Source organism: Physeter macrocephalus, chromosome 13 (genome assembly GCF_002837175.3).
Source record: "Physeter macrocephalus isolate SW-GA chromosome 13, ASM283717v5, whole genome shotgun sequence".
NCBI classification, from domain to species: Eukaryota; Metazoa; Chordata; class Mammalia; order Artiodactyla; family Physeteridae; genus Physeter; species Physeter macrocephalus.
The window spans coordinates 84,258,746-84,325,943 of NC_041226.1; the positions used below are offsets into that span (position 1 = coordinate 84,258,746).

General features: G+C 66.6%; 1 protein-coding gene across 1 annotated transcript; it reads left to right on the plus strand.

Moving 5' to 3' along the window:
- The first annotated feature begins 28,306 nt into the window (after positions 1-28,306).
- RXRA (retinoid X receptor alpha) lies at positions 28,307-60,437 on the plus strand. The gene is made up of 10 exons (XM_028497403.2): positions 28,307-28,329; positions 29,592-29,857; positions 35,493-35,643; positions 36,091-36,270; positions 46,326-46,495; positions 49,082-49,211; positions 51,079-51,211; positions 52,835-52,926; positions 54,661-54,766; positions 56,404-60,437. Exons 2-10 carry the CDS (start codon positions 29,648-29,650, stop codon positions 56,549-56,551), a joined length of 1,320 nt encoding a protein of 439 aa, XP_028353204.1. The 5' UTR covers positions 28,307-28,329; positions 29,592-29,647; the 3' UTR covers positions 56,552-60,437.
- The last annotated feature ends 6,761 nt before the right edge of the window (positions 60,438-67,198 follow it).

Sequence of the window (67,198 nt, forward strand, 5' to 3'; positions counted from 1 at the left end):
CTCCGTTCCGTGGGCGGTGCACACGCGTGTGTGGGTGTGAGGGACGAGGGCCTCTGGGGTCCTGTCGCCCTGTCCCTGTGAGGTCCCCACGCCCCCAGCCCAACCCAGGGTCTCCTCGCCCCTCGGGTGCTGACCGGGTTTGGGAGTTACGGGCCTGGCTCTGAGGTCCAGCCTGGGGCGGCTGGGACCTTCTTGGCCAAGTGACCTCTGCAAGTCCTTTTCCCTCTCTGGCCAGGTGGGCACCGTCGCACAGCTGCCCTGCCGTCCCCTGCGGCCTTGCGGTTCAGAGGTGGAAAAGGAGGTGCGGGCCGGGGGCGAGGCCCCCTCCTCCCAGCACAAGGCCCATTTAACCTGAGACCTTACACCTCTTGTTTATGCACAGTCACACACGTACACGTGTACGTGCGTAGACACGTGTCTCCGCGTGCGGCGAGCACGGTGTTCAAGGCGCTGCGTCCCACCGTGGATCACACGCTTCTCTTCCCTCTGCGGCTTCCAGACTCTGCTGGGTCTGAAGACCTCGCGGGGTGCTGGGCTGGGGCTCCCGGGCACCTGGGGCGGGGGGTCCTGTTGCCTGACATGCTGGGATGCAGCCAGGTGTGGCCCCTGGTCTCCTGATGTGGGGACAGGGAGGACAACCACCTGTCTGTCCCCATCGGGGGCGTCTCCGGAGGCTTCAGAGGGCATGTGGGGTGACGTCTGTCCACGGTGGGCCCTGGGGGAGCCTGAGCATTGATGACCTCGGGCCTGAGTTTGGACCCCGGCAGGAGACCCCTCTGGCTGGCGGTTCCCCTGCTGGGAGCACCGGGCCCCCCTCCCTCGCGGCCTTGCCCTGCCACTGTGTCCAGACCGGGCGACCCCACCTGGTGCCTCCTGATTACCTTCCTTATTTCTGTGCCGGTTTGCACTCCATCCCCCTGTGGGTTCTCTGCTGCGTGCCCAGGTCTAGAGCAGCACCTGGTGTGGAGAAGACACCCGGTCCCCACCTGATGAAGGGTGTACAGTCATTTGAAATGCTGTGTCTCTCCGGGAGCCGCCGGCCGTGTCGAGCCTGTCGGGATTTCAGAGAGGCCGTGGTGTGGTGGCCCCGTCATCCTTCCCGGTAGCCCCTGAGCTGTCTCTGAGAGCCAGCTGGGCATTGTGCTGGCCACTGGCAGGGGGCACCCCGGTAGGAGTGTTGGGCGCGTGGAGGCCCAGGTGTGGCAAGTCTGCAGGTTGGGAAGGGCTGGCCCCGGCAGGACCTGGTGGGCGGTGTGCTCAGTGGAGCTCTGACCACGGCAGGGCCCCTCGTCCTAAGAGAGGATGCTGCCGAGAGTGGGGGCTGCCGGGCTGGGTGGCTGGGTGAGGGGTGCAGTCACTGTGGGAGGTGGCGGTCACTGCAGCGTCCCCTCCGCCGACTGGTCCTGGATGTCTCCCGGGGGCCGGGGGCCAGGCCGTGTCAGGCCTGACCGGCAGGCGGCTGTGCCGGGAACCTCACCCCCCCGGGCTGAAGATGGGGTGTGGGAGGGCGGCTGGCGCTGGGGGCCCTGGGCCGGCTCCGGGGGTCAGCGGCTGGCGGGACCCTGGGCACGCCCCCTCCCTCCCAGGGACGCGGGGCAGAGGGCGCGCGGAGGGGGATTTACCCCCACGGTTGACCCCGTCCCAACTCAAACTCAGACCCCCACCCCCGACTAAAACCCTCCCCTCCTGCTGGCCCAGCGCGGGCAGCCAGGTGTGGCGCCAGAGCGGGGTCCCCGCTGCCCCCGCTCCTCCAGGTGTGGCCTTGGGTGAGTCCCTCGCCCTGACTGGGCCTCAGTTTCTTTCTGTGGGTGGGGCTCAACGGGACCATTTTTGGGGGAGCAGGGGTGCCCTTGAGTGGCAGCTGCCATCCCAGGCCCCTCTTGTTTTTGCTTAAAATTCAGCCAAAGGATGCAGGCCGCAGGTAGGCCCTGGGCTCGGCTGGACCCGTGTGCTGACCGTGAGGCCTGGGCGGGCCGGGCTGAACCTTCCCTGACTCCGCTGTGCCTCCCGGGGCTGGTGAGGGGTGGCCCCGGGGTGCTCTCTCTTTCTAGAACGTCATCTCCCCGAGCTTGGCCCCTGGTGGGTCCGCTGAGCGCTGGGCCAACTCAGGGCCATGGGAGGCTTGGGGCAGAGCAGGCCTGCAGTGGCCTGTGGTGGCCCGGGGCCGGCCTCTGCACCTTCGAAACGACCCAGCCTGTTTGTGCGCCCCTGAGGACGAGGGCCGCATCTGGGTCGGGCCAGGCAGGCGGACGAGAGGGCCGCGGCCCTCCCCGGGCGCCGCTGTGTGTCGAAACTGGTCGCTGACGCGGCCGTGGTGTTGAAATAAGTGCCTGTGGGTTTCCCAACATCCTGCCAGCTGTCACAGGACCGCGTGTCAGGAGCCTGGGTGCCAGGCCTGGCCGGGGCCTCCCTCTTGGGGTGCCCAGTTCTCCGTTTTCTCCCCGGGGAAACGAGGAGAGACCGTCCCTCCCCTGCCGCCACCTGGGCGGGGCAGAGGTCGTGACATCAGGGCAGGGTGGCATTACCCTGGGCCCACGTAATCCTTGTGACCTGCCCATTTTACGGAAGTCAGGTGGCTTTGGCGTGGAGGGTAGGATTTGAGCCCAGGCCTCGGAGCCTGTGCCGATGCTGCCTCCTGGGCAGGAGGGAGGGGAGGGGCGGAGAGAGGAGGAGGCGGGCCAGGATGTCCCGCTGGCCCGGGGGGGGGGGACACACACCAGCCTGGTGGCAGAGGGCGGTGGCCAAGGGTCCTGGCTCCCGTGCCCTCCGATGGACAGCCCTGGACCGGGGGTGTGGGCCCTTTACTGAATGGCCCACCTTGGGGAGGCAGTGGGAAGTGGGCCTGGGGCTGCCCTGTGCGCGGGCAGCCGGTGACCGTGGAGGCTGCAGATTCATTGATCATCCACTGTGCTCCAGGCCCTCGGCTTCCGGGGCTCGTGGAGCCCTGCCTGTAACCTCCTGGGGTGGGTGTTCTTATGCTCAGTGTTTAGAGAGGAAACCGGGGCTCAGAGAGGCCAAGTGACCTGCTGGGGGCACACAGCAGGGGGCAGGGAACTGGTGTCTAGGCTGCCGGCCAGTGAAGGCCACGCTCTCTAGGATTCTGCTGGGTCAGGTTGGGAGGAGGTGGTGTAATGGAAAAGTCCACCCCCAGTGGCAGGTCCTGGCCCTGCCATTCTGAGCTGTGCAACCTCTCTGATCCCTGAGGGACCTCTGCCAGCTTGGGTGTGGAGCGGCTTGAGGGTTGGAATCTGGCCCTCTGGGCTGAGAGGAGGAGGAGAGGGGCTCAGGACCGTCTTCCCCGCGCGGCGCTCCCGCAGACCCCAGCCAGGTCCCCTGCGGGGTGGGGCCTGGGGTTCTAGGAACCTGTGGCAGGCCTCACCCTGACTGTGGCGTCTGCCCGGCGCCCGTCAGCAGGGGAGGGGCCCTGGAGACTAGCCTCTTATGGATGAGGAAGTGGACGCTCAGAGAGGGTGAGGGGCTGGGCTTGGGCCACACAGTGAGGCAGCCGCTGAGCCAGGGGCCTGTGGACAGAGGGCGTGTCGGGAGACCCATGCGCTGGTAAGGTGGAAGTTTCAGTGGTCTGGTGGGGAGGACCACGCCGGTTCCGGCCAGTGACACTTAGCGCCTTCACTGGGGCTGGGAGTGACAGTAACGGGAAGTGCGGTGACCCCCGAGGTGGCTCTCGGTTACTGAGTACCTGCTGTGTCCCAGGAACTGTGGTTGATGCCTGCCTGCTGTGCACCAGGCACTGTGCTCAGCTTACACCGTTTATGTCCCGAAACAACCCTGTCCGGAGGCTTTATTCGCGCATCTTCCAGATGAGAACATTGGCGCCCAGAGAGGTGACATTGCTTACTGTGGTCCTTGGTCAGGAGGAGGTGGGGCTGGACTTGGCCCCTGGTCTCAGTGCCTCCGGTGCCAGGGGTCCCCTGCGTGAGTCTGCTGCCCTCCCTGGGCCTCTGGCTGGGGTGACTGTCCTCATGATGGCCATGCGTGCAGGTCTGTCCCATCCCCGAGCTGTGCGCGGAGAGCCCAGGGCTTGGTTTGCAGGGCTGTAGGAATCTCCTGTAGGTTATAGCTGGAGGGAGGCAAGTGGAGTCTCCGACAGGAAGGTAGAGTACCCTTCCTTCTGCTGCGTCACTGACTCGCTGGGCCCTTTGGGTTCCTGGAAAAGGCCTCTGGCTCTGGACTGGTTGTCCCTGGCAGGGCCTGGCCTTGACTCTCTGCCTGTCTCCAGCACAGCGGGGGGCAGTGGGGGAGTAGGCGCCCCACTAGGGAGCGCTCCGTGATATGTGAAGGGAGCCGAAGCCGAGGGCGCTGTCCCCTCTCGGAGGACGAGGGCGCTTAGACCCAGCGGGGTTGGGTCAGATGCCTGCGGCCCCCCCTCCCACCCCCCAGCTGTGAGTTGTGCAGCCAGGACTCGAACCCAGATCTTTGGGCTGTGGGATACCTGTGTTCACCGCCTGTGGGGATGGATGAGGACAGGCCAGCCTCGTGGTCACTCGTTCACGTCCACTGCCTCCTGGCCGCTTTCTTCTTATGCGACATCTCTTTGTAGAAGAGGAAATAAAGGCTCAGAGGGGTTGTTCAGCCTGCTTGGGGTTGCACAGCTTGTCAGCACCTTAGGGCCTCTTTGGAACTTGGTGCTTGCTCAGCTGGTTCTTAAGGACTGTGGTGACTCCTGCAGCCTGTATTGGCCCTTACCCGCCTCTCATCCCCAGTCCGTTTGTCCATTTGGTCTTTATTCAGTGCCTGCTGTGTGCCAGGCCCCAGGCCAGGCCCCAGGGATGCCTGGTGAACCAGTTGTGGCTCCCACCCTCCGAGCCCCCAGACCTTGGCAGTCTCAGACTAGTGGGCTGGGGACACCCTGTGGTGTGGTGAGTGCCCTGTTGAGGGTATGTAGTAGAAGACACCCCTACCCTGGCGGGGAGAATCAGGAGGGCTTCCTGGAGGAGGTGTTGTTTAAACGGGATTGGCGTGAGAGCCAAGAGAGGTGTAGTGGGGGTTTCAGGCCCAGGGAACAGCATGTCCAAGCCTAGAGGTGAGAGAGCTGGCGTGTTCCTGGAAATGACTCGGTTCCCAAGCCTGGGGGTGGGGAGTGGGCAGGCTCAGATTGGGGAGGGCCAGGGGTGCCGAGGTCTGGCGAGGAGGAGGGTGGGAGGTGGCTCTCATGGCCTTCGTTGGCCTGGGCGCCCCGGAGACCTTCCTGCTTCCGGAATGACAGTGGCATCTGGGCACTCAGCTGGCCCAGTCCTGGTCTGGGAGATGGGTGAGCTTCTTGGAGGGAGGCTGAGGGGTCTCCTGGTGGGCCTCGGCCCATTCTGGAGCTCTGGGGTTGGGATGCTGAGGCAGGTTGGTCCTAGGCAGCTGGCAGAGGCTTCAGGCGGGCCCTGGCCCAGCGTCAAGCCCAGTTCATCTCAGGGTTAGCCCAGGGACCACTCGGATGGGTTGGCATTAGAGCTGGGGCCCGAGTGATGCCGGTCAGCCGTCCCATCTTATAGCCGAGAGCACAGGTGGGGCGACGAGCAGGTGTGGGGCTGGGCAGGGGACCCCCAGCCCTCCTGGGGCGCCTTCCAGCCCACGTTGGGGGACCTTTGAAGGGCTCTGGGGCGGGTGGGGTTCTGGAGGAAATCGAATCCGTGTTTGGCCTGGAGAGCGCTTTTGGTGGGAGAGTTTGTGCGTGTGGCTGATGGGAGAAATGCTGAGATTCTGTAAAGCGATCTTTACCTCCCCCCGCCGCCCCCCACCAAGAGAGAAAACAAAACTCAAGCACCCTGCGACGCTGTTATCAAAACCAAACAAAGAAAGTCAGAGCCAGCCGTAGAGTCCCACCCACCCAAGGTTAGCTTGCTGGCTGCCTTTTCCCTCCGCGTGTAGACAGATAACGGCCCATCTTGGTGTTTATTATGCTTTAAATAAAAATGGAATAGAGATTTTCAATGTCTGTAAAGCTGAGGTCTCCGGTGGCAAGGCGAGACTCCCCCTTTCTTTTGGGGGAGGAAAAGGAGGCCTTTGGTGGGGGGTTAGGCCCTCCCATGGCCGGTGGAGGAGAGAACCGCTTCTTGGAGGCTCTGGACCCAGCACCCAGGGTCCTGTGCCAGCCACAGCCCCCCAACCCTCGAGCACTGCCGACTCCCGAGGGCATTGCCAGGTGGGGGATGCAGGGGCTTCTGGGCCCCCAGCAGGGCATGTGTGTGTGCCCACGCCTTGACCCGCGTGTGTGCTCACGCCCGTCTGCGCTCCCCGTCTCGGTGGCTCCATCCCCTGTGGGGGGGAGGATCCCCCATTGCCCGCTGTCTGTCCCCCTGCTGGCGCACTCTGCTCGCCTCCCTCAGCCCCGCACCTTGTGCCCAGGCAGCCTTGGACCCCTGTCTTCCCTGCGCTGACCCCGCTCGGTGGCCTTGGGCAGGTAAACTCTGTGTCTCCGAGCTTCACTTCTTCTGCTTCTGTAAAAAGACAGTGATGCTTGTAGAATTTCTGAAAGAGCTGGGTGAGCTACACATTCCGAAGTGCTCAGTGTGGGCTCCCGGGCACTGGGCATTCAGGAAGCGCTGGCAGTGCCCCTGCCTGGCTGGCGTTTAGCAGTGGGCCTTGGGGCACCAGACTGCTTGGGGGAGGGACCCGGCCAGTTTGTTGTTGTTGTTGTTGTTGTTTTTGCGGTTCGCGGGCCTCTCACCGCTGTGGCCTCTCCTGTTGCGGAGCACAGGCTCCGGACGCGTAGGCTCGGCGGCCACGGCTCACGGGCCCAGCCGCTCCGCGGCACGTGGGATCCTCCCGGACCGGGGCGCGAACCCGCGTCCCCTGCATCGGCAGGCGGACCCTCAACCGCTGCGCCACCGGGGAAGCCCCCGGCCAGTTTTGAGCAGCCTCTGGGACCTGGTTGGGGACAGAACCCCAGGCTTGCTGCTTCCCAGCTGTGGGACCAGGGAGCCCCGCCCCTGTTCCCTTGGGCCCCCAGGCAGCGTGGGCGCTCGCAGCTCTCTGCTGGCACTGGTGGTCATCTGCCGGGTTGTCTGTTGATAGGCCAGCCGGCTACCGTCCCGGTGTCACTGTGGGCCGTTCCCCAGCGTGGGGGCCACGGCCTGTCCTGGTGACCCCCTGACCCATGTGAGCAGGTGAGAATGGGGGTAGCCCGGGTCCCCTCCCTCCAGGGCCGTCGGGTTGAGGGTCCCCGCGACGAGCTCCCCCGTGGGGCGGGCCCCGTTTGGAGCCTGCCCTGAGCTCTGGGGTACAGCGTGCTCGCGGTGAAACGCACGCGCCGCCCGCGTTCAGGGGCGCCCAGAGCGAGAGCTGGCCCCCGTCGGCCCTGGCTCACCTCTGTCACTTTGCTCCTCTCAGACTTCACGGGGACGGGCTGTGAGGACCTGCTCTTCACGCAGCCCTGGCCCGGGGCTGCGTCCGTTTCTCTGTTTCATCCCAGGAGGCAGGACTCTGCCTTTGTCAAGCTCACCGTCGAGTTCGCCGCGTGCGCGTGCGCGGCCGGTTCGCTCGTCCCCGTGTGTCGCTGGCCTCTGGCCCGGGCCCGGGGCTGCCACGGCTGGGGGGCGTGTTCGGGGGCAGCGGCGTTCCCAGGGGTGTCTGGGTCGCCCTCCACGCAGGTCGGGTGCTTCACATCCGATTGTTAACCACGCGGAGCCCGACGGCGGGCGAAGGCCCCGGGGGGATGTGCCCTGGGGGGATGTGGGGTGTCGGCCCCCGTCCCCACGCCCCATCGCCAACCTGTGCTGGATGTGGGGGAGTGGGGAGCCCCCTGTCCTCCAGAGATTCATCACGTTCACCCGCGAGTCTGAGTCCTCCCTTTTTCTAGTCCTCTGTGTGCGTGTGTTTTCGTGGGTCACGGACCCCTGCTGCCCAGACCAACCTGTGCCCCGGGAACCCGTCCCGTTCCCTCGGGTGGGGGAGGGGGTGTGGGGGAGGTGGCAGGTGCTGAGAAGGTGCCCGCGTGGCAGGGCCGGCTGGGGGCTGGGCGGGGCCGTGGGCGCCCGGCCACCCTGGGGGTCGAAGGCCACCGTCCTCCCCACACCCTGCCCTCCCAGACGGGGTCTGCTCGGCGGACGGTGGTGCCACGGGTGCCGAGCAGGTTTTACACTGACTGCGTTTGGGGATTAGGAGCAGCTCAGCAGGAAGCTGGCAGCCGCCACGCCTTCTGGGCGAGGCAGGGAGGGGCCGAGGGCGCCGGCTCCAGGAAGAGGCGGGGGAGAGGGGGACCGTGGGTGCCAGGCCACCCCGGCCTGCTTCAGGGGTGCGTTCTGGGACGGGTGTCGTCGTCATGGGGAGAGAGGCGTGCCCTCCATCAGCTGGGGCCACGCCGGGGAGCCAGGCCCCCCCGGGCGTAGCCGAGTGATGGTTGTGTGCAGGTCCCTGGGCTGGGGGGTCCTAGCCCCCGAGCAGTTTCGCTCTTGCCCCCCGAGGGGCCACACACTCCTGTCTCTGGAGGGTGGAGCAGGGAGAAGAGGTGGCCCGTTCCTGGTGGCCTGCAGGGAAACGAGGATGCTTCCCTGGTCCACGTCCCCGTGGAGCTGTCCCCGGGAGGGCAGTGGATGCCCGTCCAGACCGTGGCAGTGCCCGGGGGCAGGTGTGAGGTGTAGCTCTCCCTGTCTCCCCGGCTGGCTGAGACGTGGTTCACCAGCGTCGGTCGAGAGCTCGGACCCCCGCGTGCTGGCCCCGCTCCGCTCCGGAGGGCAGCCTGGAGCCGGGTTTGTGGGGGGTTCCCCGCACACCGAGGGCTCTGGGTCCCAGAGGCGCCGCAGCCTGACCGTGTGTCCATCTGCCCCCAGGATCCCGCGGACGCCCTGCCCGCAGGTGGCCCTCTTGGCCCCGCCCGGCTGCCTCGTGGATCCCCTCGAACCGAGTGCAGGGGGAGAGCCAGGCCGTCCTTGGCTGTGACTTTGTTTTGTTTCCTCGAGTCGGATTGTCCCGCTCCATCCTGTGCCCGGAAGAGAGGCCTGCTCCTGCCTCGGTGGGGCCCCTCGCCCTTCGCCTTCCCTCCGGCGGGGCTGGGCCCTGCTGACGTCCGTCCAGCAGTCAGTCAGCAGACGCAGCCGCTGACGGTCGCTGGCCCGCTGGCACAGCTCCGGGGCTGGATTCCGGCCGCCTCCCACCCCCTGGCCCTCCTGCCCACCCCCTTGCGCAGCAGGAGCGGACTTGTTTGCTGTTCCCTGTCCTACCTGCTTGTCCATGCTGTGCTCTTCCTGGGCCCTTTGCCTTTATTTCCGCTTCGGACCCCGCCACCGTTCACCCTGCCCCCGGGGGTCTGTCCCCACTTCCTGTGGGCTTCCTGCTGCTGAGGGAGCCATGTCCGTGCCTGGGGGCCGAAGGGGGCACAGACTGCCTCAAGGTGGGTGCCCGGCACGGGGGGCTCCTGGGCGCTCCTGGGCCAGGGCCTCCCTTGCTCTCTGGCCACTGCGGCACAACAGGGGAGCCTGAGGGGGGCCCCCGCCCCGGATGGCGGGTGGGCGGTGGCCCTTCTGTGTCGGAGGCCCGCTCCAGCCCTTGCAGCTGCGGTGTGGCCGCCCTCTTAGAGGCGTCTGCCACGCTCCCCTGACGGCTGGCAGGGCCTCAGCCTCCTGGCCGTCACCCCTTCTCGGCCCCTCTGGTTCCCGGGAGGCGACACGACACTCCTGATTGATGACTGAGACCTCGGGCCCGGCCTGGACAGCAGCAGGGCTCTGGCCAAGACCCTCCTTGGGGCGGGCTTCCCTGTGTGGCCCGGCCAGGGCCCGAGACCCAGAGGCCTGTGGCCTGTAGGATGCCAGGGCCCATTGGCCTGCCTGGCCCCTAGGGTGAAGCTCAGCCTCACAGGGGGAGGGCAGAGGTCCGGGCCGGCGTTTGGGGGGGCTCAGCGCCCTCCCTGGTCGGTGGGCACACTGGCCTCAGGGCTGGTGACTCGAGGAGGGTGTGGGCCCCGGCTCCCAGGCCCTTCCCTGCACCGCTCCCCGGGGCCTGTGGGGTCTTTGGGATCGGGCTCCAGCCCTGCAGGGGCTGCAGTTCCTGGGGCACCCGCCTGGGTGTGACCTACCCGGGGCCCTCCTGGGGGCCCCTTCGTGGCCCAGTGCCTGGCCGGCCCCCTCCCCGGTTCCCAGGCCCATCCTGCTGGCCGCCAGCATCAAGTCTGGACAGGTGTGGCTTGTGTGTTCAGGGCGGCCGCCTGTGGAGGGGCCGGAGGTGGCGTGCTGGCCCCGTGAGTCACACGGAGCCTGGGAGCCTGGGCGGTGGGGGCCCGGCTGTGGGCGGGCGTGACAGGGCACGCTGCCGGCCTGGCCCGGGGGACTGGGGGCCGGGGGCTGCCTGCGCCTCCTGGAGGAGCTGGGACGAGGCCCAGATCTGGGGTTGGGGTCTCTGAGACCCAGCCTCCCCTCCCTGGGCTGTGCAGCGGGGGCGCGGGGCTCCTGCCCGCGGCCCAGGTCAGAGCCTCACACGGAGCAGACGCTGCTCAGGTGCCTGCCTTCCAGGTGGGCAGAGAACCTACTGCGGGGAGGGGGGAGGACGGGGAGGTGGGGAGGCAGATGGGCACGGAGTCCAGGCCCCTGGGTCGGGCGGGTCGGTGTCCCTAGATGTCCAGGGGGCAAGCATGGGAGTGGGCTCAGTTTGAAGGGGCAGATGCCGCTGTCCCAGGGCACCTCCAGGCCAGACCCCAGCCTTCCTGTGCCCGGGCCGTCCCGCTCCTGTCTGGCTGGGGATAACGCTGGCCACCGAGGCCCGCTGAACAGCTGCAGACCCCTCCCCCCGGGTCTCGGGGGTTAAAGGCCAGAGTACAGGCCTCTATGGTGCTTCCGGGCCTCCCGTCTTGGGGTTCAGGGGGCTTAGATCTGCAGGGGTTCCAGGGTCGCCAGCAGCCCCACCTCCTCCTGAGGGTCAGCACCCCGCTCTCCCGCTTGTGGCAGAGACAGCAGAGCCCCAGGAGCAGTGGGAGTGTGGAGGCCCTGCTGTGGGGCGTGGCCCCCATCGCGCAGGGCCGTCAGACGGAGCCGAGCCTGAGCCCGGCGGAGCCTCTTGTCGGATCTGTGACCCGGGCACCGTGTGCCATCTGAGCCTCAGCTGCTGCTTCTGCGAAGTGGGAGGGCTCCTGCCCTTGGGGGCCGGTGTGGGCACCGCTGCAGGGAAGGAGCGGCCTGCAGGCTGGGCTGGGGCACTGAGGGCCTGGGGGAGGTGGGGCAGCTGGAGCAGGGCAGAGGTTGCAGGGGCTTTGAAGAGGCAGCATGCCTGGGGGCGGGGCGGGGGTGACCAGCCCGGGCTGGGGGCTGGTGTCCAGGATGACCCAGCCTGTCTGCAGACCTGCCGTCTGGGGCAGTGGGCTCGGACCTGAGCTAGCGTCTACAGGGCTGGGGCTCTGTCCAGACCTTCCTACTCTGTCTAGCAGGTGTGAGGAGGGCTCCCTGGAGGAGGTGTCCCTGACAGGAAGACCCAGAGGGGATGGCCGTGCTGCTCTGAGGGCCAGGGCTGGGGCTGAGAGGGGCTGATGGCCACACCAACTGGAGGCGCCCGGGGACGCTGGGCTGGGCACCGAGACCCTTGTGGGGCAGATTGGCCGTGGTGGCCCCAGGGCCCCTCTGAGAGAGGGGGGTGGGGCTGGCCTCCGTGAGAGCGATCGATAGGGACCCCTGGGTGAATTCAGGGTTTTTCCAAGGTAACGGTCAGCAGCAGGGGTGGGGGCCCTGCTCAGGGCATTGAGGGGGTGGCTTCACGGCGGACTAGCCCCTGACTTCCTGGGCGTCCCTGCAGGCGCCTCCTGGGTGTAGGAAAACAGGAAGAATCAAGTGCTCCTGGTGGGGGGCGGGGGGCTGCAGGTGGAGCCAAAAGCGGTCTTGGTGCGCCCGCCAGGGGGCCCTCGTCGCCCCTGCCCCCAGGCCCGGCTGGCCTCAGCGGTGGCCCTTGGTCTCTGTGCTGCCCCTCCAGCAGCCCCCCGCCCCCCACCCCACCAGGATGTGAGCGAGGGGGAGGGGGCCGCTGGCTGAGCCAGGGGGCAGTGCCAGGGGCTTAACGTAGCCGTGTGGGCTGGTGCCTCCTCACACCCCCGGCCCCTGCCTGCTGTTCTCTTGTGCCGGCCTTGGGGAGGAAGGAAGCTGAGGTTTGGGTGGTGTGCGTGCGTGTTTGTTTTCGCCTGGGCTCCGGGGCTGCTGGCTAGGGCCCGGGCTCCGGCCTCCAGTGCCTTGACTTCGAGGGTGAGGCCTGGGGAAGGCAGGGGGGCCGCAGCGGGGCCGGGGGGTGGCTCTCCTGGGGGCCAGGAGGTAGTCACTGAGGCAGGTCTAGGACGGCTGGAGGGAGAGAGAGGCTGCCCCGGAGCCCGTCTGCCGGGGGAGACCCCTGGGCCAACATCTTGCGTGTTGCCGGACTGGCCAGGAGGCCCAGAAGCGGGGTCCGGACCAGGGCCCCTGTGCTTGGAAGGAACAGTAGGTCTCTGGGATGGAGAGGTGCTGGGGGCGAGGGGAGGGACCTCTCAGGCCACATGCCGACCCCCTTGTTACATCTGGGGGGAAGCTGGGGCTGGGAGAGGGGCAGCCCTGTGGCTCGGGGGCGGGGGGTGTGATCTGTGGTTTCTTTCTACTCTCTGTGGGGTAGACACTCCCTCCGTGGCCAACTTGAAGCCACCGACGCGATGTCTCGCTGAACGCTGATCGGGAAGAGATGTGCGCGTGAGCTGCTTCAGCCCCCGCGGGTCAGCCCCCCGGGGCCCCCCCTCTTCTGTGCACCCAGAGGCGGCGCGTGCTGCTGCTTGGGGTTCTTCCCAGCGCCTAGCACCTTCTGGGTGCTCTCGCTAAACGTCTGAGCGCCTTTGGCTGGGCCTGCCCAGGGCAGGGCCTGGCTGGTGAGCCCCCCGGGGGGCAGGAGGCACCTGGCGGTGCCCAGCGCGGACTGCGGGCCTCGGGGCCCACGTGGATGTGGCTCGCGTATGCACACGGAGGCCGGGGTGGCAGGGGTTGGGGCATCTGAACACCCGGTCCTGCGAGGGGACCCCCGGTCGTCACCACACAGGTGGGTCACGTGCCCAGGTTGCGTCGTCACCCCTGAGGCCAGCCAGCTGGTGGGTCAGGCCCAGTGCCTGGTCAGCTGGACTCTCTCTGAGGGCGCCGAGGCTGGGTCTCCCTGCCAGCAGTGCGCCACGTCGTGGCGGCGCGGGAGGTGTGGCACCGTCCGGGCGTGGGGTGGTGTTGGGGGGGCCTGAGGCTGAGGGGGCGTGGTGGGCTGGGAGCCAGCTGCTGGCCAGGATGTGCCCTGGGCCCAGCAGTGGCGCTGCTGAGGCAGGATTGAGTCTCTGGTGACTCGAGAGGTGGCCCCGCCTGCCACCTGTGGGGCTGAGCACGTTTCCTGCCCTGGTGCGGTAGCGCTCAAGTGATGAGGCTTGTTGGGCTCAAGTGAATTGAGTCAGTGGGGCTAGGGCCCAGAGGACCTCACGGGCACCCCCCCGACGCTGATCTGGGAGCACAGGCCCTCGGCTGCCTGGCCAGGCCCTCAGGCAGCCGAGGAGGAGCTGGGGGTCACGGCAGACCACCAGCCACAGCTGAGTGGGCGTGGCTTGCCTCTGTGACTGGGGCTGGGCTGTGATCCTCGCCGCAGGCCGGCCCTCGCCGTGCCCCCGTCCATCGGGTGAGTTTAGCCAGGTGTGGTCCCGGGCCCTGAGCCAGGCAAGCAGGGAGCCCGGAGCTGTGAAGAGGAGTGAATGAGGAATCCCGGCCACTACGGAGGAGGGCGGCAGCAGCCTCGGGACTGTCTGGCCAGGGTCTTGCTAAAATCAGGCCTCCGCAGAGGCTGCTTGTGTCGTAACCGTGAGCACCACACGTGCACGCGGCGGAAACCTGAGCCAAAGAACGTGGGAAAGGATGTCCCATCTCCCTCCCTGGAGTTGGGAGTCCTGGACCCGCCACTCTACAGCGTGACCCCTGGCGATTTCCCTCTTCATCCTTGGACCCCAAACTTCAGTGGGTTCCAGCGAGTGTGGACCTTTATGGTAAGGGCGGGGTGGGTGGTGGGCAAGGGCGGGGTGGGTGGTGGGCCCCCTGGAGGGGAGGGACCTGCCCGGGTCCCACAGCAAGTTGGGTCTCAGGTGGAGAGCACAGTGCGAGCGGATGGGTGCATGATGGTGGGGTGCGCTGGAGACGCCTGGGGGGCTGGGGAGGGGGGGCTGCTGCTGGGCCGGCAGCCTGGTCAGCGAGGGCGGGAGTCCCTGGCCCTTCTGTAGGAGTCCTGCTGGAGGAGCAAGGCCGCCTGGGCCCCGACCCTGCCCCGCGGCCAGTGCCAGGCCCGGAGTGGGCAGCAGGGTTTCCATGTGCTCCGGTGAGGGCACCGCCTGCCTTCTGTCCAGGGCCGGCCTGGCCTCCAGCTGCCACAGAGCAGGCAGTGTGCGGGCAGCATGTGCGGCTTGGAGCTGCCCGGGCGGCCATGGACCCTGCAGCCTGATGTGTGGACAGTGTTGGTTGGACCTTCGGCCTCCGGGGGCCAGGGACGGAGGACCCCCCACTTGCCTGCCAGAGAACAGCAGGGCTGAAGGCCGTGTGGTACAGCCCCCCGCACCCTCACTTCCACCGCCGGCCCTGGGCTGGGCTGCTGGCTGCTGGGCTACAAAAGGGCAGCCTGATGTGTGGGACAGTGTTGGTTGGACCTTCGGCCCCCGGGGGCCAGGGAGGGAGGACCCCCCACTTGCCTGCCAGAGAACAGCAGGGCTGAAGGCCGTGTGGTACAGCCCCCCGCACCCTCACTTCCACCGCCGGCCCTGGGCTGGGCTGCTGGCTGCTGGGCTACAAAAGGCATTCTGTGCCCCGGGAGAATGACCCCGTTGTGTGGCTGGAGGGTGGCCGGGGGCCACGAAGGCTTCCTTCCTCCCGTACTTCCTGCACACCCGCTCTGAGGCCGAGCCCCCACCCGGGGCTCGTCTAGTCCTGCCCAGGCCCTGCCTCCCGGGCTGGGGGGCTCCCAGCGGCTGTCAAGGCCCTGCTCCACCGCCACCTTGCCCCTGCTCGGCCTGGTGCCCCCCGTCTTGGACTCGGCCTTCGCCGTCGCTCCTCCTGCAGGGCCCTCGCCGCTGGCGCGTCAGGGCACAGGATGCACCTGTCGGAGAGCAGGGGGGAAGGCGCGTGGTGGGGACCTGAGGGTGGGCGGGGGTCTGTGGCCCGCACGAGTGCTGCTTGGGCTTCTTCCAGCCCACCTCCCCACCCCGCCAGGCCCGCACACCTGGGTGAATGAGCGTGCCTGGCTGGCAGCACGTCGGGCAGCCGTCGTGCCCCATCCCCGCGCCTTCACGCCAGCCTGCAGCTGGGGACGTGGGCTCGGCCAGGTCTCCTGACTTGCCCACAGCCAGCCAGCTGGCAGCGGAGGAGTGGATGTGAACTCCGGTCTGGGCCTCGCCCTCCCCCTCTCCTGGGCCCCTGGCTGCGCGGGGGTCCCATGCGCCGCATCATCTGAAGGCTGAGACTGCACTCAGGTGGAGGAAACGAGGCTGGGGTCCCTGTTCTCCCTTAAGAAGCACTTGGCTTCGGCCAGCGGGAGCCGCCTGTGGTCACAGGAGTCTGGGCGAGGGTGGTAGGCCGGGCGGCCCTGGGAAAGGGGAACTCGGCCGTTCCGGCGGGTTCCCAGCTGCCGGGCGGAGACGCTGCCCCCCCCCCGCCTCCACCGGCCTCCTTCCTCGCCGGCTTCTGCTGTTTGCTCGTCCACCGTGCGGCATCGCCGGAGGCCGTGGGAGCCTGGGCCGGCGGGCCGGGGGCTGATGGGGCCGCCCCCGTGGTGGGGCCTCTCGCCCGCCCCGGCCATGAGGCTGCGCCTTCTGGCCTCTCTTTCGGGAGGTGGCCTGGCCTGGCAGGCGGGAGACCTCAGGTGGCTGGCGGGCGAGGGCTGGGCTCGGGGGCGCTGGGGGCGGTATGGCCTGGGAGGTGCCAGTGTCTCGCCTGTGGGGTGTGGTGCTTGTGGTGACCGTGCCGGGGTGGGGGGATGCGGGGGGCAGGTGGGGAGAGCCGGGCCGGTGCCGGGCGTCTCCACGGGGTGTGCCTGTCCGGGGCCAGTCACGGCTGCCCGGCGCATCTGGTTGGTGTGCCGGTTCTTGCCCCGGCCTGAGGCCAGGGCTGCTGGGCTCTGGCCTGCCCTGGGTGTCTGGGCCAATGGGTTTTTGGGTGGGGAAGGGAAAGGGGCTGGCTCTTTTCCTCTCCTTGCCTTGAGGCTCCCTGGAGGGCCTCTTGGGGTCTCGCTCACCCCCTTTTCACATGAGGAAACTGAGGCTGGGGATGGCGGGGACTTGTCTGGTTGGAGGATGCGGTGGACGGGGCGGCGGGCCGGCGCCGGGCGTCTCCACAGAGTGTGCCTGTCCGGGGCCAGTCACGGCTGCCCGGCGCATCTGGTTGGTGTGCCGGTTCTTGCCCCGGCCTGAGGCCAGGGCTGCTGGGCTCTGGCCTGCCCTGGGTGTCTGGGCCAATGGGTTTTTGGGTGGGGAAGGGAAAGGGGCTGGCTCTTTTCCTCTCCTTGCCTTGAGGCTCCCTGGAGGGCCTCTTGGGGTCTCGCTCACCCCCTTTTCACATGAGGAAACTGAGGCTGGGGATGGCGGGGACTTGTCTGGTTGGAGGATGCGGTGGACCTGGCCCATCCTCCTGGGTCTGGTGTGGGAAACGTCCGCTCGGGGAGCCACGGGCACCCTGCCATGAGGCCGCACGGGGCTTGGGCTGCCCGGAGCCGGCCCGGGACGGACAGATGGCCCTGGACCCGGCTCGCCCCTGGGTCTTGGCTCCGGCTCCTGTGGCGAGGGGTTTGTCAGGGAGGAGGCCTGCAGGGAGGCAGGGGGCTGGAATCCCAGCGGGTTCCAGTCTCCCCCATCGTACTGATGGGGGGCCGACACCTGATTCCCCTCCTGGCCCGGCTCACGGGCCACCTCCCTTCGTCTGGTTACAAGGAGCTCCATTTCTTCGTGCCCACCCCGTGCCGGGACTCGTGTGGGTCACTCACTGACCTTGACCGACATCCCTAGGAGGACGTGCTCCTCTGTGCCCAGGTTCTGGGCGAAGCTGAGGCCCAGAGGCGTGAAGTTACTTTCCCAGGGCCACACGGAGGTTCAGGGCAGGGCCTCCAACGAGACCTGGCAGCCGGGCTGGGAGCCGGGACCACCTCGCTCCTCCAGGCGTTTTAAAGGCTTTTTGTGATTTGTGACTGTTCAGCCCCCCACGTCTCGGGAGCCTTGCCTGCACCTCCCTGGAGGGGGCCGTGACCTAGCCTCCCTCACGCCGTGTGGAAGGTGTGGACGCCCGGTGAGGCTGCACTGGGTGGTCTCCGGGAACCACTTGGTGTTGGAGTTGGGACCCAAATCGAGAGAACACTGCAGCCGGGGGCGCTGGGATGTCTTGACTGGGGGGCTGCCTGCCCTACCCTGCCCTTTACAAGCCTCGCCCACGTTCTGCTCGGTCCGGATTTCAGGGACGGGCACTCAGGGTGTGCTTGTGTCCTGGGGCCGGCCCTGGGCGTCTCTGGGCCCGGTGTCCCCCATCCTCCCTGAGTGACTGCGAAGGCTCACTCCAGGTCTGAGGCTCTGAGCCTGAGGTTCCTCACAGGCCCCCTCCTCCTGCAGCAAAGAGCTCTGTGGTGGCACGTGTTTTGGACCGGGGGCTCTGCCTTCCTGTTCTGGAGGCGTCAGTGGGGGTCTGCGTTCACACCCCTCCGGCAGCTCTTCCTCGAGGGCAAGGACTGGGCACCCCCCCCCCACCCCCCACCCACAGGACCCTGGACAGGCCTCTTCAGCTCTTGGTTTTGGTTTCCTTGTCTGTAAACTGAGTACAGGAAAGAGAACTTTCCAGGTCAGTTCGTCTCTTGACGTGACAGAACATTTAAAATCATCTAAAATTACGTTCATACAGAAAACATCCCGGGCTGTTAGGCCAGGCTCTGTGCTCTTAGAGAGAGCGGGGAACGTGTTGACTTTTTTCCAGAGTTCTCAGCCGGAAGCTGCGTATGTGTACGGGGGGCGCATTTTGGTTGTTGCAACCGTGGGAGTATGACGAGGGGGTCATCGTGGGTATTTGGTGGCTGGGCTGGGCGTTCTAAGTGTCCTGCCGGGCACGCTGCCCGTCTCCCTGCAGGGGATTGGGACCGTTATTCTGGCCACACGCAGGAGATGAGAGCAGGGTGTTTTTGGGTTTCTCTGCGTGGAACATGCACCTACCTGGCTGCTGGATAGTTGGTTGATTTTTTTTTTTTTTTTTTTTTTTTTCCCATCGTCTCCCACCTGGCATCTCCTGCTACCACTTTTCGCTCTTTCCGATTCTTCCTTCTCTGGGAAATCATCCAAAGAGGCATGTTAGCGTAGTGGGTAACATTGAGTCAATAGGCTCTGAGCAAGGACGTCTCCTTGAGCCAAACGCATGAAGTGTCTTAGTTTCTGGAGTTGCTGCTTCGAGTGCATTTGGCTTTCTTAGTATCTGGGGTCTTCCTGTGCCTGGATCTGCAGCCCTCCTGGGTCTGGGTAGGCGTGGCTGTGGCACTCAAGGCCTCTGACAGAGTGAGGTGGTACTTTACTGTCCTCTCTCTGACGAGGCAGGCGACGGCTGATCGCTCGCGGGGCCAGGTGCTAAGGGCTCCTCAGATGTCCAGCGGGCTGTATGTTCCCAGGAGGGACTAAGCCCTGCTTCCCAGGCAGCTCTGTGGACTGCGTGCGGGTTTGGGGAATTGGGGTGGGTTTGGAGCTTTGGAAGGCATGGCTCTGGGTCCCCACTCCTCCTTGTCAGGTGCTGAGGGGTATCCGCCCTCCCTCCGGCAGCCATGAGAGCTGGAGGCTGCTGCCTGCCTGGTGTGTCCCTCTAGGCCTTGGTGTTGCCCCATCCCTCCAAGCTGGGCCTCACCGAGCTCCGGCACCCCTGGGCACGGGTCTGGTCACCGGGGCCCCTCAGCATGGCCCTGCCGCCGGGAGCGCGTGTCGGTCACCTGGCTGGTCGCGCGGTGGGCGGCCCCCAGCCCCCATCCTGCGTTCATAACCGCACGTGGTTCATAGTTGCTGGAAGCTGTCGGCAGATATATTCCCAAGGGCAGGAGCCGGCAGCGGAAACGTACTTTCCCCAGATTCCCTCCCCGCATTGACCCTGACCTTGGTCACCCCCGGGGGTCGCTTGTGGTTGTTGGTGAAGCCGAGAGGGCCCGGAGGGGGCACTGAGGTGGCGGTGCAAGGGCAGAGGCCCCGGCCCCAGGTGGCCGGAACAAGGTGGGGGGCGGGCTTTGGAGTTTGGGGGCTGTGATGGGGAGCCATGGAAGGTTCTGCTGGTGACTAAGTGGACAGTGGCCATACTGCCAAGTGACCAGTGCAGGGAACGGCCATGGGAAGGGCACGCTGAGCCAGTGGCTGTGTCCTGGCCACAGCCAGGTCTGAGCTTGGCCACTCGAGGCTCTTGTCTGTACGAAGGGGCTGGTGGGTCACTCCCGGGGGGCGGTGCTGTGCGGATGGAGGTCATGGTCATCCGGGCCCAGGGAGAGACTTTCCAACTGCCAGTCTGTCCATCCCCCTCCTGCCTGGAGGCCCTGTGGGCTGGGTGGCCGGGCTGGGTGCTGCCATGGGTGCTTGCTGAGGCCCCATCTGGGTTCTCAGGGCAGGGGGTCATGGGGCACGGATGCTGCCTGTTGCACGTCCACCCTTGCGTCTGCGGGTTCAGCTGGCTTGTCCCCTCTGCTGCCGCGGCAGCCCCTGAAAAGCGCCTGTTGTGGGTTGAGAAGGTTCTCAGCCTCCTGGCTGCTCCCCCCGCAAGGTGTGTCAGGAATGAGGCCTTAGGTCGGAGATCTGGGGACATGGTTCAGTGCTTTGTGAGGACGGGGGTGGAGGTTCTAGGGCCTCCTGGGCCTCCGTTTCCTGGTGCAGAGTGGAACCCACTCTCCTGTCCCTGCACTTGCTGGGGGCCTGGGGGCGGGGGTGAAGGGTAGACCCTGTCGCACAGCAGGTCCCCAAGGGGTGGCAGAGTCACATCTCAGCTTGGGAGCCAATCCTGCCAGCCCCGTGGGCCCCCACCTGGACCCGCACAGTGGGGACACGGCCCGAGGGGCTTCAGAGGCTGGTCCCCCCGCCCCGCCCCGCCCCTGGAGGCTGCCCTTTGAGGGAGGGGCCTCTCCAGAGCAGGGAAGAGCCGGCGGGTGGGATTGGGGCTGCTGTGCTGGTCTGAGTGGGAGGTGCCCCTGCTGCAGCCGAGGTGGGGAAGCCCCGCTCCAGCAGGCGGATGTCCCGTTCTCAGTCTGTCTCATGGGTGAGGTCCTGTCTGCTGTCAGCAGAGCCCCTGCCGCCTGTGCCTCCGCCCACGATGGTACCAGCCTGGCAACCCGGCTGAGTCAGCGTGGCATGGGTTAGCCTCTGCTCAGGGCAGGACGCTGAGGGGCCGGGCTCTCGGCACGCGGCAGCGGGGGTCTCCGAGAGCCTGTCGTGAGCCGCTCGGGAGCTGGGCTGGCGCTCTGCCCTCCGGGGTCTCCGGCTTGGCCCGGACCCGCCCGTTGCGCGGTCCTGGGCGACCACACGCTGGAGGTGCCAAGCATCCGTGCCCACATCCGAGAAGTGGCGATGCTCGGAGGGCTGTGGGAGGATTGGGGACGCCCCGGGAGAGGCCAGCCCACGCCGGGCCCAGGGGAGGGGGGGCCCTGATCTCTGACCGCTCCACAGTACTGGGACAGGTTGGCCACCTGGCACGGGGCCCCCCGACTCCAGCACAGGTGGCTGGGGTGCCGGCGGACTTGGGCCTGAGTGTCTGCAAACGTTCCCGACGCCGGCAGGGGCTGCGAGAAAGTTAGAGAGAAAAACAGCTGTAGCGGGGGTGGAAAGCACGGGCGTTCCACGACAGAGCCGGGCCGCGGGCCCCTGAGCCAGCCGGAGCGACACGGCTCAAAATGAAACAAGCATCATTCTTTTCCTGTTGAAGAGAAACTGCCTCAGCCAGCCCACGGGCTCGGGGGCCCCCCGGCCACCCAGGCTGCCGTGGAGCAGGCGGGGTTTCATCAGGAATTCCCCCCCGCCCCTCGCCATCTGGGCCAGCGCCCTGGAGGTGCTGCGGACAGTTCAGGGGTGCTGCCTGGACGGGAGGCTGCGGCACCCGGGAGCCCCTGCCTGGCCCCGGAGAGGTGAGCGTGCTCCCGGCTCCCGTGCCCATAGACCCCACGGTGGGCGTGCCGCCGGCACCGGCTCCGGCCTCGGCCTGGAGCTCTGCCGGCCACCCAGGCTGGCTGCGGGGGCTCTGTGTGAGAGTGAAGTGTGTCGGGGGCATCAGGGTGGAGAGCTGGGTCCCGGTCCCCGCCCGCCGGCTCCGGCTCCGGCTTCGGCTTGGGGAGTGCCCCTCCCTCCCCGCGCCCCTTCCTCCTCTGCAGGTGGGACGGAGCCATCCCCGCGTCCCCAGGCCTTTCGGAGCCCCTGTGATCAACGCTGGCTCGGGGCAGCCACGCGGGGGCCGCTCCTTAGACTCTAGCTCTGTGTTCTGGAGGCTCTGATTTCCTTGCGGGGTCAGGGCGGGGGGTGGGGGGGTGTTCCCAAGCCACGGGGCCGCCAGCAGGCCTTGGGTCTGGAGATCTCCACTTTGCAGAGGCCACGGCGCTAACGGCATCACGCGCAGGTTCGCTGCAGCTGGCTCCCCAGCTGCCCTGTGGCCCCGTCCCTCTTGTCCCTCCCCGCTTTCTGTGCCTCCCCTGGAGACGCCAGCAGGCCTGGGGGTTCGGCTCCTCCGCAGCCTTTCCCCCGGGCACCCCGCGTTAGGCCGCTGAGCAGGAGCCATGGCCCCGTGGTCCGGCGGTAGATCGGGGTCGTCTGCCTGCCATGCCCAGGGGAGCGGACGGCCCCGCGGGGGTGCAGGCTGGCCTGCCGAGGGCCTCCGGCCACGCGGTTGGAAACCAGCTCTGGGGACTCTCTCTCTGTCCCTTGGCATCTTTCTGGGCGGGTGGCCCCGCGCTGCCTCCACCCGGCAGCCCTCCTATGGGGGGCTCCTTTCTGGAACCAGCTGGGGGGAGTGTTGCCGGATGGGGCTGAGCCGGGCACTCCTGTCAGCCGTGTTCTCCTGACTCCTTCCTCGGTGCCGGCTGGGCCGGCCTTTCTCGCCTCCGGGACCCTGGGGTGGGCGGGGGGTCCAGTCAGTGAGGCTGGCGAATCCTTTTTGTCCCCCAGCCGTCTCTGGGGTGCGGAGAGTGGGGCAACCTCTCCGTAAAGTCAGATGCCTCGGAGTTCTCCTACAAGGACCGGCCTCATGTCTGGGGGCCCCACGTGGTGGCTCTGTGGCCTGCACCCTGGGGTGGTCACCCTGCTGGATGGATGGAGAAACAGCACCTGAGTGGCAGCCCGGCGCTGGGTTGGGTCTCCGAGTCACATTGGCACAGCTCAGTCATTGCCAGTCCTGGGCCTGAACACCCCCCCCAGCCCCCGACCTTCCCAAGGCCTCTGGGGACAGGACTGCCAGGGACTGGCTCTGCCTGTGGCCACCTGGCTTCTCCTGAAAAACCGGCCCTGCCCCGAGGTCCAGGAGGCCCTACAGTCACAGTCCCGGGGAAGGGGGCGGGGAAGGTGGGGAGTTGACATTTCCGGAGCTAGCCTTCAGGGCATTTGTGTAAGGTGCAGGATGGAGCCAGGAGGGAGGTGTCCCAGCAGCAGGCCGTGGTCCCCGTTACCCTGAAGCCGTGAGCGGCTTCTTCCTGTAGCACCAGGCGCGCGCGGCGTGGCCTGGCGAAGAGAGGCGTGACGCAGCCAGGGAGCCGGGCCAGAGGAGCAGGCCTCCGGAAGAGTCCGGCCCCCACCTCCTGGGGGTCCGGGCCAGGGTGTTCCCTGCACCCCCCAAGCCGCTCTCCCCGAGCGTGTTTCGGTAAGCTGCGGAGAGTTAGGTAGTGGACGCGGCTCTGGGACTCAGATCCCTCCTCTCTACCGTGGCGGTTGGAGCAGTGCCCCCCCCCCCCCAAGGTTAAGCGTGCAGCTCAGCGCCTAGGGTACCGCCACACAGCGCCCCCCTCGGACATCTGTCCAAGTGCCACTGGCCCGGTGTGGCGTGGTAGCGCCCACCGCAGGAACCGGGGGAAGGTGGCGGAGACACGTTGGTTGACTGTCGAGCTGGGCCTGGTGTGAGGGCTGTGGCCGCAGCCCTCTTGGACCGTGAGCTTCTGGAGGGTGGGCACAGCCTCCTGCCAAGACCCTGGCCCTAGCGCCCCAGTGCGTTGGCGCCATTACCCCTCAGCTCTCTCCTGGACCTTTCAGGCCCAGGCACTGGCTGGCTGGTCACAGGGAGCCCCTCCTGGCCCCCCCCTTGCTCCTTGGCCTTGCTCCCCACTTCCCTGACAGCGGCTGGGCCCCAGTCACGGTGCCCCCAGGCTGTACGAGCGTGCTGGGTGAGGGCGGCTGCCGCCGCTGCCCGTTCCTCCTCCCGCCCCTCCCCAGCCCTGGCCGGCTCAGGACGCAGCCATCAGAACCCCGAAACGTTGTCACTTGTGGCAAAAGCCATCCAGTGTCACCATGCGCCTCTTAGGGCTTCAGCCTTTTGTCTGTGCAGGGAGCAGGGCAAGGGGTCCCTCAGGTGGTGATGGTGGTGGTGATGGTGACGGTGGTGGTGGAGCCTCTGACCACCGGGCCTGCAGCCCCCAGTCACTCGGGGCTCCCGAGCGGCCTGGAGGTTGGTGGAGGTGTGGTGACCGTCCCTCGCTCAGCAGGGCCCTGCCTGTTCCTCGGCGTCCACTCTGCCTGCCCCCTCCTCACCCCTTGCCCTCGGGCATCCCCGCCTGTGTCACGGAGGGCTGGGTAGGGCGGTGCCAGGAAGCAGTACTTGGGAGAGGCCGGCTGGTGCTCTCCATGCGGCCTGGGAGCGGGGGTGTGGAGCCCCTGTCGGGTGACCAGTGGGCGTCTGCGAGCAGTGGGGGGCGGGCTCAAGGAGATGCATATCTGCTCGTCTCTCCTCTGGGGTCTGGGCAGGTCTGGGCCACCCTGGGCTCTGGTGTGGAGCTGGGACCTGAGTTCTGGTCCCTGCAGGCCGACGGATTGCTGGGCCTGGGTGCCTTCTGGCCAGTCGGGGGCCTCTCCGTAGGGGCCCCTGAGGCTGCCTGCCTGGTGGGCTCCCTATCCGACCCTGTTCTGAGGCCCCAGGCTCTTGGGGGAGGGCCGGAGGCGGGCGGGAGTTTCTCCTGATCACGCGTAAGGGCTGAGCTGACCTGTGTCCTCCTCAGCGGGGGCTGAGATTTGGGGCTGGGGGCATTCGTTGGGGAAAGGGCAGGGTGACCCCAGAGGAGCTGAAATTTCAGGCCAGGCCACCTGAGCTGTAAACTGACACTGGGCCAGAGGCAGTGAGCTGGCCACGCCCCCTGGGATTGGAGGTGATAGGTCCACCCTCCGCAGGCACACGGCCTGTGCTGGAACCCTACCCTGCGAGGGCTTGTGGGGCCCACTCCTGTGGGTTGTCACAGCAGCCTCTGCTGTCGGCGTACCCATTTTACAGAAGGGGGACCTGAGTGGTGGGCGTTTCCCCACCAGGGCCGGCACACCCGTGGCGGGGGCACGTCCGTCCCCCACCCCCCGCCGCCCCAGTTCCTGAAGGCCCCTCCCCCCGTGGAGCCTGTGGACGCCTCCTGCCCCAGCCCTCCCCTGCACCAACCCCCCCGAGCTTCCCCCAAAGCCCGACGCGCCACCGTCACACCACAGTCCCCGTCACACCACAGTCCCCACCGGGCTGCCACTTCTCCCTGCCCTGGGCGGCAGGGGAAGCAGTCCTTCCGGGAGCTGGGGTCTGGAGGCGGGCATCCCGGGAAGCGCCTGCGGGCCCGCCAGCCCCCCGTGGTGGGGTTTCGGTTCGGGGTGGGGGGCGGATGCTTGTGCACGTTCCCGTCAGGGTCGGGTGCTGGCGCCCTCGGGGCTCCCCTCACCCCTTTGTGCCCCTCTCCCCTCCCGGCCCCCCTCCCACCTCCGTGCTGTCCTGCACGGCCCCCTCTGAAGTCCCCGCGGACTCCAGCCCCACGGGACTCCTCCCCGCGCTCCTTCGGTTGGACTGCCTGTCCCTCCCCTCCCTCCGCTGGGCTTCCCGCTTGGCTGGGCCCTCGACCCCAGTCTGGGGCCCGCCCGGACCCTGCCCGGATCGGCCCTCTAGGTTCAGAAGGGCCGCGGAGGAGCCCTGAGCTCCCCTTTCCGAGAGTCGGGGGTTCCCTGGCTCCCGAAGAGGGGCTGGAGGTCCAGGGGCTCACCCCCGCGCCAGCCGGGCAGCCTCAGTGGGGTTGGTATTTCCTGCCACCTCCCCCGCCTTCCCAGGCTGCCTGGCAGAGACCAGAAAGGAGTTGGTGGGGGTTCCCCGGCTTCCTGCTGGGGGTTCCGGGGCGGAGGGGGGGCAGGAAGGTCCTGGTGGGCATTCTGGAGGGAGCCTGTGCAGTTCAGGACTGTTGGCGGGGGGGGGGGGGGGCGGGGAATGTCCCTTCCCTCTCTCAGAGGGACCTCAGGGCCCACCTGGTTGGCCACTCCTGAGTGGTGGCTGTAGTTTCTGCTTGCATACAGCTACGACGGGGAACTCACTACCTCGAGGAGCAGCCTGTGCCCTTGTCAGTTACCACGAGAACATTCTTTATTTTAACTTTACCAAGTGTCACTTTTCACGCCCATATACTCTGGGGGCCCAGGGCGTTACTGCTCTCCGCCCTGGGCGCTGAGCATTCCAGGGCATTCCATCTCTGCTCCCTGGCTTCCCTATCTGGCCTCCAGGTGTTTGCATTGTAGAGTCAGTTTTATGGCCCGAAACGCTTTTTGTGCCGAGGGAGAGATCTGTCCGTCACCTCTTCCGCGCAAGCCTTCCTGAACTGAATCTGGCAGCTCTTCGAAGTCCCTTTGCCTGTGTTGGGGCTGCCGGCATGTCGCCCTGCCTGGACGGGGGCCTGTCTCTTCTGGAGGTCCCTGGGAGCTCCCGGGCCGTGGCCTCCCTCCCCGGAGTCCTGAGTCTCACGGATTGCTGCCGGTCCCCAGGGCCATGGAGGGTGTAAGCCGTGGGAGGTGCCGGGTTCAGGCCTGGCGAGGCCCGGGTTCTTGAGGGGGCAGAGAGTCGGAAGTTGGGTTTTGCCCCTCCCTCCGAGGCCCCGTGCGCCCCCTTGGGTGGGGAGAGCTGGGTGTCAGCAGCTCCCAGGGTGGGGTCTGGGCCTGAGCCTGGTGTCCTGCAGCCCAGGATCAGATAAGCGTGTGGTGACCGCTGGTGACAAGTCCCCTGCGAGTCCAAAGTATGACTTCAAGAATAGCGCCTTATCACATCTACTGTTTATCAGTGGGTGGGGACAGATAGTGGCCCGGAAAAGGCGGAGCCTGCGTGCACGTGGAGGGCAGGGCGGGGCCCCTCTGCGAGCAGGGGGTGTTTAGGCATTTTTCCCTTTTCCTCCTGACGTTCCTTTCCTGGCCAGACTCCAGAAGACTCCAGAAAATACCCCCTGCCCATTGTCACCCAGGCTCCGGGAAAGTGTCTGCTGTGGATGTTCTGTCAACAGGAAGGGCCCAGACGGGGGGGCCTGGGGGCAGCGGGGGTCGCTGAGGTGGGCCTTGGCCGGGGAGGCCCCTCCCAGGGCCTCAAAGTACCTGGTTTGGAGCAGTTGCTGTCCACGTGACCCTGGGGTGCAGAGCATGGGGGCTGGGCTCAGGAACCAGGCCCCGACCTTTGCATTTGGGAGACGGGCCACACGCAGAGGCTGGAGGCTGGTGTCCCTTCCCCTGGCCTCCCCCTTTTTACCGGAGGCCCCCCCCACCCCCTTGGACCCGGTTCCTCCTGTCTTGCCCAGTTGCCCTCCATCTCATTGTTGCCCTCCTCACGGTTCCCAGACTCGAGGGGCTGCAGAAGCTCTGGGGTGCAGCCTGGTAGCTGTCAGTCTGAGGTGCCACTTCCCTCCCTCCTTCCGGCCAAAGCTTTCTCTTGCCTCTCCCACCCCTTCCTGCCAGGGGGCAGCAAACAAACAAATAAGCAAGCAGCTCAGGCCCCATAGGCCCAGCGTGGACCTGGGGAGCCTCTTCTGCAGCTGTGTGAACGGGAAGCCCGGCTCCCCCCACCCCGCAGGTGTGGCCGGCCCGCAAGCAGAGGCCCCGACAGGCTCTGGGCCCCCTGGCGCTCCTGGCTGCTCTCTGCCCCTGAAGGAGAGCAGCCCCCGAGAAGTCCCCCACCCTGTCCTCTCCAATTCAGAGCCCCCCAGTCCCCCCAAGATTTCCAGGTAGTGGGTGGAGGTGAGGAAGCTGTGAGAATCCCTGAGTGCTATCTCCCTCTTGGCCCCAGACCGCCATCTCGGTCCCAGAGGCTGGGGAGAAAAGTGGGCTGCTCCCCTAGGGTGGCCAGGCCCTCGGGCTTCTGGACGCACTGCTGGGGTTGGAACCCCTGTCCGATCGAGAGCCCCAGAAGTTGCCCCCTGTGCTCTCTGGTGGAGGTGTCTGCAAAACGGCTGTTGTGATGTCCATCTTGCTTTCCTTGCCCTCCCCGCCTGAAGTCGGAGGCGTGCTTCTCGGGACTGAGTAAAGGGGAGGGGCCAGCGCTAGCCTGCATCCTGCAGAGTGGGCTTGGACAGGGACCAGCTGGCTCAGGGTTCCTCATGCAGGGGTGGTCAAGGGCCCGGTGAAACGGGCATTCCTGTTGTCCCAGGGGCCTGGTAGAAAGAACAGTGGCTGCTCGGCCTAGGGGCAGCTGCAGGTTTGGGGGCGTGTGCCTGGGTAACTTTTGCACCTTTCCTGTGCCCGTTTCCTTGTCTGTCACAGGTGGCCGGACAGGGTCGCAAGCGTTCAGCCAGGTCAAGGGTGTGCAGCCAGACCTGGTGGATGCAAGGAGCTTAATGACCAATAGGGCTGGTTTGCAGTACCCATCTCTGCCAGTAGGTGCCGCCATCTGGTTCTGGAATTTTAAGCTCTTATTTTCAAGTTCAGTGAAATGGTTCATTCCTAGTTCTGTGAATGGCGACGGTTTCAGACACATCAGATGAGGCTCTTTTGCTGGTGCAGTGGCAGGCAGGCCCCCACTCCCTGGCTGGGAATTCCAGGCCCCCTTCCCGTGCCCCTCCCGCCTCGGAGGGCGAGCAAGGGAGGAGGTGCCCAGCAGGCTGGGGGCTACAGGATAGAAATGGGTCAGTGCTCCCAGAGAAGGGGTTCGCCAGGGTTGGCAGGGCCTCCCGTGTTCCTGCGGGGACCACCCCACCCCACGGGCTGGCCACCGCCCAGCACCTCCGTGGACAAGTTCACAAGGCCCTGGAGGAAGCGCGGCTCTGGCCGGAGTCGGGTCTACCCGGCCCTGACTGTTGGTAGTGGTGTCCTGCAGCCTGTCCCCGAGACTCAGTTTGCACCGGTGACCAAAGTGGGTGAGAAGACTCGCGGGCGACGCACAAACAAGGCTTCTCCCTGCTCCAAACCTGGCGCTCAGGGAACGCTCGGGGCCCGGCCGCTCCAAGGTTCAGGCAAGCGAAGTCCTCCTGCGGCTATTGGGTGGCGCAAGCAGGGCATGTCCCCCGACCTGGGGCTACGTGGACGGGGGCCGCCCGATCACACCCGTGGCCCCCTCGACTTCTCAGAAGCATGTGTGATCGCTGCAGGCCTGGCGGGAAGGGCCCGAGAGACCGTTTTTGCAGATGGGAAGGCTGAGGCCCACCGAGGGGGCGTGGCTTGCTCAGGACACCCCGCCGGAGGCCGGACTGGACTAGCTGTGGCCGGCAGCTCTGACTCATGCTGCCTTGTTTGGGCCTTTCTGAGTTCCCTGGTGGTCTGCTCAGGCCCCAGGGCAGTGGATTCACCCCCTGAGAGCCTCCTTCCTGGGGAAGCTTCTTGTTGAGCCCTCAGGGTAGGGAGGGGAGGCCCAATTAGTGCCTGGTGGGGCTTTGAAATCCCTGGCATGAAAGGCCGGTGTGTGGGAGGTCCCGGCCTCTCACTGCCGCAGGCTGCCCGGCCCCGTCTGCAGGCTTGGTGCACACCTGGGCCCCCTCCACCAGGCCTGCCTGGAAGCTCCCCTGCCCCAGGCCGCATGCCACCAGGCCTAGGCACACAGGAAGCTGTACTCTTTGGGGCCCCATGAGGTAGAGGGGCCTGGGGGCCTGTTGTCTTGGCCACCGCTGCTGGGGTACCTGAGCAGGCCCAGGCTGTGTGCTGGGCCCGCCCTGCCGTGGGCAGCTGTAAGAACACAGGGCCTCAATTCCCCATCTGTAAAACGGGATAATGGGATCGCCGTGTACCTCCTAACTCCGTGCGTTCATCTCCACCGAGGACATGCGCTGTTTCTGCTACATAGCGCGTGTTCCGAGAACGTCAGCCTTCGTTATTTTTATTATCCCCAGACTTTCCCCTTGACCTCCTGAGTAGGTGGGCGGAGGGGCTGGCAACTCCTGGCCACCAGACATTCCAGGTGGACAGGCCTGGGGTGCTGAGGGTTCCAGGGGCAGCCATCTGGCCTCCCTGCCCAGATAGGCATCTGAGAGCCGCTGTCGTCCTGCTTTTCCTGCATCTGCCTGGGGCCCGGCCTGAACTTTAAAGCTGGGCCAGGTGGGGCTGGTGCCTTGGACGGGAGCTCTGGGCATGCCTGGCCTGGCCTCGTGTTGCTGGGGAGCCTTAGGATTGCAGTGGGGATTCCTTGCCCTTCCACGGCCTGGTGTGGTCGCTGTGGCCTGAGGGGTAGCGCGCCAGTCGGTGTGGATTCCTGACTGGCCTCCTGTGGCTTCTTGTCTTGCAGACTTCTCCACCCAGGTGAACTCCTCTTCCCTCAACTCCCCCACGGGGCGCGGCTCCATGGCCGCCCCCTCGCTGCACCCCTCCCTGGGGCCCGGCATCAGCTCCTCGCTCGGCTCCCCGGGACAGCTGCACTCGCCCATCAGCACCCTGAGCTCCCCCATCAACGGCATGGGCCCGCCCTTCTCGGTCATCAGCTCCCCCATGGGCCCCCACTCCATGTCCGTGCCCACCACACCCACCCTGGGCTTCGGCACCGGCAGCCCCCAGGTAAGTGCGGGGGCGGGGCCTGGACCAGAGGGGCGGGGCCTGGCTTTACCTGCATAGAGTCCTGTGGGCCCTGGGAGGCAGGTGCTGTCACTTCTACCTTTCACCTCTGGAAACAGCGTCCGAGAGGCAGCCTTCGCCTGGGTTTGAGCTCAGGCCTGGCCGACTCCTGTGCCCGTGGCCCTCGGGGGTCAGCAGCCAAGCTTCCTCGCCGGCCCTCTGTCCCAGGGAGGCCCCCTCCAGTGCCGCGGGGACCTGCCGCTGGGACTCGGAGCTCTGTAGGGTGGGGACTCCTAGGTCCTCAGGCTGAAGCCGCCTCCCTGGAGCCCCTTCGGCCCCTGGCCTGCCCTTCTTGTGCCCAGGCCCGGACCCTTCCCCACACGGGGTGTCTCGGTGCTCCCTGCCCGGACCCCCAGGCGCGGGCAGACGCTGCCTCCTCGGGGGGGTGCCAGGCCTGAGTCCCACCGCGGCTTCAGCTCATCTGCCGGGCTTGGTGGTCTCTGTGGTCGTGTTTGCCCAGATGCTGCTCTGAACAGCCTGGCTTTCGGGGTTGGGTCCAGATCAGGAAGCTGCTGGCACCTGGCGGGCCTGACTCAGCCAGTTCTTGCCGTGGGGACCCCCGAGGTCCGGTCCACCCTCCCCTGGGCGCTTCTTGTCTGAATCCCTGCAGAGCCGTCCTGAGTGCCCAGGACCCCTGCTGGGCATCTCCTCTCCTGGCTCTGGTGGTTTCCTGGTGGATTTCTCGCTGGATGCCTGGGAGATCTGCTGAATCCCAGGGGTCCTCCCTATTTCTGGGGCTCAAACTGTCCTTTTGGACGTTGGTGGGGCCCCCTTTGCTCTGAGCGTCGTTCAAGTCTGGGTGCAGCTGTCATCCCCGTAGAGGGAGGCCCCCGTAGAGGAGGGCCCCGTGGGGGAGGCTCTGGGAGCTGTTTCCACGGGGTTGCAGGACAGCGGCCAGAGAGGAGGAGCTCGGGCGCAGGCTCCACGGCCCAGAGCTGCACAGCTAGTTGTGTCAGCGTGTCCCGTGGGCTCCCTGCTGCCCATGGAGCCACGCCGCCTGCAGGACAGCCCTCCCCCACTCCATCGGCTGGGCCTGTCCAGAGCTGGTCTTGGTGGAGCGTCTTGCTGGCTCTTCCAGGGCCACCTCATCAGCCCCTTTGTGCCTGGAGGACGGGTGCAGAGGAGCTCGGGCCTCGGGGGGCCCCTCATGTCACCTGGCCTTCCAGAAGCAGGCAGAAGGCTGGAGGTGTCGGCACGGGGGTCTTGGCCGCCTTCTGGGGCCTGGCCGTGCTCTTGTGAGCGTACGGCCGCCACACCCTGACAGCGCTGCTCGGCGGGCGGGCACACGAGGGCTGGGCCTGCACCCTGTCCCCTGGGAGCCAGGACAGAGGCGGCACCTGCTGGCTCCCGGGGCCCCGCGAGGCTCCTTGCCGGCCCCCGGGCCCGGTGCCTGCCCTGCACGTCCCGCGGGCACGCGTACGGCAGGAGCCCGCGTGTGGAGTCTGGAGCAAGGGCTCTGCGGGGGCAGGGCCCGAGGGCGGCAGTGATGCCCCCCAAACCTTGGGGGAGCCTGGTGCCCCCTGGCACTGGTAGCCTGTCTGCGGGCAGGGGTGGGCGGTGCTGGGGAGTGGTGGTTTGGGGCCACGTCCCTCCTGTTCTCTGTTGTTCTCTGCACACAGCCAGGTTCCTGGCCCACGGTGGGTGCTTGTTGAGCCCAGGTTGCTTGTGAGCGAGGGGCCGCAGGTCCCTTGAGGCTGGTGAGGGGATGAGGGCAGGAGAGGGGCTTAGGAGGGGGTGAGGGTTGGGGAGCAAACCGCGGGTGTCCCAGACGTTCACGGCTGGGCTGCCCTTCTGGTCAGCCGTCCGCCTGTTCCTCCGTAGCTCGATCAGGCCGCGGTTCGTTTAGCCGTGGTCTGAGCTCCGTGCTCGGCCTCTGGCCACCGTTCCCGGGGAGGCCTCAGTCCCCCCGACCCCTGCCTCCACCCCTGCCCCCGTAACTCCTTCCCTGGGCTCTGAGTTCAGCTTCTAGGCTTCAGCAGTTTGTCTTGGAAACTTGGGTTTCCCCTGATTCATGGAAGTGTGGGTGGAGCTCGAGGGGGACATGCCCCCACCCCCTGCCTCAAAACCACAAACGCGAAGTCATAGGGCCGGAACCAGGGAGGCTTTCTGACTTCTGCTGTTGGCAGGGAGGGCCTCCTCCGTGACCCCGCCCTGCAGGGAAATGGAAACGGTGCGGGGGTGGGTCTGGGCAGGGCCAGGCCGGACCTCAGGTACTGTTGCGGAGTAGCCCCGCCTCTCCCCCCTGGTTCGGGGGCTCCCTCAGCCCAGGGCCCAGGGAGCATTCCCCACCACATCCCGGAGCCCGCCCGCAGGGCCTGGCACGTGGGCGCACCTCAGTCTCCTGGCCTCGCCAGCCCGGCGAGCCTCCCTGGAGCAGGACCTGCATGGTCCCTGCCTGTCCTCGCTGTGGGCTGCGCGGCTGGGAGGCCTCTGTGATGGGGCGTCCAGCGGGCCACTGTGCTTCATAGGGTTTGCCACCTGCCAGCGGGGCCAAGGGCCTGCCACCCCGTCCTGACCGTGGGCGGTGGGCCTTACCAGCATGGGCCGGGAAGGAAGGGCACGGTGGGCGTGGAAGAGAGGGGCGGCGAGGGGCGGGGAGGAGACCTGGGGGGCCCTGATGGAGCCGGGCGGTTATTTCAGTAAGTCCTGGAGGCTCCGCGGGAACTGAAATACGTGCCAAGGATGTGAAAGGGGAAACGGGATGGGACCCCCATCCTGGGCGTGCCACGGAGTCTTCGGCTTCCAGAAGGGGCTGTTGGTGCCTCGGGTCTCCTAGGACACGGGACGGAGTGCAGGAGGGGAGCCATCCCCCATAGGTGGGGGGGGGGGCTTTGAGCCCACGGTGGGTGGGTGGGTGTGCGTGCCTGGCAGAGCAAGGCACCCTGCGCTCTGTCCTGGGAGATGGGAACCAGTCCAAGGCCCACCAGCTTGGGGCTAGGGAGGAAGAAGAGCGACCCCTGTCCCCCTCAGCCTTGCCATGGCGGCCGTGCCGGGACCCACCAGTTGAGGCAGAGAAGGGAAGTGGCGGCCCCAGGCCTGGGGTGAGGATGGGGCTACAAGCAGCCTACGTCTTCACACACGTGCGGGGTCTCCTAGGGCTCCCCAGAGCCTCTGGGCTGACTGCTGTGCCCACGGGAAGGAAGCCTGAGCCCGGCAGGGCAGGGATGCTCTCAGCGTGTGGCCTGGGAGCCAGCTTGGCCATGACACTGACCGTGACTGACGGCTCCATCCATCCTGCCTGCAGCTGCTGCCCTGGTGCCGCGGCCTGCCCGTCTCCTTAGGGCAGGCGCCAGTCCCGAGGGCCTGCACGTCGGGGCCTGGGAGAGAGGACAGGTGGCCCCTACCCACCCGGCATGGTTTGGGCAACCACAGAAAGAGGAAACGCCCGAGTTCCTCTCCTCGGTGCCGCCTAGCGGATCCAGAGCCGCGTGGAGTCGCGGCCGGGCTCCCGCGGCCCGAGAGAGGCCTCGCGCCAGCCTCCAGCCTGCGCCCGCTGTTCCCCCGCGCTCAGCGGCCCCTCAAGACCTGCCCCAGGCCCCTGCTGCTGACCCTCCAGTCCCGGCCGCACGGATTTCCTGCCCTTTTCCCAACAGTCCTTTGGTTCTCCCCACCTCCAGACGTCTGCTCCGGGGGTGGGGGTGGGGGGGGGGGCCTCTGCCTGGGACGCCGCCTTCTATTGTCCGCGGCCCAGCTGGCCTAGCCCGAGTGCTAACGCAGAGGCTGCTGCGCCCCAGGCTGGCTTCGTGAGCTCTGCTGTGGGCGCTGCCCGTGAGTCGCTCCCTTATCCTAATGGCAGCCCTGGGACGGAGGCCACTCACGTTTTCTCCAGTTTTTACGCGAGGAGCGTCAGGCCCGGGGCGATTAGATACTTTCCCTAACAGCCACACGGGGAACAGAGGAGGCAGAGTCCCTCAGTAAGCTGCGGCCGTTCCCCCTGCTACCGTGGGCGAGCTCTGCGGGCTGGGCAGGGCGTGTTCCTCGGGGCCTCGGGCGCCTGGCTGGACGCCCAGTGGATGGTCTGGTGGATCGGATCACCGAGCGGCTCTGGGCCGGCCCGTCCCCTGGGGCCCCGGTTGTCCCTTCTGCAGTGTGCAGGGAACCCCTCAGCGCTCGTGGCTCCCAGGGGCCTGAGCTCACGCCTGCTCGGTCACTTAGCACCCGCGGGGCTCTCTGCTGGTCCCCTGACCTCCCTGAGCTGCTGTGTCCGCTCGGGAAGGGGGAGGGCAGCTCTCCCTGCTCACTGGGGGCTTTCCACGTGACAGGTCCCGTGCGCAGCGGCCCCTGGCAAACAGCCGGCGCCCCCGCTTAGTTGAGGCTCATCTGGGAGATGCTCCTGAAGATCAGATCCTGCGGGCGCGGTCGGAGGTGTGGGGTGCGCGTTCTCGGGTGCAGTGGGGTCCTCTGGACGCCCTCCCGCCCCGCCTCCTGCATCTCGACGGCCCCAGGTGGCCGGGGCTGGCCTCCCGGACTCCTGGCAGCCCCCCCGAGTCCCGTGGGGTTAAGTGACCTGAGCAGAAGAATCCAGACCTGTCCAGGGCTGGAAGAATCCCTGCAGGCGCTGGGGCTGGCGTGAAACAGCCTTGGGGATGGTTTGTGCTTTGAGCACCCAGCTCGAGAAAGGGGGATGGGAGTAGGGGGTTGGGGGCCACGGGGAAGGAAGGGAGTGAGGTTCCCTTGTGCAGGAGGGGCCCAGCCTGGGGCTACCAGGGGACAGCGTGGCAGCTGCCGTCCATCCAGAGACATCGTAGGACCCGACTTCCGCCTTTGTCAGGGGTTTGCAGAAGTCGGGGTGCTGGGGGGCCGCCCAGCTGGCGTCCTGGCGCCTGTGGGGACCGGCTGGCACGCAGGATGCGGCGGGAAGCACCTCGGGGCCCCTGGCGCTGATGGGAGAGCTGGGGTGGGCGCAGCGGAACCAAAACTGCTGTGTCACTGCAGCCGCGGCATCTGTTGCCAGGGTGACCGGTGAGTTTCCCACGCTTCTTCCTGGAGCGTGTCAGGATGGCGGGAGGGTTGGAGGGGGGTGTGTGTGTGTGTGTGTGTAAGGGATGCCGTCTCCTCCCTCTCTCCTTGGGTCACACGATCCAGGACCCGTACCCTGCCCGCCGAGGCCGGGGCAGTGTGGCCTGCTGGTGGACCCGGGCTCTCCTCCCTCCTTGCTGGGACCAGGCTTCAGTGCCCATCTGTGGGTTGGGAGTCCCCAGAGCGCCTGCCTCCCCAGAGGGTCCCAGCGCTCTCGCTGTCCTGCCGGGGGAGCGCCCAGGAATGGCAGGCAGTTCTTATTTAGGAGGACGAGGGACAGAGGGTGTGAGCGGGGGCCTCGCGGGTCCTCCTTCGAGCCTGGGGTCCTGCGGGAGGGTCGGGCCCTGAGGGCAGGACGGCTGAGTAAGCGGTGCCAGGCGTCCAGCCGGCGCTCAGCGGGGCTGGGCCCTGCCGCTCCGCCTGCCTTGGGGTGGGCAAGGCCCCTCTCTGAGCCTCAGTTTCTCTGTCTGTAAAGGGGGTGTGTGGCACACCCTTGTGGCCCAGCAGCAGGTGCCTAGCAGCAGCCTGCCAGGGCTGACCCCGGCTCCCCCCCCTTCAGCTCAGCTCGCCCATGAACCCCGTCAGCAGCAGCGAGGACATCAAGCCCCCGCTGGGCCTCAACGGTGTCCTCAAAGTCCCGGCCCACCCCTCAGGGAACATGGCGTCCTTCACCAAGCACATCTGTGCTATCTGCGGGGACCGCTCCTCAGGTAAAAGCTGCCGGGGGCCCCGTGGGACGGCAGGGCCGCCGGCCACCAGGGGGCCGCTCGGAGCTCCGAGCCGCCCACCCGGGACCTTCTAGCGTTTCCACGTCCCGGAGATGGTGAGCGGCAGGGTGGCCTCGAGGCTTCCAGAGACGAGGCAGCTGTGGTGGTGACGCTGGCACGGGGGCAGCAGGGCTGTGCCCCTCTCTGGGCCGCGCCCCGGGTGAAGGGCCCCTCACATCCCGCTCCCGAGCCCGGCAGCCCCGGGGGCAGGACGGCCGACCTCCTCGGGCCTCCAGCTCAGACGTGGAGACGGCGAGGACCCCGGGGTCCAGGGCTTCCGCGGGGCCGGGATGCGGCCCTGCCGCGCTCCCAGGCTGGCTCCCGTACCCCAGCGGGACGAGCACCCCCTGCCAGTTGGCCGCAGGATGCTCACGGCCGCCCCGCCCGCAGGCAAGCACTACGGGGTGTACAGCTGCGAGGGCTGCAAGGGCTTCTTCAAGCGGACGGTGCGCAAGGACCTGACCTACACCTGCCGGGACAACAAGGACTGCCTGATCGACAAGCGGCAGCGGAACCGGTGCCAGTACTGCCGCTACCAGAAGTGCCTGGCCATGGGCATGAAGCGCGAAGGTAGGTGGTGCTGGCCCTCTCCCTTCTCGGAGCACGGGGTGTGGCTCTGGACTTGGCAGTTTCGCGGAGCTCCTTTGCATACCTCTGATGACGGGGTGCTCACTCCCTGCAGAGGCGGCTGCCGCTCTGTGGGCAGCACATCTCCGGGGGCCGTGAGCTCCCTTACCGGCCCTTTCCTGAGTACCTGCTGTGTGCTAGGCTCTGGGATTACGGAAGAGACACTCTCGGTCCTGCCTGCTGGCGGCTCCCAGCCCCGTTGGGGACGGACATTGATCAGAGCCTCTTCAAGGTCATAGCGGGCCCGGCCGAGCGCCCGGGCTCTGGGAGAGGCAGAGGCAGAAGCACGGCGAGAGCCAAGTCTGGGGGTGGGAGATGCGGGCGCTGAATGAACGAGCCCGGGAAAGCGTGCGTGCGGGTCCTGGAGCCTTGTTTCCGCTGCTGGGTAGGGGACGGTTGAGGAGACCCGGGTCGGGGGCGGGCGGGGAACTCTAGAGGCCATCAGGACGTTCCCAAGCCTGCTGGACGCCAGCTTGTCCTGGGCTGTGCTTCCTCCTACAGACCTGGCCGGGGTGCCTTGCGACCCCAGGTCCTCCCAGTAGAGGGACTCTACTGGGAGTAGAGTAGTAGTAGTAGTAGTAGTAGTAGTAGAGTAGTAGTAGCTGCGGGGTCTCTCAGCCTTGGGTTGTGACAACGTTTATTAGGGGCGGGTGGGGGCGTGTAGCACGGAAGGCCGCTCCCCCGAGGTCGCTGAAATTGTCAAGCTGTCCAGCCAGACCTGGGCCCGAGCCCAGGGTGGCTCCTCGTAGACCCTTGCCGTCCGTGGGCCTCGGTTTCCCCAGCGCAGGTTTGGTGGCTCCTGTATGCTGGGTGGCTTCTCTCAGTTTTGGTCTGCGTCCCTGCTTGAGTGTCTCGTGCCTGAGGCCTCGTGGGTTTAGGAGGTGCTGTCTGGGGTCCCTTCTCCGCTGCGGCTGTTCCCATGGTCCACGCGTGGCTTGTGTTTTTCCGTCTCCTTCCCACCGGGTCCTGTCGGGGTCTTGGGCTGGCGTCTCACCACCGAGGACTGTCCTCTCGTGGGGACTGCAGTTTTCATCTCCTTTCGTTTGTTCATCTCTTCAGCCCCACTTGTTCTTGCTGAGAAACCGAAACCTCAGCTGGGCCGTGTGGTCCTGCAGGATTTGCTCCTTGAGGCCGCGAGGCTGCCTGTGCAGTGCAGTGATGTGATGGGGGCTCGGTGGTAGCCGCTGGTGAGGGGCGGGGTGCCTCCCGGGCTTCAGCATGAGCGAGGGGCTGGCCTGAGCTCCGGGCCTTCCTGATCAGGGTACGTGTTCCATAGAGACCTTGGCCCACCTTTCTTTGTGTGGGTGGAGAAGCTGAGGCCCAGAGAGGGTCCAGGGCTTGTCCAAGATCACGTGTCGGGCGGGAACCTGGGCCTCTGGCTTCCAGTGCAGATCTTATTCCTTTAGGCCATCAAGAGGGCAGAGGAAGCATGTGCCTGGCTGGGGGAGGCCTGTGCCCAGCCCCGGTTCCTCTGGCCACCTTTTGTAGTCAGGGTGGACTTCCTGGAGGTGGTGGGTGCAGCGTGGTTCCTGAAGGATGGAAACTTGGGCAGGGGGCAAGCGTGTGGTGGGCAGCAGGTCAGTCTGCGTCCAGATGTGGAGCCTGGCCAGAGGGCCAGGTGCCAGTGTGCTGAGGGCAGGTGGGGCCCTGACATGCAGCTTGCGGCTCAGGGCTCCCTTGTGGGCACCGCAGTATAGAGTGAGATCACTCGCTTGCTGAGCTTGCCACCCCTGGTGCCTGGTACCACGCCGGGCGCTGGGCACACAGCAGCGAGCCATGGGCATCCATCCGTTGAAAGTGACCGTCAGCCAGCCAGGCAGGGCCCCCCAGGTGTGATCAGTGCTGCCTGGGGGGAAGCCCAGGGGACTGTGGGAGGCCAGAGTAGGCCCCTGGCCCAGCCGTGGACATCAGGCAAGGCTTGGGTGGGCAGATGTCCAGCTGACACCAGAAGAGCGGAAGGGTGTTTGACAGACCCCGTGCCCCGCTGGCGGGGTCAGCGCACGCCGAGGCCGAGAAACTCGGTGGATGTGGCGCACTGTGGGGCCCCAGAGAGTGACCGTCCAGGGGTCCCCAGGGCTTTCCCGTAAACGCTGACCCCCTCCTAAGGCCCCCTCAGCCTGTCCACCTGTGAGCCTTGGGCAGACCCCAGCTGCCTGTTCCCCCAAGACCTGGGGGAGGGTGGATGACACCCCTCTCCTGTCCCAGTGGAGCTGCAGGCTCGGGGCTGGGGAGGCACCGGCTCTGACCCCTCCCCTGCGCTCACCGGGGGCTGTTAGGAGCGCCTGCTGCGTGCGGAGCCTCTTTGGGGACCCTGTCCTTGTCGCACACACTCTCAGCCGTGGTGCTGTGACGCTGTCCCCACACCTCCCGGGTAGAGAAACGGGGTGCAGGGGGGAGGGGCGCTCGCGGAGGTCTCAGGGCCACACTGGCGGGGCGGGGCTGCTCCCGTCTGCCTGGGCCGGAGCCGCCCGCGCCGCCCGTCTCTCCGTCTGGTGCATAAATCTGGAGCGCTGGGCGCGATCCCGAGGCCGTGCGGCCCTCCGAGACCAGATTTATGGGCCGTTAGATAAATACCTGATCCCATCAGGACCGCCCCCTCCCCCTTGCCTCCTGCTGGATTTATAAGTCACAAGCAGGCAGTCAAGACCCTCCTACACCGCCCTCTCGTGCTCCCAACACAACCTAAAGCTCTCCTCGCTCAGCGGCCCCTCAGCGGCCCCGTGTGGCCCGCGAGCCCCGGGGCCACGGGAGGAGGCTCTGTCCCGGCCGTGGGTGGCAGCGCGTCGTGCTTCCCGTGCTTCCCGTCGCCTGCGGGGCCCGGCCCGCTGCCTCGCTCTGGTGGCCCTGGCGCAGCCTCGGTGCCGGCCCTGCAGGGGGCTCGGTCCTGAGGCTGCCTCCTTCCTCTCTGCTGTCCTGGGGCGACCCCCGCCAGGAGGGCTCCCTGGCGGTGGCAGGGCTGGTGGCAGCATGAGTTGGGGCAGAGCGGGGCCCAGGGGGACGGGGGCCCGGAGTGCCACCCCAGCCTCGACCGGGAGCACGCAGGATGTGGCTTGTCCGCCCCCAGGGCCGGCCTGAGCCCTCCCAGGTGCCAGCCCCACACGGGCGCCCGTGCCGACCGGCCTCGGTGCCGCACGACCCCTGGGAGAGGCTTGCGATCACAGCCCTGGTACAGGTGGGGCACAGGCTTGGCGCTGGCCCCTGGACCGGCCGACCGCAGGGAGGGCCGACGGGCACCCTGCCCCCCGTGCTGGTAACGAGGGACGCGGCAGGCCCACGGCGTCCCGTGTCGGGCCACGGCAGGGGCGAGCGCACGCACGCAAACCCCGGGGGCTCGCTCCGCAGCATTCCGGGCTTGCTGGGGCCCAGGTGGGAGGTGGCCCGCGGGCCAGCCCTCCCCAGGCTGAGCCCGGGCCTGTCCGCTGGGCGTGCAGCTGCAGGGCTCGGGGCCTACCGGTGCTCCCGTCTGAGGGGGGAGACCTGACAGCAGCAGGCTGGAGGGTCACCCCGCTGCCCCGCCTCTGCTTCCTTCTTCCTCTCTGAGGAAGGCCTCTCCCCATTTCCTTCCTGCGCCCCGTCCCCTGCCTCCGAGGGACTGGGGTGTGGACACGGCAGCGCCTGGCGCGTGTGCGCAGGCGGGCACGGCCCCGCGTGCGGCTGCGGAGGGGCCCCCGCCCGTTCCCGTGCCGTTCCCGTGCCTCCCTGTCCGCGCGGGGCGCGTGGCCTTGCCTCTCCAAGCCTCAGTTGCCTCGCGGTGCATATGGGGGTGCCGGCAGGCTCCCCGAGGGGCCTGCCGGGGGGAACGTGGCGGGTGCCAGCCCCGCCCGTGCCTGGCGGGTGGTGGGGTCAGAGAGTGGGGGCCGCAGCGTGTGTGCACGTGTGTGGACCCGTGTGCGTGCCCGTGCACGTTGCACGTGACCATTCTTGTGTGCAGGGCGCTTGTCCGGGGTTGAGCCCCCTGAGGGAAGGAGGGATGTGTCCTCCGAGCTCGTGGGACATAACTCGCCCTGTGACCTCTGGCGGGGACATGCCCCTCCGGCCTTGAGAAGAGGCAGCCGGGTCAGAGCCCTTGGAGAAGTCCAGCCCTGCCTGCCCCGGGGGCCGTACAGGGGATGGAGGAAGGGCCCAGCCGCTGGCGGTGCCAAAGCAAAGGAGGCGGCAGGCCTGCGGTCCGCTCCCCCCGCCCCGCCCCGCCCAGACACCCCTCCCACCTCGCGGCTTCCTGCCCGGCCCCGGGAGCCGGAGGGCGGCGGTGGGCACTGTGCAGGTCCGGGGGAGGGGGTCCCACCCTGGCTGGCACGCCGAGGCCGAGAAACTCGGTGGATGTGGCGCACTGTGGGGCCCCAGAGAGTGACCGTCCAGGGGTCCCCAGGGCTTTCCCGTAAACGCTGACCCCCTCCTAAGGCCCCCTCAGCCTGTCCACCTGTGAGCCTTGGGCAGACCCCAGCTGCCTGTTCCCCCAAGACCTGGGGGAGGGTGGATGACACCCCTCTCCTGTCCCAGTGGAGCTGCAGGCTCGGGGCTGGGGAGGCACCGGCTCTGACCCCTCCCCTGCGCTCACCGGGGGCTGTTAGGAGCGCCTGCTGCGTGCGGAGCCTCTTTGGGGACCCTGTCCTTGTCGCACACACTCTCAGCCGTGGTGCTGTGACGCTGTCCCCACACCTCCCGGGTAGAGAAACGGGGTGCAGGGGGGAGGGGCGCTCGCGGAGGTCTCAGGGCCACACTGGCGGGGCGGGGCTGCTCCCGTCTGCCTGGGCCGGAGCCGCCCGCGCCGCCCGTCTCTCCGTCTGGTGCATAAATCTGGAGCGCTGGGCGCGATCCCGAGGCCGTGCGGCCCTCCGAGACCAGATTTATGGGCCGTTAGATAAATACCTGATCCCATCAGGACCGCCCCCTCCCCCTTGCCTCCTGCTGGATTTATAAGTCACAAGCAGGCAGTCAAGACCCTCCTACACCGCCCTCTCGTGCTCCCAACACAACCTAAAGCTCTCCTCGCTCAGCGGCCCCTCAGCGGCCCCGTGTGGCCCGCGAGCCCCGGGGCCACGGGAGGAGGCTCTGTCCCGGCCGTGGGTGGCAGCGCGTCGTGCTTCCCGTGCTTCCCGTCGCTTGCGGGGCCCGGCCCGCTGCCTCGCTCTGGTGGCCCTGGCGCAGCCTCGGTGCCGGCCCTGCAGGGGGCTCGGTCCTGAGGCTGCCTCCTTCCTCTCTGCTGTCCTGGGGCGACCCCCGCCAGGAGGGCTCCCTGGCGGTGGCAGGGCTGGTGGCAGCATGAGTTGGGGCAGAGCGGGGCCCAGGGGGACGGGGGCCCGGAGTGCCACCCCAGCCTCGACCGGGAGCACGCAGGATGTGGCTTGTCCGCCCCCAGGGCCGGCCTGAGCCCTCCCAGGTGCCAGCCCCACACGGGCGCCCGTGCCGACCGGCCTCGGTGCCGCACGACCCCTGGGAGAGGCTTGCGATCACAGCCCTGGTACAGGTGGGGCACAGGCTTGGCGCTGGCCCCTGGACCGGCCGACCGCAGGGAGGGCCGACGGGCACCCTGCCCCCCGTGCTGGTAACGAGGGACGCGGCAGGCCCACGGCGTCCCGTGTCGGGCCACGGCAGGGGCGAGCGCACGCACGCAAACCCCGGGGGCTCGCTCCGCAGCATTCCGGGCTTGCTGGGGCCCAGGTGGGAGGTGGCCCGCGGGCCAGCCCTCCCCAGGCTGAGCCCGGGCCTGTCCGCTGGGCGTGCAGCTGCAGGGCTCGGGGCCTACCGGTGCTCCTGTCTGAGGGGGGAGACCTGACAGCAGCAGGCTGGAGGGTCACCCCGCTGCCCCGCCTCTGCTTCCTTCTTCCTCTCTGAGGAAGGCCTCTCCCCGTTTCCTTCCTGCGCCCCGTCCCCTGCCTCCGAGGGACTGGGGTGTGGACACGGCAGCGCCTGGCGCGTGTGCGCAGGCGGGCACGGCCCCGCGTGCGGCTGCGGAGGGGCCCCCGCCCGTTCCCGTGCCGTTCCCGTGCCTCCCTGTCCGCGCGGGGCGCGTGGCCTTGCCTCTCCAAGCCTCAGTTGCCTCGCGGTGCATATGGGGGTGCCGGCAGGCTCCCCGAGGGGCCTGCCGGGGGGAACGTGGCGGGTGCCAGCCCCGCCCGTGCCTGGCGGGTGGTGGGGTCAGAGAGTGGGGGCCGCAGCGTGTGTGCACGTGTGTGGACCCGTGTGCGTGCCCGTGCACGTTGCACGTGACCATTCTTGTGTGCAGGGCGCTTGTCCGGGGTTGAGCCCCCTGAGGGAAGGAGGGATGTGTCCTCCGAGCTCGTGGGACATAACTCGCCCTGTGACCTCTGGCGGGGACATGCCCCTCCGGCCTTGAGAAGAGGCAGCCGGGTCAGAGCCCTTGGAGAAGTCCAGCCCTGCCTGCCCCGGGGGCCGTACAGGGGATGGAGGAAGGGCCCAGCCGCTGGCGGTGCCAAAGCAAAGGAGGCGGCAGGCCTGCGGTCCGCTCCCCCCGCCCCGCCCCGCCCAGACACCCCTCCCACCTCGCGGCTTCCTGCCCGGCCCCGGGAGCCGGAGGGCGGCGGTGGGCACTGTGCAGGTCCGGGGGAGGGGGTCCCACCCTGGCTGTGGGCTGCTGCTCCCTGGACGTCCGGCAGCAGCTGTCTCCTGACGCCGGGGACCCCGCTTATGCTGGGCGTTGAGGGCCCCTCCCAGGCGCGCGCTCGGCTGCTGGGGGAGGGTCGGCCCCGGGGGCTTTCCTGGGGATCCCCGGCGTGGGGGCCCGGCCTCCTCTGCCCTCCCGGCAGCGTCCCCTCCCCGTGCTGGCCCCTCTGCCCGTGGCTCGGGGCTGGGAGGATAACGAGGCCCTGTCTTGGCCGCCGCCTCCCACCCGAGGCTTCCCGGCGCCAGCGGATGTAAGTCAAACACAGCTACGTCTAAGAGGTGGTGGAGCTGGCAGTGCGTGAATCCCCAGCCGCCCGCCACCGCCCCCACCCCCCCGGTGTTTAAATAAAACAAAATATTTGTAACGATGTTGCTCAGAGCGGCCGGCCCTTCTGGCTTCAGTGTTTCACAGAGCGCTGGCTAATTAATTCCGGACGCCCCCACGCAGGAGGCAAGTGCTGAGGGACCCCCACCTGCCACCCTGTCCCGCCTGGAAGGGGAGGAGAGCCCCTCCACTGGGCCGCGTCACGGGGGCCGTGCGCGGGGGCGAAGCCGAGGGCGCCTCCTGTGGATCCAGCCTGGAGGCCGGTGCTGTCCTCGGCACTCTGGCTGGGGAAGCCGGGGCACTGAGAGGCCAGGCGCTCACCCCGGGCCACACAGCAGCTGGGGCAGAGCAGCGTCTGATTCCGGAGCCTGTGGCTTTAAGCCCCCTGTTCTCCTGAGAGCTCAGCCGCACCCCTTTGGTGCTCTGGGCCTGTTTCCCCACCTGCTAAAACGTGCCTCTCAGCTGTGTCCCAGCTCTGAGGATTTAGGGTTCTGTTCAGAGGACAGACCCTGGGGACCCCCACCCTCGGGGTCTCGGGGCCACTGGCCTGCCGGGGTTCATCACGCCAGCATCACTCCGGATGCTGGTGAAGATCAGCCTGTGTGCCGCCCACCGGGTCCACTCTTCTGGTCTGTGACCCTGTCCCCTGTAGCAGACGGTGGCTCGAGGAGGTGCCCTGCTCCAGCCCAGCATCCGCCGTGTCGGAAGAGGCCAGAGCCAGGCCGGCCAGCTTGAGCTCCCCACCCAGCCCCACCGGCTGTCAGACTTTCCAGAAGCACCAGGCTTGCAAACACTCTGACTCGAGGCCTCCCGCCTGGCTCCGGGGCCCAGCTGGTGGATCGGAAGCGTGGTCCAGCCCCCTGTCCGAGTCTCGCCGCACGGATGGAGAGTCTGTCTCTCACTCGAGTCAGCGTTTGCGTCTTGGAGAGCGCAGCGCCTGGCAGGGGCCATCCGTAAATAGCCATTTGTGGATGCGGGAAGGGTGCAGGGCCGGCCCTCAGGGAGCCCCGCGGCCCAGAGAGGGTCTGAACGGTCGTTGGCGGTACCGGCGTGTCGGAGAGGGGTCCACGTGGACTCTTGCAGAGCTGTGGGTGGTGTTCCAGGAATCGCATGGGCCCGGGGGACCCCCAGGGAGCAGCAGAGCAGAGGGGAGCCCTCACACCTCCAGGCTTGGAGGACGGAGCGGGGTGGGCCGGCAGAGCCTCTAGAGCTGTGGCCTGAGGAGGAAGTGGCCGCTGAGAACCGTGGCCAGGCAGGGCGGGCACCGGAGCCACGGACCCCCCTCCTCCCTCCTTCTGGCGCCCTGCATCTGCAAGACCCACCCGAGGCCAAGGGTGAGAGGGCCCGGGGTGAGGCAGCCCCGAGCTCGGGCCCCGGAGCTGGGCAGGGCAGGCGGGTCTGGAGGTACGCGGGGGGCAGTCCCGTGACAGCGGCGTCTGTGGGAACAGGGCACTGGGTTTTGCCCGGTCCAGGCTTCCTGCAGGGGAGGGTAAGCCTTGACTGAGGCCCAGAGGGGTGATGGCACGCGCCCTCCCGGCCTCCGGAAGGCTCCGTGCTGGGGGCGGCGTGCAGGGCCCTCCCCTCGGTGGGGCTGGGAGCGCGTGACCGAGGTTTCACTGCAGCCCTCGGGAAGACACCCCGCACGAGCTCCTGCTCTGCCTTGGGGTCTGCAGGGGCCCCAGGAAGCCTTGTGTGGGGTGGGGGCTGAGGAGCTGGCCCTGGGGGTGTCGGGGGACGTCTGGACATCTGCTCTGGCTCAGCAGAGCAGGACCAAGGGAGGGCGGCCGGCGGCGGTGGTGGGCCCCGTCCTGGTGCTGCGGCCCTCGCTTAGTGGCATCTGGCGCGTCCCTGGGGAGGCGCAGGCCCAGTAGGCCCAGGGGCTCCCCTGTGCTGGTGCTGTGTGGGCGGCCTCTCCCACCCCGCCCAGGCCTCCTTTCCCCGGGCCCCGGGCCCTTGGTGTCCCCAGCAGGGGAAGCGGGGGGTGTGAGGGTCAGCAGAGAGCGCTGCAGAAGCCCCCGGGAGCCTTCTTGGGTCTTTGTGGGGCTCTGGGTGGGGTCCACGGCCTGGCTCTGGTTCAGCGTCGCCCTGGGCCTGCTGGGTGACCTCGGGGAGGTCTCGGCCCCTCTTGGGAAAGGGCGGCTTGAGCTGCGTGGGCTGTGAAGTCGAGGGTCCGTGAACGCCCAGCCGTGGGGCGCCTGGTCGCCTCGGCCTTCCTCCCGCGTGGGTCTCCGCGGGGACGTGTGGAATGAACCGTTCCCTCTCCGCCTCCTCCCGTCAGCTTCTCTCCCTGGGTTCCCAGAAACTAGGCTGCCCCGACTGCAGCATCTGCTCAGTCTCTGCCCTCGTGCTGGACCCCCCGCACCCGCCTGGCCGGCCCGGGCTGTCCCGTCTCAAGCTTGGGTTTGACCCAGCTTGTGCTCTCCCCCAGCCCCTCTCCTCCCCGCAGCAGAAAGGGACCATCAGAGATCTGCATCTCACTCACCCCATCCTTTTCCTGGGGCACATTGGACCTTGTTCTCGGCCACGCTCCCCACTGTGGCACCCCTGTTCTGCTCTCTAGCTGACGTGAGAGGCCCTTTCCTCAGCAACATTTCTGCTCCGGTTCTAGGCCTCGACACGTGCTACCTCTCCTGCCTGAATCGCTCTCCCTATCTTTCCTGTTCCTTCCGTTTCATTGTCACTTCTTCCGGGAAGCCTTCCTGGCTTTGCCTCAGTCCATAGCCCATCAAAGCCCTCCTCACTGCACGCTGGGATCCCTGTTGAACTGTCAGCTTCCTGAGAGCTGGGCCCCACCTGCCCTGGCCCTGGGCGGGTCCTGGTGTGACCACTAGGTGAGCGAATTAACGAGAGGCGGCGTGTTCTGTTCTCAGAGCGCGCGGCCTCCGGGAGGCCAGGCGTGGGGCAGAGAAGGGGGCCGCAGTCTGGCCGGCCCCGAGCAGCACCCTTCTCCCCGGCCCCGGCCGGCTTGTGGGCGCGCTGCGCGGGCCCTGGCGGCGGAGGGGCTGCCGCGGGAGCTGCGGGCTGACCGGCAGCCCCCCCGGTGCCCCAGCTGTGCAGGAGGAGCGGCAGCGGGGCAAGGACCGGGCTGAGAACGAGGTGGAGTCCACGAGCAGCGCCAACGAGGACATGCCCGTGGAGAAGATCCTGGAGGCCGAGCTGGCCGTCGAGCCCAAGACCGAGACGTACGTGGAGGCAAATGTGGGGCTGAACCCCAGCTCGGTGAGTGCGCACCCGCCCTGCTCCGGGGACCGTGGCCCCGGGCGCGCTCCTGCGAGGGAGACCCCCTCTGTAATGTCCCCAGTCGGGTGGGTGGGGTTTTGGTTGTTTGGCTCAAAGCCCAGGACCTTATGGTAACCTTCAAGCTTCGTGTTGTCTCCGGCCCATCGTCCAGCCGGGTTTCAGGGGTTCTGTGTCTGCCCCGGGTTTGCGGGCAGCGTTAGGTCCAGACTTCATCTGTGTCGCCCGTGTGCAGTCAGGGTTGGGACCCCAGCCCTGTGGCCTGCCCTGAGGTCACCCTGGCCTTGCTCCCTCCATTCTGTCCCTGGCTCACAGTGGCCCCGAGGGCACCGGACACACCTGCCCAGCTCCCTACCCCAACCCCAGGGCCTTTGCATGTGCCGCTCCGTCTTTTCCCCCTCAGGCTCCAATCTCAGAGAGGTGTCGCTTCCTCGCGGAGCCCCTTTCCCTCTTGACCCCCCTGGTGCCCCTGTTCTGTGGGCTCAGAGCTCCCGACGTTGCTCTTCACGGCCCCTAGCACACGGGGGCCACGCCGCAGCGTGTGCGGTGCGTTAATTCTCCATCCTTGCCGTCAGGCTGTTCCACGGGACCCTGCCCTGCCCGTAGGTGCTCTCACGTGGCCCCCAGCCCCATCTCCGAGTGTGTCTCTGAGTGGGAATCCAGGCTCGGAGGGGTTCAGTACTCGCTGGAGACCGCCCTGCGGGACGGAGCAGGGCAGAGCTGGAGCCCCCTCCCCCAGGGGAGCCCCCCAGGCCTAGTCCTGCACCTGCTGTGCAGGCAGACTTCGCCCCCAGCTCTAGGCGTGACTTCGTGCTTACCTACAAGGCCCCGGCCTGCCCGGGAGTGGCTCAGGGTGACAGCCTGGGCCCCGGGCCTGCTTTGGGCCCCTTGAGGGCTCGGAGGGGGCCGTTGGCCAGTGGCCAGGGAGAAGGCCCGACCCCTGGGGCTCTCCTCGGGTCTTCCCCGCGCCCCCTGCTTCCCCCCCCCGCCCCGCCATCAGCCTTGTGCTCTCACCTCGAGGGGCTGCCCTGTGGCATGGAAGGGCAAGGAGCACGGTCCACGGGGAGTGGAGCCTGGCCGCAGCGGCTCCGGCGAGAACCTGGCCCTGGCCTCTGGCACGCCAGCTGCTGGGTGTTTCGCTGGTGTGAGCCTGGACCCCGTGCGGGCCAGGCTCTGCCCATGGCTGCTGTTGTCCATCAGACGGGATGGGGTGGGCGATGCCCGCAGGGTGTCCTGGGCACATGGTGTCCGGGGCCCAGCGAGCGTGTGGACTTCTTCCGGTTGACGCTCCTGGGAGGTTTGTTGGGGAGCGGGTGGAGGAGGGGACGCCGCGTAGGCTGGGAGCTGGCCCCCCGCGGGTGACAACGGGGGCGTCCAGGGGCTGGTGCCTGTCTACCCCTTCCCCCTGAGGTCCGCGGACCAACTGGCCACGCTGCCCGGCTGCCGCCTCTCCCCGAGGTCCCAGGTCGCCTTTTTGCACGCCTGGCTCTGTCCACCTTGGTGGCCTCGGTGCCAGTTTGTCACCGGGCCTCCCACGAGAGCCCTCAGCAGGCCCTTCTCGGGGCCGGGCTGTTTAGGCTGCGTCACTGGAGGGCGGATGGTTTCTGTCAGGGGAAGCTCTTCCGAGGGGCCCTCCCCTGGATGGCCGCCTGGCCGTCATGGTTTCTGGAATGAGGGGTTTCCACATCCCGCGCACGGGCCTCGGTCCCCCCGCGCCCCCCGGGCCCAGAGGGTTCTCCACCCGAGCGCCACAGGCTGGAGCCAGAAGCAGCAGGGTGCCGCTGAGGCCGCCCGGGTTTCCTCGTCCCTGAGAATGACTGGGGCGTCCCCTTCCGGCTAGAACTTTCTGGAGGGGCCTCTGATGCACCCTCCCTGTGTGCCACCTCCGAGTCTGGTAGGAAGAAGCAGCACCGGAGGGGCTGGCACCCACCCCCGAGTCTGGTCTGTGACACGGGGTCGCCCGGCCCCGGCCCCCAGGGCTGCAGTGGGGACTGAGTGGGCCGTAGCACGGTGACCTTCCTGTGGCTGCTAGGACAAGCGACCACCAACCGAGTGCCTGAGACAGCGCAGATCTTAGTATCTTACGCTTCTCGAGGTCAAGTCTGAGCTCAGTGTCCCTGGGCCAAGTCAGGGCATCGGCAGGGCTGGCCGTTCTCGGGGAGGAGCTGCTGCCCGGCCTGTCCCTGCTCTGGGGTTGCCCGCGTTCCTCAGCTTCCGGCCCTTCCTCCGGCTTCGGGGCCGGCAGCGTCTTCCCTCCTCGACCTCGGCCTCCGTCCCCACGCCTTCTCTGCGCTCGGACCTCCTGCCCCCTCCGGTAGGGACCCTCGTGATGGCACTGGGCCCACCCACTCCTTCCAGGGTAACCTCCCATCTCAAAACCCTTATCTCGGCCCCATCTGCAGAGTTCCCTTTGTCGGGCAAGGTGGCACATTAGCAGGTTCTGAGGTGTAGGACGTGGGCGTCACTGGGGGCGTCGTTCAGCCGCCACCGCCGGGTAAGGCGTGGGGCGGGGCCTGGTCTGGGGCCGCGTTCTCTGCTCGGTGCTCACCGCGGTGCCCTTTCCCGCAGCCCAATGACCCTGTCACCAACATCTGCCAAGCGGCCGACAAGCAGCTCTTCACCCTGGTGGAGTGGGCCAAGCGGATCCCGCACTTCTCCGAGCTGCCCCTGGACGACCAGGTCATCCTGCTGCGGGCAGGTGAGTGGCCGGGCCTGGCGGGGGCTGGGCAGGCGTGGACAGGAGAGGGGCGGGGGCTGTGGAGCCCCGCGGGTGGGACGCGGCCTTCCTCCTCTTGTGTGAGGCCGCAGGGGAAGGGGCACGGGCCGGGGCTTCTGCTCCAGCACTGCCCACCCCAGCCTGGGTTTTCCTCCCCTCCCTCATAAGGAGGGATTCAGTTTGGGGTCTCTCCTAGTGGCCTGCAGAGGGGTGAAGGGCCGTCTGGGGGGCCTGTGGAGAGGGAGGGGTGAGCATGTCCAGCAAGGGCTGCCCTTGGGGGTCTGTGTGTTCTGCCTTCTCCCCCCACTGAGGCCGCAGCCCCTTTCCCAGGCTGGGCTTGCGATGCGCGAAGCTGGTGCAAAAACAGCTCCCTCGGTGCTCAGCGCGCACCCCACGGCCGAACAGGCTGTGAGGGAGATCCTGGGACCCGGGGGCGGGCGCGGGGGGCGGATGGGAGCGGCAGCTTTGGAGTCCCAACGACGCAGCCGCCCGCCCTCCAGGCCGTTCTCTCTTCTGGAGAGTGGGCCTGATGGCCGTGCCGCGTGAAAGCCGGTCTCTGCTGGGACACCGGGGTCCTTGGCGCAAAGCTCCTGCCAGAGAGACAGTGGGGACGGGCCAGCTGGGAGGAGCTGGGCGGGAGCCCCGCCCCACCGGTCCACACGTGCGCACTGGGCCCTGCGGTGTGCGCCTGCTGAGCTGCGTGCCCCGGGCCTGTGCTTGGGAGCCGCAGGAGCATCGGGCCAGCCCAGCGCCTGCCGGGCCCGCTCTCGGGGCAGGAGGACAGGTGGCAGCCGGGTCAGAGGTAGGAAGGGGCTGGCCGGGCCTCAGTGGGGGATGGGAGAGACGCAGAGTGATCGCAGAGTGGCAGGGTAGGGCCGGCTCTGGGGGGGCTGGTCCTGCCCCTCGCAGAGCTCTGGTCCTTGGCCGTGGTGTTTGGCCAGCGGGGTGTCCCTCCGCGCTGAACCTGGGGGCGGGGAGAGCCCGTGCTTAGAGGAGTTTTCACCCTGGGGCACAAAACCCAACACCCAGAGCCGTCAGACCCGCAGGGTTGGGAAAGTCTGGGACCAGGGGTTGGAGGGGATTCTGAGTCACTGACCGGGCAGCCCCTTCCTCTCCCTGGGCCTCAGTTTTCCTCTGTATAAAATGGGCCGATACTTGCTTTGTAGGGCTGAATCAGGATTAAACGGGATGATTCTTGTGATCCTGGCAGCCACCAGCCCAGGACCGTCAGGGCACTCGGGAGTGGTGGCCGTGAGGGGTCACGAGTGACAGTCTTGTGGGATGAGTCACGCTGTGCAGTTTATAGGGTCCTCGAAACGCTCGCTCGCAGAATCGTTTCCATCCCTCTCTGTAGCCCTCGCACCTACTCTGTGTGCGCCAGGGCCTCACGTAGAGAGAGCGGCGAGTTGGCCTTTGGCTCTAAACACACCTTGTTTCAGCTCAATAGTTTACTGTTTTGCGGCATCCACAAAATGTCAGTCCCTGGGAGTTTGCCGTGGGGGGCCGGACAGGCGGCAGCTGCTCCGCGGCACAGGTGTCTGGCACTTGCAGAGAGAGACTTCCCTGGCACCCTAGTTTGGGAGCCTGGGTTAAACTACGCTACAGGACGTGCTGCGTGCAGGACGTCTCAGGGCCTTTCCTGCACGCCCTGTAGAGGCATTTCCCAAATGTCAGGGCTTGGGAACTTCCTTTCTGTGGAATGGTCATGGGCTCGGGTTTCTTGGAGCCCACTGTGGGAACCGTGGCTTGGGAGGGTGAGAGCTGCCTCTGGGGGGGCCCAACGGGGGTCGGGGGCGGGGCGGCCCGGGGGTCCGGAGACAGCAGTGACCGTGTGCTCTCCCCGCCGCAGGCTGGAACGAACTGCTCATCGCCTCCTTCTCCCACCGCTCCATAGCCGTGAAGGACGGCATCCTCCTGGCCACCGGGCTGCACGTCCACCGCAATAGCGCCCACAGCGCAGGGGTGGGCGCCATCTTTGACAGGTGGGGGCCCAGCCCACGGCCGTGACCTGCTTGGCCTTTGTCCTGTTCACGAGGGTTATGCTTGCGGAGATACAGAGAAGTGCAAGGACTAAGATTAAAATCCCTCCGGGGATACCCGACAGCCGCAGCTGACGTTTTTGGTTTCCTTTTCTCCAGATGTGTTTTAAAGTCTTGCCCATGGGAAGGAAAGCTGCCCTATTTTTCGTGCAAAGGTAGATTGGGCCGTAGATACCGTTCCGCGGTGCTGTTATGTCGGAGGCGGCGGAGACCCTTCCGAGCCGAGACTAAAGCATCGCAGCGCCCGTGGGCCCGCGCGCACCCCGTCCCTGGGTGCCCGGCTGCATCTCCGCGCTGCTTCTGGCGTGTCCCCGGTGGAGACCCCGCTCTCTGCCCCTCGGCCCCTTCTCGGCACGCAGCCAGGGGGCCGGTGGGCAGGGCAGGGGCTCCACTCACGGGCCTCCAGAACCGTGGCCCACCTGCGCGGCGCCAGGCGGGGCGGACGGGAGCTGCTCGTTCCCGTCTCCGGGCCTTGCCTGAGAGCCCCGAGGACCTGGGGACCTGGGTGTCAGCTCAGCCAGCCGGAGGGGGAAGGGCTGGGGAGGGGCCTCCCAGGGTCCCTCGGGTGGGGGGCGCGGCCCAGGAGTGGTGAGCGGGAAGGAGCGGGTGGCAGGGGGTGGGGGGGTGGGGCTGGTGGGGGGAGGGGTCCCAGGCGAGCCCCCAAGTACAGGAGCCTTGAAGTCAGAAGGGGGCAGCAGCAGCCCCTACCGTAGCCCCCCGGGGATAAATGTGGGAGCCGTGCTGCCCCGTGGGACAGCTCGGGTAGAACAGAGCGGCGCCACGTACCTGTGGGCAGGCACTGGTTTAGACAGCGTAGGGATGTGTCTTGGCCACAGGACGTTTCAGGGCCTTCAACGAGCTCACGTACAGAAGTGCCACCAAAAGGGGCTGTGGAGTGCGGGGTTTATTGCCCGCAGACGGCTTCTTTGGCGAGCACGTCCCTCGGGGGGGATGTTTACAAGTGCGGCCCCGGTCACGCACCCAAGCTGACAGTTCTGTGGGTCCAGCTGCTAGAGAGGTGACGGTGATGGGAATGTGATAAGTGGCTGGTGCCGGGAAGTGGAACGGAGCCTGCTCCTCCGGCTGCAAGGAAGGAGCCAGGAAGCCGGGAGCTGGGAAATGCCTTCCCGCGGGCGGACTCAGGGGAGTGGCAGGAATGCGTCGCTCAGGCCTCGGCCTCAGGCCGCCGTGTCTGGTCTGCAGCCCCGTGGGGGCGTGTGGCAGTGGGCTCTGCCCCGGACGTGCGGGGCCTTGGCTCCCCCCGGCTGTCACGAGGCTCCTCTTTAGTCTCCGGCCCCCGCCCCCCCCCCGCCCCCCACCGCCACCGGGATAAAATCCCATTCGCAGACCTTCTTGAGGAAGAGGCGTGGAGCCCCCGGGGCGGGATGGGCCGGGCTGGGTGTGGGGACTGTTACGCCCTGTCTGGGCAGCTCCCCCGGTCTCCTGGCTCTTCTCAGCTGCCCTCCGGCCCACACCGGGCTTGCCAAGCCCTTTGGGTTTTTCTGGCAGGCCCTGCGAGGGGCGCGGTCTGACCTGGATGTCGGCATCTGCCTGCTTGCCCCGCAGGGTGCTGACGGAGCTGGTGTCCAAGATGCGGGACATGCAGATGGACAAGACGGAGCTGGGCTGCCTGCGCGCCATCGTCCTCTTCAACCCCGGTACTGCCTGCCCGCCGCTTGACCTGCTGCCCGGGCCCGGGTGTCAGCCCGCCAGGGGGACCGACGTCCCCGGCTCTCACCCCAGCCTCACCGCGCACCGGCGACCTGCCCCTTCTCGAGCCTCGGTGTCTCTCTCACGATGGGGGCACAGCCGTGCCACCTTCTTCCCAAGCCCCTTGTGAAGGTCGGACGAGGCTGGCGCCGCCGAGCTCGTCCTCTGTGGTTTGGTGAGGCCTCTGGCCGGGCCTTTGGGCGCTGTGTGCAAAGCGAGGCCCCGCTCGCCCCGGCGTCCCGGGCTCCAGAGGAGGCGGCCTCTTGGCGCGCTTCTGGTGCCGAAGTTCTGGAGCCCGGATGTTTTGGGGGTGGACGGGGACAGCGGGGGCAGGTTTGGGGCTGCTGAGGGCTTCTAGGGGGAGGTGCAGGGAGCTGACCAGGAGGTGGGAGGCTGGGACGGCCCCAGGGGTCACGGGCCCTGGCTCCTTGCCCTCCATCAGCTCCAGTGCTGAGGGCCGGGCTGGGGTGGAGATGGAGTCCGCCCGTGGGGACAGCCCGCCGCCGGGGACGCGCGTTCCCCAGGGCTGTGCTCGAGCCCGTGACCCTGCCAGCGTGGGAGGCTGAGCCGCGCGTCTCGGCCCTGCCTGGCGGGATCCCCCTTGAAGTCGTGCGTGGCTTGGCTCCTGGCGCTGGGTCGCCTGTTGGGGCCCAGGCGTGGGGTTGCTGGGGACAGAAGGGAGATGTCCGGAGCTGGCAGAGCCCAGGGCCTGGGGGAGCCCAGTTGCAGAGGAGCCTGGCATGTTCCCGAGGTGCCCAGGACCCCAGGCCACCGTGGCATTCACACTGGGCCACAGTGCTCCTACTGGGACATCAGACAGCCAGGGCAGGGCCGGCGTGGGACCCCCTGGTCTGGGACTCACAGGCCAACCGACAGCAGTCCTGTTCCGTGGCTGAGCCCCCAGAGGCTGTGTCGGCTTCAGACCAGCCGCAGGGAGGCTCTAGCCTCTGCCCCCTGAGCCACTGGGACGGACCGTGCCTGGCTGGGGCCAGACTCAGGGCTGTGTGAGCCCAAATCCAGATGCCCAGCGGTGGCTGCTGTCCGGGGGCAGTGGGGAGAGAGAGAGAGAGAGAGAGAGAGGCTCGTCCGGTGTCAGCTTGCTGGGTAACCTCAGGACATGAAGAAGCACGGGGGGCCTATTAGCAAAGCTTTACCCGGCCGGGGGGTCTCAGTGCCTCAGAGAGGCCTGTGACAGCTCACCAAGATGAGCCGGGGCGGCCCGTGCTTCTCAGCCTCACCCCTGGGCCCTGGGGGTTTTGGCGACCCCGGTCCCAGGTATCTCCGTCCACAGGCAGAGCCTTCCAGACGGGGCTCCTGCCGCCAGGGTCCCAGGGCTCAGCATGGCTTCAGGGCCCCCCGTAGCGTGGTTCTGGCTGTTTCAGGTAGAAGAGGGTTTGGAGCCTTCGTCTGGCTCGAAGGGGCTGAGACCCAGTGCAGCAGAGGCCTCTGGAGTCAGCCCGGTTGCCGTGGTAACCAGGAGCCGGCTGGGGGCAGGCCCACCCCACTTTACAGATGGGGCAGCTGCATGGCAGGAGGTCGGGGGACTGGCCCAAGGTCAGGTGGCCAGCAAGCAGCAGGGCCAGGGCTCGAGCGCAGGGCAGCCTCGTCTGAGTGGGGGCTCTGAGTCCCTGGGGCAGGTTCCCTGGGCAGGGCTCTTACCTGCGGCCCCTGCTCCCTCACAGACTCCAAGGGGCTCTCAAACCCGGCCGAGGTGGAGGCGCTCCGCGAGAAGGTCTACGCGTCCCTGGAGGCGTACTGCAAACACAAGTACCCCGAGCAGCCAGGAAGGTGAGCCTCGGCCCAGCCTCTGCCTGGACGGACCTCGGGGTCTCTTTGCAGACACCGTGCCCGGGGCAGGACCCCGCCACCAGCCCTTCAGACACTCTTGTGAATTAGAAGGCGACACCCTGCCTTCATCCAGGGCAGTGGGTGATTGAGGTGCTCTCCCGGCCTCAGCGGGCACGCTCTCACGCTTTCCTGTAGCCCCACCAAAAAGATGGGCCCAGTGCGGGCACACAGTAGGTGCTTGTCACTGTAAAGCATGGAAACGAAGTCGGTGCTTTCCTCCGCCTGCCTAAGGGAACCGCTAGAGGCAGGGGCCTGGCGTGCTCACCCCTAGCAGGGAAGGACGCCAGCGCATAGTAGGTGGTTTATAAGCGTATGCAGAGTAGATGGCCGTGGTCTGCAGACCTGCCCGTCTCTCCTGGCCCACTGTGGGTCCCGGAAGGGCTGGAATCGTCTCCTTTCTGGGTCCACAGTGCCGGGCACGCCGTGGGTGTCCAGGAGAAGGGGAAATCGGTGGCTTCACGGCATTGCAAATCTGTTGTCCCGATTCTACCCCCTCCCTCTCCCGCTGGCCGCCCCGCCGACTGGCACACACGGGCCACACAGGGTTAACTGTCTTGCTCGGCCTCATCTGGTTTGGTTTAGAGTGAAACTTCCCGGAGGAGGAGGATGAGAGGAGGGGTGGCAGGCCCGCCTGTTTTTCCTGGCTTCCCGCCCTAGCCCATCTCGCCAGCTCAGCAGAAAACAGCTCGTTCTCTGGCCCTGTTCCAGCCTCTAAGCTGCGTTTCTGCCTTTAAAACGCGGGTAGTGTTGCAGCCAAGCACGGGGCTTTTCCCCCTGAAATACAGACACTGTTAATAATTAATGAGGCCCTGGGGCCCCTGGAGGGGCATGTGGAGAGACCAGGCAGCACGTGGGATGGGGACGGCGTGGGGGGGCAGATGTGGATGTCCCTGGAGGGACATGTGGCCCCATCCCTCCCCCCCCCCGCCCCCCACGGCAACTGTCCTTGGCAGCGGGGCCACTAAGCCTGGCGTCCCTTTTCCAAGAGGCTCCCAAAGTCTTCCCCCGTCCCTCCCCCACCCAGCGTCCTCCCCAGAAACTCCCCAGGGGGTGGGCACGGCCGAGGAGCCTCCTTCCCTCCCACCCGCCCTGTCTGGGCATCAGGTGCCTCTGGCCGAGCTCTTTCTGGGGCAGGTGGGCGCTGGCGTGGGGCCCCCTGGAGGCTGGTCCTTGCCGAGGAGGGCTTGTTGACGCTCAGACCTGCTCCCAGCCCGGGAGCAGCGTCGCCTTTGGCGCCCCTGCAGCCAGAGGCATTGCTGGCGCTCGGATCTCTTCTCGTAGCCCTTCTTCCTGCTTAAAACCCTACTGTGGCTCCCTCTTGCACTGGAGGAGGCTCACGGGTTGTAACTTCCCCGCGAAGCCCTGTTCAGCCTGCCCCAGCCCGGCCGCTGTCTCGCCACTGGACCTTCATCCTGGATCTCCACCCTGGCGGTCTCGTGCCGTGGCAGCCTCAGGGGGATGGGGCAGTGAGCCTGGTCCCTTCCCCAGGGGGCCGCCGGGCGCCAGGACGGAGGGTGGGAGGCCCCGCCCGGCCCCGCCCGGCCCGGCCCGGCCCTCACGCGGCTCCTGTCCCGCAGGTTTGCCAAGCTGCTGCTTCGTCTGCCCGCCCTGCGCTCCATCGGCCTCAAGTGCCTGGAACACCTCTTTTTCTTCAAACTCATCGGGGACACGCCCATCGACACCTTCCTCATGGAGATGCTGGAAGCCCCGCACCAAATGACTTAGGCCCGCGGCCCGTCCTTCGCACCCGCTGGTCCGGCCGCCCCGCCCGGCTGCCAGCTGCTCTTCTCAGCCGAGCCTGTCCCGCCCCTCCTCTGCCTGGCTGTTTGGACTTGGGGGCGTGGCCTGTCACTGCTAAGCCTGAGATGTGCTGCCACCCTCGTTGTTTTCAGTACGACTCGACTGGACCGGGCTAGTGGCCATGCTGAGGTGGCAGCCGGAGTGGCAGGAACTGGTGTGAGCCCCGGGGGAGCCCGGGCGGCTCACGGGGTCTCAGGCCCCCGCCCCCCCGGAGCTACAGCCGTCAGAGGGTGGCTTTGTTCCGTCACTGTTGTGTTGTCGCGAGGTCCTCTGTTTGCAGGGGTCTCTCTGCCTCCTGTGTGTGCTGGCGACCTGCCAGCCCGGCCTCACCCACAATCGGGAGGAGGGGACAGGTGGGGGGGGTTGGCATTTCATTGCAAAAGACCCCACCTGCCCCCTGTGGGAAGGCGGGAGGGGCTCCGGGGCAAGCAGCCTTGTCTCCCCTCAGAATGAAGGGTGAGCAACCCCTGTTTCCAAAGATAACTTTCAACTTTGTCCCCGAGCCAATCAGAACAGAAGCCGACCTCTGTGCAGGGTTTTGGGGCCACCTCAAGGCTGCAGGGACTGGAGTCACCTGCCCACCCCACCCCACCTCGTTTCTCTCTTTGCATCGTCCTGGTTTCAGCTTCTTGTCCCACATGGTCCTGTCCATCCCTGGGTAGCCAACACCCCACCCCCCCCTAAATCTTCCAGTCTGTGCCCAGGGCCAAGGCTGACCCCAGTCCCCAGTCCTGGAGGGCTAGCCTGGTCTCTGGCCCTCCTGGAAGCACTGGGGGGCCATGCCGACCTGGGCTCTGCTGACCTCTCAAGGGCAGTGGTCACCACCAAGGAGGCCCACAGGGACGGGAGGAGAGGAGAGTCACTTTCTGCAGAGGGTCCTCGGGCAGCTGTGCACGTTGAAGGAGGGACTTGGGGGCACATGGCTCGGGGGAGGGGGCCGATGGTCCGTTCTGGAGCGCTCTGGGTAGAGAGGCCCCTTCGCTGGCTGTTCTGTCCAGAGGACTCTTGGGGTCAGGAGCCGTTGAGTGCCAGCCCCCTTGGGCCGGGGCTGGATGCCCCTCGGACTGCCAGCCCGGCTGTCGTCTCAGCCGGATGATGGAGCCCTTTGTGGGAGCTCCATCGACACCTGCTCCGAGTGAGGGCACCCCACCCAGCCCTGCACCCGCCCCTCAACCTTTCACCCAACCCAGGCAGGCAGGCCCTCCGCCCCTGGGGCGGGGGCGGGGGGCGGGGTCTCTCAGGTTCAACTGGCCTCTTTTGCACTGTAATGCCCTCCCTTTGGTCTGAGTACTTTCTATTTTCATGCTTCGTACTCCGTGAACCCAGCATTTGTCAGTCGGGCCGGGGGTAGGGGTTGGGGAGGAGCCCTGTCTTCTCAGCCCATGAGGGGGGATGCTCTGCGATGCCTGTCTTCTTCCCGCTGCTGCCCTCCAGAGAGAGGCCCCAGAGTGGGGGTGGGCATGGGGGCTGTGGATGCCCTCCCCCCAGGGCTGGAAGGGGAGATGCCGGCCTCCAGGCCTCTAGGGAGGAGGGGGTCCATTCTTTGCCCTCCGGAGTCTGGCCCGAGCTGAGCGTGAGGCACATGGGCAGAGGGTGTGGAAGCTTCCACAAACACGTCCTTTCTCTGGCACCCCAGCCCGCCCTTAACGTGGTGGCCCGGGCGAGGCGTCCCCTGCCCCGTCTACCGTCTGAGGCAGAGACGGGGCGCGCCCACGCCTGCCTAGTTGCCCCTCTTCCCAGACTCTCCCCGCAAGTCTTGGCAGCCTTTGTGGGCATGCTTGGGTCAGGCAGGGGGACGCCGGCACCCTCAGGGGCCTCCCTCTGGGACCCCCTCCCCCTGGGAACGTAGACCGCCCCCCGGCCCACCACCCTGGTGCCTTCTGCAGCCAGATGCACCCTGTCCACGCCCAGCCCCCTCCCGCTCCCCTGGACCCCTCGGGAACGTGGTGGCTCCAGTGGGGAAAACCCAGGATGGGGCGCTTTGCTGGGGGGTCGGCCTCGTGGGCTGGCTGCCCGTAAAGCACTGAGGTCCCCAGGCCACCCCCTCCCAAAGCCAGAAACTCCCTGGCCCGTCGCCGCTCAGCCTTCCGCGGCCCCGCCGGCACGGCAGCATCTTGGGCCCTTGGGGCTGCCCTTTCGTCTTCTCCTCGGTCCGCTGTCATCGATGTTGTCATGCAGTGCTGTTTGTCTGAAAGATGATGGTGGGGAAACGGCACGTTACTCAGTAGAGAGGTAGGATTTTTATTTAACCAGACCTTCAGTAGTATTACCAATCTGGTTCAACTAAGGTGATTTTTTGTAATTATTATTATTATTATTATTATTATTTTGGTGGGACAATCTTTAATTTTCTAAAGATAGCACTAACATCAGCTCATTAGCCATCCTGTGCCCGTCCCCGCCTGCTGGACGCTTCCGGCACGTCCCCTCCCCGCTTGGACATCAGATGGGCCTCCCGAGGCCAAGGAGCGAAGACGACCACGCCCCGGCTTTGGAAGGTGTTGGCAAAGCCAGACTCCGGCTCGTCCCCCGTCGGGCGTCTCCTTGGAAGCTGGCCTGCCCGGGGACGTCCGCCCAGATGGCTCCCGGGTCAGCCCCTGGCCCTCTCGTCCCCTGGGGGGGAAGACGGCGCCACACTCTCGGTGTTCCGGAAGGATTCGGGCTGGCAGGCCGGTGGCCAGTGCTGGAGACCGTGCCGAGCTTCCTCCTCCGTGGGGGCCGCTGGGGGGGCCCGGCCGGAACGTGCAGCCAGTGGGTAATCGGCTGATGTCCCCATCGCGGAATTCGGTCCCTGCCCACGCAGGTGTGTGGTGTACGACGTACGTGCTGTACAGAGACCCTGTGTGCACAGACCTGCTTTTGCCATCCGCGCACACGTACCAGTTACCAGCGTTTTCTGTTTATTTTTAATCAAGACTTTCCTCCCCCCCCCCGCCCCGGCCCCCGTTTTCCTACAAATTTGCTTCATGTAAGCAAGTACGTAAGGACCCCTCCTTTGGTGAAATCCGGGTTCGAATGAATATCTCGTGGCAAGGAGATGCATCTATTTTAAGATGCTTTGGAGCAAACAGGTTTAGCCGTTCCCAGTTCTTAGAATGCCTTATAGCCGGGATGCGTAGCTCACACTTAGAGAGGATGACAAATACATACAGAGAAAAGAGATGTCTAAAGCATCGGGAAAGGTAGAAAAAAATCTATTTTTGTACAAATGTAATTTTATCCCTCGTGTATACTTGGAGGATGTGGCGGGGAGGGGGGACTTGTTTTGTTTCTGCTTCTAGAGATTGAGGTGAAAGCTTTCTGAGTCAACGTCGGCACGCAAGGTGGGGCGGAGGAGGGCTCTCGGGACGGGGCACGGGCTGCAGACGAAACCGCTGCACATAGACGTTTTCCTTCTGGGGCAGGAAGGTGGGCCTGAAACTTTCAAGGGTTTTCTTCCCCTTTCGAGTAATTTCTAAGCCTTGCTCTGTTCTGTCCCTGTTGCCAGCTGGCCTTCCCGAGACTCTTGACTGTGAAATTCCTTCCCCACGTGACTGTTCTCGAAAACTTCGCGGCCGCAGGTGCCGGGGATTCACGAACAATGGTGTTAGAATTGTGGACAAGAGAAACTCAAAGCCAGACGTGAGAGGAGAAACAAACAAAACATGAGTGTTTAAAAATACATCCCCATTCAGTTCGCCTTTGTGCTGGTGGGGTTTTCCTGTCGGTCTGGAAGTCAGCCATAGCGGGGGCTTCCGGCCGCCCTGGACGGGGAGGTCCTGCCGGCCTCGCCCTGACCTGGGCCGGGGCCACACCAGGTGCCCCAACTGCACCCCGGACGGCGGTGTTGGCCTGTCCAGGATGGTGGGACTGCGCCCTGGGCCCCCCCGGGCCCTTTCTCCTCCTGGGTCTGCTCCGGATCACGGAGGTCCCGAGAGCCCGCCTCTGGGTCTGGGCCCCGTCCAGAGGCCTCCCGAGAGGGCTGCTGCCCTCAGCGTCCGAGGGGCCAGGTGTGGGCTGAGGCCAGCCCCGGTGTCCACGCTGGCTTGAACGGGCGGGAGGTTCACACACAGCCGCAGAATGAGTGATGTCATCGAACTGCCCCATTAGTGAGCAGGTAGCGACACCCCCTTCTGCCCCGACCCGTCCCCATGCTGTCTGGGGGCTGGGCTGGGCCCGGCCGCAGGTCGGTGATGGTCCCTGAGCCCTCTGGTGCACCTCCAGCCAGCAGGCACCCTCCAGGGAGCCCCGGGGTGTCCTGGAGCTGGGAACCTTGAGGGCCAGAGCCCCGGCCGGTGGCGCCGGACACATGGTACCGAGGGCGAAGGTGGCTCCCGGCAGGAGGGCGTGACTCTCACCGTGAGGCCTGTGGCCCGAGAGGCAGGGGCTCCCCTGGTAACCCCCCTAGGTGTGCTCATGTGCGTACAGTATACATGGGGACACGTGCATTCACACACATACAAACGCTCGTACACACGTGCACACACGTCCTCCCTCACAGAAACCCAGCGGCTCCTGCCCCTACCAGGGCTGCAGGCCGTGCCGGCGCGACTCTGGAAGCGCAGGGCACTGAGGCCTTGCCGCCGAGACCCGCTGCCAGGTCTGCTGCTGCTTGGGAGGGTCTCCCCAGAGCCAGGGCGTGGCCTTGCCCACCAGAGCTCCGCCTGGGCCTCCTGGAAGGGGCGGGTACAGGGAGACGGCCTCCCACGGCCTCCGGGCCTTGCTGGGACCGGCCCACTCTGGTTTCCCGTCATAAAAGCTCACATAATACCAGCGGTGGGGGCCTCGTCTTGGTCTGAAAAGTGGGTCAGCCCTGGGGGGCCTGGAGAATGGGAGGGTTGCCACCCACTGAGCGCCCCTTGCCCTGCCTTCCGCATGCCCAGGCCCACTGGCTACCCTGGCCCAGCTCTGGGCCCGGCCTCGACGGATGGATCCTGCGGGGGTGTCTTGGGCAGGGTGCGGGGGCACAGGTGTAAGTGGGCCCTGAGGAGGGATGGCTCCAATGGCTGCAGGGCGAGGAGGGGCCACCGGGGTCTCGGGGAAAGAGCAGGGAGCGGAGAGTTCCTCGCGGGTTCGCAGGCTGAGCAGGGCAGCGACCGAGATGACCTATCCTGGCCCAGCATTCCCCCCAACGTTGCCCACGACAGAGGCCCCAGGGAGCACACCTGGGGTGACGTTGCCCCGGGGAGCAGCAAAGGAGCCGGTAGGCGGGGGGGGGGGGGGGGGGCGGCGAGGGGTGGGTGAGCCCGCGTGCGCAGGGCTCCGACCCCCAGCTGCTTGAGGTGAGCTGTGCCCCTGGCGAGCCTCCAGTCAAGCGGACACCCAGGCTGCCTACGGGCATTGCTTGGCAACCTGGCTCCTGGCCTCTCTGCTGCCTCCAGTTGCCATGGTGACTCCTGCCCAGGGCGGTCCCCCTGGACCAGAGATGCTGGGCTTGATAAGTTTATCACCAGCAGGATCAGGTGGTGACAGGATGAGTCAGCAGGGCTTGGGGGGTTGTAACCTGAGAGGTGAGATTTGGGTGGGGGCGTTTTTGGATGGAACCGTGCTGAGCTCCCCTGGATAACAGGTTCTGGGCTGGGTGCCGGAGCCCAGTGACAGGAAAGGGCTGGCCCTGCCATCAGCAAGCAGGCAGTGTGATTGGAGAAAGGGCATGTGTGGGAAATGGGGACATCCTGGGAAGATGGGGTGAGCCCCCCAGTGAGGCCCCGATGCCCAGCAGAGGATGCAGAGGACAGAAGAAGAGTAGGTGTCATCATGGGGCCCGAGGGCTGCCGTACCCAGTGACGAGAACCCCGCAGAGGTGTGGTCAGGGGAGTTGAGACCTCAGGCAGGAAGTGACCGGAATGGGGAGGGTTAGGGAGAGGGGCCTTGTCACGATTTCAGCCCTCAGCCCCTGCTACCCACACGGTCCCATCTGCCCCCAAACGCGGGGGCTCCCCTGCAGTGGTGAGTCCTCCCCAGCCAGGACAAGGAGGGGCTGCTGCCCTAGCACGTGCCAGTGTGGCTGGGTCCACGAGGGGAACGGCCAGCCTGCTGCCTGTGGACTTCGCATCCGTCCTGTCCCTAGGGGAGGCGTCCCGACTGCCGGTGACCTCGAGGGCTCAGTGTCAGAGTGGACTGGCCATTTCAAACCCCCCGACCCCGCCCAGCCGCAGAAGCCTTCTACATGGATGCCCGGAGAACCCACAGGAGGCTGGGAGGGGGCCGCAGCCCCGGGGCAGCCTCCCTGATGCAGACAGAGCCCCTGGGAGGAGTTCTGAGTCGGGCGACGGGGCCCAGAGGCCGGACCAGCCCAGCCCCCCGGCCCTGTTACGAGGGACCCCTGGAGAAGGGTGCGCCGGGTGCCTCAGAACAGAAGCTTCGGGGCCGAGCTGCCGCAGGTGCGAGGCGGCACTGCCCTCTGCTGGAAGTGCTGGGGCAAAGCCCACCCTGGTCCTTCCGGTCCCTTGTCCCTCCCATCCCTGCGGCCCGGGCTGCAGTGGGTCCCGATTCCCTACACATGGAATCACCTGGCGCCTCACGGGATGCTGATGCCCGGGCCGCCTCCCCCAAGCTGATTAAATCAGGAGGGTGGCGTGGGAGGAGGGAGGGCGGCACGGGTGCTTAGTATGGATGCCCAGGGTGGGCTGGGCAGCAGGGGCCTACTGTGCGCTCCGCCTGGGCCGGGAGGTGGGGCGGGTCCCCCCGACTCCGGGCCTCAGTTTCCGCGTCCCCACCATGAGGACAGACGTCTCCACCTCCCAGAGCCGTTGTGATGAGGCGTACAAGGCCTTGGTCATCCAGAAAATGCTCCGAAGTCGCCACTTCCTGTTTCACTTCCCTGCGAAGGGACCGTTGCACAGAGGCGCAGACCTGGCAGGGGCGGGGGCTGGAGCCCTCGGAGCTTTGGCCTGGGGCCACGTCTGGAGGAGGCCAGGGCTGCGGGCCCAGCTCCAGGCCGAGGGACCAGGAAGGTCAGCACCGTTGTGTCCTTGAAGGTGAAAATCCAAGGGCAGGTCAGAGCTGCCCGGGCGGGTGGCCAAGCCCTGGGCATTTGGGAGTCCCGGGGAGGGCACTTGGTGCACTCATTCACGGATGACACTTATCAGGCCCAAGCCCCGCCCTGAGGGGCTTTCTACCCCACTAGGGCCCCTGGGTCTGAACCCGGGAGTGCCTGGACATCCCTGTCCCACCCCCCGCCGGACGGCCTGGCCCAGCTGTCCCCGAGCCTGACCCGCAGGGCCTCCCTGCCTGGACACCTGGGGCCCTGCCCTAACCTGGCGGGACCGCTGCGGACACTACCACCCAAAGCCTGTGAGGCGCGGTGCTCAGCACCCAGCGGGGCTGGAACAAGCTGCTTCCGCCTGTGGGACTGTGGTTGGTTCCCGTCTTCACAAGGCAGAGGTCGGTCAGGGGCCTCTAGAGAGTCCCCAGCCCAGAGGGGCATATGGGTTGGGGGCCCAGAATCAACGCGCTTCACAGAGGCTTTCCTGGCCGCCCTGCCCCCCGGGGGCTGGTCCCGATGTAGCTTTGAGAAGCCTGCCCTGGCTGGGGAGGGACAGGTCTCTGGGTGGCCACCAAAGTCGGGCCTCCGTCCTCCTGCCCTTCTCACACCAGCAGCTGCCAGTGCCCAGCCGGGGCCATCCGGGGAGGCACGGGACTCAGGAGGCCAGGCCCCACTGGAGACTGGTGGACAAAACATTTCCCTCCTGGGCCTCAGTCTCCCTGCTACGGATGGGCGAGAGCTGTAGTGAGCACGTGCTGTGAACGCTCAGAGCAGGGTAATGATCGTACCAAAGATGAGTGGCCCCATTGCTCAGGTGAGGAACTGAGGCCAGGAGAGGAGGTGACCGCCCGGGTTCAGCTTGAGCAGGGGAACCCCGGCCCCCGGCTTCCAGGCAGCGCTCCTGCCAGGAGAGGAGCAATGGTGAGCCCGCCCTGCCGCCTGCTCGGCGCCCAGGCCGCCCAGGGGAGCAGGCGGGGCCCCAGGTGCTGGGGTGGGGCAGCCCGGCAGAGATGCCTGTGGACCTCCCTTTCCATCTGCTGCCGAGACCTCAGGGAGGGGGGGTAGGGGCTGGGCGGTGGGCCCGAACTCTTTAGATGCCCAAGGCCATTTGAGAGCTCAGAAAGGGGAGAGGCTGCCACGGCAGGGGCGTCAGGGGAGGCTCCCCCCAGCACTTCACCTCCTCTCCAGAGGGCTGGGGAGGGCTGCTTTGGAAGGCAGTTCGGCAGTTTCTAACCAAGCTTGACATCATCCAGGGACTGCAGCCCTGTGTTTACACAACCGATTTGAAAACATATGTCTACCCCCAAACTGGCACACAAACGTTTACAGCAGCCTTATTCATAATTGCCGAAAACTGGAAGCGACCAAGGTGTCCTTCAGTAGGTGAATGGACAAGCACACTGAGGTCCATCCAGACAGAGGGAACACTCTTGACAAGAAAAAGGAAATGAGCTGTCAAGCCACAAAAAGACAGGGAGGAATTATAAATCCGTATTGCTAAGTGAGAAAGCCTAAGAAAGAGAAAAGGCTACATACTACACGATTCCATTTATGCAACGTTCCGTAAAAGGCGTCACTATAGAGATGGTAAACAGATCAGTGGTTGCCAGGGGTTCCAGTGGGGAGCGAGTAGGTGAGATGCAGGATTTTTAGGGCAGTGAAACTATTCTGTACGAGACTACTGGTGGGTACATGACGCTGCAAACTTGTCCAAACGCACAGGATTTTACTGAACAAACAGGGAGCCTTATTGTATGCAAATAAAGAAAATTACGTAGGAGGTTGGGAGAAGCCCCGGATGGCATGCAGACGGTGGCAGAACAACCTTCCTGAATCAACCTCACTGAAAGGGTGGAGGGAACAGCCGCTGAGCTAGCAGCTTTGGAGACGAGTGGGGTTTGTAAAATTAGAGATGAAACGCACTGTGTGAGGCCGCACATAAGTTGATAAAGCTGCTTCCGGGGCTGCGGGCTGACAGCTCTGCTATCTGCCGCTGTATGTCTACACTGGAACTGAACCGTGCCGTGGGGGGTGTGTGGGGGGGGCCTGGCGTGTGGCTGCCAGAGTGGGAGGGACAGACCAGCAGGGGAGGTGCTCGAATGATCCGCGCGGCAGTGGCTCAGAGCTGGGGATGCAGTACGTACTCAGGCTTGGCTTCCCACAGACGGCTGCATGGAGAATACCTATGATTATGTGTAAACACAGCCCAGCGTAGGATACACACAGTTTCCTTGCTCCATCAGCTGAGAGAGACTGGAAGTGACAAATGGCTCCCAGCAGCCCCGAGCAACCCCAGCGCCCAGATCTTGGTTTCTAACACCATATTCTCCAATGCCAGGACCAAGGCTTCTGTGGGAGATGGCCGATTCTAGGGCTGGGGCAGGAAATGGCCGGGATGTGCCTGGAGCATCTTGTCGTGCTAGCAAGTAAAAGTAAAAAAAAAAAAAACCCGCAGGAACCACAGAAGCAGGACAGCGGGGTCATCGGGGGGACATAGGATGTGACTGGCCCAGTTCCCAATGGCTGAAGCTGTCACAGGCAGAGCTGGGACAGAATAAATAAAGTTGGATTGGATGATGACTCAAAGGATAACATGAATATCCGTGAGCCTGTACTCATATAAATACATGATTGAATACACAGACAAATGGTGGACAAGAGACAAATCTCCCTGCGGAAGAATTCCGAAGGATTTACGTGGATGCTTTTGCCCTCTGGGGGTGGAGCCTGACCCACCACCCCTGAGCTTGGGCTGTGCCCAGTGACCTCCTTATAAAGAGGGCTCTACAGGGAGGGAGAAAAAGAGGAACTTCGTGGAGGTGGAGATGGGGCGGAACCTGGCAGACACGACCTCAGCCAGTGATCAAGGTTGACACCAGCAGTGATGAGCCCTGGTGATGGCCTGCAGCCCTGGTGTGACGGCATGAGGCGGGCACCTCCCCTCTGGGTTCCTCCCAAACCCACCTCCAAGTCCAACGACAAGAAAAACACCAGACAAACCCCAGCTGAAAACATTCTACAAAATCCCTGAGCAAATCTCCTCAAAATTGTCGAGGTCATCAAAAATACGGAAAGTCGGGGGCTTCCCTGGTGGCGCAGCGGTTGAGAATCCACCTGCCGATGCGGGGGACGCGGGTTCGTGCCCCGGTCCGGGAGGATCCCGCGTGCCGCGGAGCGGCTGGGCCCGTGAGCCGTGGCCGCTGAGCCTGCGCGTCGGGAGCCTGTGCTCCGCGATGGGAGGGGCCGCAACAGTGAGAGGCCCGCGTACCGCAAAAAAAAAAAAAAGTCGGGAGCCTGTGCTCCGCGATGGGAGGGGCCGCAACAGTGAGAGGCCCGCGTACCGCAAAAAAAAAAAAAATACGGAAAGTCGGAGAAACCATGCCAGCCCAGAGGAGCCCTAGGAGAAGTGACAACTAAATGTTGGGTGGGGTCCTGGGACAGAGGAGGACGTTAGGGAAAAAAACAAAGAAAATTAAAGTAAACTACGGACACAAACAGAGGCAAAGCTCGTTTTATTGCGCCCCGCAGATATTGTGTTTTTTGCAAACTGAAGGTCTGTGGCGACCCCGAGCCAAGCAAGTCTGTTGGTGCCTTTTTTCCAACGA

Bases quoted from the DNA above. Each gene is read 5' to 3' on its own strand.
- RXRA (XM_028497403.2), top strand. From the start codon at position 29,648: ATGGCCGCCCCCTCGCTGCACCCCTCCCTGGGGCCCGGCATCAGCTCC. The intron at 46,496-49,081 runs GTGAGTGCGCAC...CCTTTCCCGCAG, and splicing joins TGGGGCTGAACCCCAGCTCG to CCCAATGACCCTGTCACCAA. The intron at 51,212-52,834 runs GTGGGGGCCCAG...CTTGCCCCGCAG, and splicing joins GTGGGCGCCATCTTTGACAG to GGTGCTGACGGAGCTGGTGT.